Source organism: Triticum urartu, chromosome 6A (assembly GCF_056163025.1).
Source record: "Triticum urartu cultivar PI428250 chromosome 6A, HENAU_Tu73, whole genome shotgun sequence".
NCBI lineage: Eukaryota > Viridiplantae > Streptophyta > Magnoliopsida > Poales > Poaceae > Triticum > Triticum urartu.
In genome coordinates, this window is record NC_141878.1 from 208,088,079 (window position 1) to 208,160,167 (window position 72,089).

Here is a 72,089-nt window from a genome sequence, read left to right on the forward strand (position 1 = left end):
CCGAAATTCCTAACGGTCACTAGGTTTACTATTTCGGTCAGACCGAGTTTTCTGATTCGGTCCCACCGAGATTGGTAAATTGTGTGTAACGGTTGGATTTTGTGTGGAGGCTATATATACCCCTCCACCTCCTTCTCATTCGAAGAGAGAGCCATCAGAACACACACATCATTCCAACTCATATGTTCTGAGAGAGAACCACCTACTCATGTGTTGAGACCAAGACATTCCATTCCTACCATATGAATCTTGATCTCTAGCCTTCCCAAGTTGCTTTCCACTCAAATCTTCTTTCCACCAAATCCAAATCCTATGAGAGAGAGTTGAGTGTTGGGGAGACTATCATTTGAAGCACAAGAGCAAGGAGTTCATTACCTACACACCATTTGTTACTTCTTGGAGAGTGGTGTCTCCTAGATTGGCTAGGTGTCACTTGGGAGCCTCCGACAAGATTGTGGAGTTGAACCAAGGAGTTTGTAAGGGCAAGGAGATCGCCTACTTCGTGAAGATCTACCGCTAGTAAGGCAAGTCCTGTGTGGGCGATGGCCATGGTGGGATAGACAAGGTTGCTTCTTCGTGGACCCTGTGTGGGTGGTTGCTTCTTCGTGGACCCTTCGTGGGTGGAGCCCTGTGTGGACTCGCGCAACCGTTGCCCTTGGGTGGAGCCCTGTGTGGACTCGCGCAACCATTACCCTTCGTGGGTTGAAGTCTCCATCAACGTGGATGTAGGATAGCACCACCTATCCGAACCACGGGAAAAACATCTGTGTCTCCAATAGCATTTGAATTCTCCAAACCCTTCCCTTTACATTCTCGCAAGTTGCATGCTTTACTTTCCGCTGCCCATAAACTCTTTGCATGCTTGCTTGAGTGATGTGATGATTGCTTGACTTGTCCTAAATTAGCTAAAATCTGCCAAGAACTAAAATTGGGAAAAAGGTTAAGTTTTGTATGGTCAAGTAGTCTAATCCCCCCCTCTAGACATACTTTCAATCCTACAGCTTGCCCATTATCAGATCCATATGCTGCACCTTGATACCCAATCCGTGACCCTTCTTGCCGTCTTCGCCTTTGTTTGCGAGGCAATGGTAGGAATTGCTCCTTCCATGGCCCTTCTCCGCCACTTCTTCTCGCCGCACCTGATTGATCCCCGGCAGAGCTCTGGATGCCTGAGTTTCAGGCCGTGGCGGCGATGGCCAGCGCGGGGATACACTTCGAGCTCGCACCATCCACAAGCGAGTTTCGGGCATGGTGGGTATTTGTTGATGTCGGAGTGCTCAGGCCCCTGCTCTCTTCTCCGTCAGCGCCTGCCATTCCTAGCTCTGGTTGGTGCCACCAAAGGCTCACCGATTCGTGCCTAGCCCGCGTCTGGCTCAGGCTGAAGTGGCTCAAGGACCTTGTCGTGATGACGCCTATGGTGGTGAAGGAGTTCGTCCGGTGCCGGATCGCTCCGCTTCAGCGCCACTCTTGACCGATGTGGGCCTTTCTCAATAGCAAGGACCACATCAGACTTCAGGAGTCCGGGCTCCCCCTTGAGGCACGGCGAACGGTGCTCGAGGTCCTGACGGGTGTCATGTTGCCAGACAACAAGCTGAGGAAGAGCTGCCTCCAGTACCGCTCATTGAACAAGGTGACATTCGCGGGTCAGATGCCCTCCTTCGATGAGTGGGGGTTGCGTCCAGTAGGTCTAGTCGGTCCCCGTGAGAATCCCATCGATGTCGTTCCCCTCCTTGCTGCTGGCATCGGGCTCGCCCCGAGTGTGGATGCAGGGGGCGAGCACTACTAGAGGCCGATGGCGCAGGCGCCGTGGTGATGATGCCGCCCAGGGCTCCTGAGGCGTCGTCCTCGGGAACTCGTGACTCTTGCCTTGGGCGGAGGTTGAGGGGGCGACGCAGTCCGCGTCTCTTGAGGCCGGGGCTCCTAAGGCCTCGCAAGCCAATGCGAGGAAGAGCCCGATAGCTCCCCTCAGCTTGGCGCTCCTGAGGCTGCCCCTCCGAGCACTTCTCCAACTGCGCCTCATGTTGGCCGCCATGTCCAGTGCTTTGGTCATCTTTGCGTGGACTTCGAAGAGCTCCACGGGAGGAAGGGGTTCCCAAGCTCCGGCAGCGGCACCTTCGGGCCGTTAAAACGGAGGAAGTACATCACCGTTCACGAGTAAGTACCTTATCTTGCTGATTCTCTGCGTGTTGCTTCCCTTCCTGACGATGTCTCTTCAGGGTCCCTTCCGCCAAGGCCGCGAAATCTCTAGAGAAGCAGCCCCCTCTCGCCTCGCTTCTCCCGCCAGACTCGAGCGCTGCAAGCCCGCGCGCTGCTCATGGCATGGAGTCAACCGGGGAAGCCAGCCCTGTCGACAAGGCGTCTTGAGCTCGCGCCCTTGCCGTCCTTCCTTCACGGCCTTGCTTGGGACACAGCAGGCGTGCTAAGGCTTCCTCCCCTGGTTGTGGACGGTGGCTAGGTGGCTTCGGTCTTGGGCTCCTCTTCATGCAGCGGGCCTCCACTCGTTCGGGTTCCTCCTGAGGCCTGGCCCGCAACTGGGTGGGTGCCAGCCCCCAGCCCCCTGCTGAAAGGGGGCGAGCCGCTTCGGGCCCCATATGCGGTCCCCGCGGCGGAGGACGGAATCAGCAGCATGCTCGAGTCGGTGCAAGAAAGGAGCGTCGTCTGCCATAAGCTCTTTCAGGAGGAGATGGGCGCGATGAACCGTCTTGGTGCAGAGCTCGTGGACGTGGACGCGCGCCTCGTGGCCGAGGGTCTTCGGCTGGTGGAGGAGCGGCGTAAGCTGGAGGTGGCTATCAACCTCGGGCGCCACCAGTGCGAGCTTGATAATGCGAAGGCCGAGGTTTCCCTCGCAGCCTCCCGTGAGGCCTGCTCCCGAGCTCTGGAGGAGGCTCAAGAAGCTGACCGCCGTTGTGAGGCCACAGAGAAGCGCGTGTGGTAGCTCCAAGCCTGGAGCGCCTCCGTGGATCAGCAAGTGGAGGCGCGTAGAGCCGCCTTCGCATCGTTGAGGGGGATGCCCGCCGAAGAGGAAGAGATCCGGAAGCGCGAGGAGGCGTTGGCGCTGGAAGCCGTGGAGCGTAGCCTTGAGCTCGAACGTCTAGAGACGAGGGAGCGTCAAGTTGCGCAAGCGGAGGGTGTCTTTGGCACACGCAAGGACAGGGCCCAGGAGGAGGTCGATCGCCGGGTGGCTGAGGCTCGCATGGATATCGAGGGCAGGTACGACCTAAAGCTAAAGCTCGTGGAAGCTCAGGCCGCTGGTAGGACTGCTGCCCTCAAGTCTAGGTTGACCGAGGTGGAGCGGCGCGAGGAGGCCGCCGCAGCCGCCCTGGTCTTGGCGCAGGCCGAACATGTAACGCCCGGGTAGTTAAGCTATAGTAACCACACATGAATGGTGCCTTGTCATCGTGATTAATTTTGTAAACCTCATCTTGATCCAAACCGAACTCGATTTCAAATTCAAATGCAAGTCAAATTATTAAATTTTCAAATAATAAAACAAAAATGTTCACTGGATTGAAAATATTCACTAACTAAATTTCATGAGTGGTTCAACATCTTTTGAGATAGCTAATTTCCCGTGGGAATTAAAGCAGTTCCAAATCAACATTTTAAATGCTTTTCCATTTGTGAAAAATCCAAAATTCAATTCAATTGCCCCTCAAACTTTTTGTGGCAATACCAAACACTACAAAGAATTTAAGTGGCCTAGTCCCTCATTCTTTTTAAAAAAAAGTATTTTGGTAGCCCAAACTTTTCCATAGTTGTCTCTGTTTTAATTAAAAGGGAAACTAGAAGACCAGAAAAGAGAAAAGGGCCTACTTGGACCCTGGCCTAAAGCCCAGCCCACCCTGGCATCTCCCCCTTCTCTGTTCACCGGGGAAGGCATGGCGACCATCCACGGCGCCATGGCTGCTGATTCCCACGCGTCGTGCATCCTGCGGCTCCGAGGCAGGGATAAGATCACCCCGTGTCATCCCTCTCTCCCCCGGAACCCTAGCTTTTCCCCCTTCCCCTCGCTCTTCTTGCCCCACTCGACTTTTGTCGTTACCTGAGACCTCCGTCGTCGAGCCAGTGCTATTGTCGTGGCCGGAGACCACCCCGAGCCTCACGAGGATGTCGAGAAGATGTTGCTGCTACGTCTGCTTCGACCGCAAACATGGGTTCATCTCGAGGTGAACCACACCGCTGGATCGGTCATCGTCTTCCCCGTCGGCCGCCGCACAACCTCGCCTCGATCCGCACCGCCCCGGCAACCCCGGCCTCCCCGACCACGTCCTCGAGCTTCGTTGTGAGCTCCTCCTCCCGGTTCCCTATTTTTTGGCTGTCTCGATCTTAAACCGTAGATGCCCGTGCATGCAACCTCCCGTTGTGGCTGAAGCCTCGCCGTAGTCGCGTCGCGCTCGCTCCCACACGCGCTCGTGACCCTCGTGGCCGTTCTTCACCCACCTCTGGCTGCCCAAGCTGCACCTTCGCGCATGCGCGTCGGCCTGGGCCGCGCCTTACGCCGGCAGCTGCCTCCTGAGCGCTCGCCCGCTGCTGCTGCTTGTCCCGCTGTTGCTGCTTGCTCTGCCTACTGCATCCGCGCGCCACGCCCGGCCATGCCACGCACTGCTGTCAATCGCCTAGCGCCCCGCCTCTGCTGCCGCGTGTTGCACAAACGCTGGCAGCCCCCCTGTGCCCACGTGCGGCCGCGCCCACCACCCCTGCTCGTGCCCGGTGCCCCCACTGGCGCCCCACCAGGCGCTCCCTGGCCTCCACACCCACCCGCGGTGCGCGCCTCCGCCCCTGATCACGCCCACCCCGTGCTGCTGCTGCTTTTGCTCCGCCGCCATGGGCCGCCGCTGCCGCGCGCGAGCCCCACCCCGTGCTCCTCTAAGCCCCGTCCCGCCGACCGGGGCTACCGACTGCGCCCGCCATGGCCCTCGCGCCCCGCTCCCTCGACGGCCAGTGGCCTCGCCCGGGCGTAGCGCCCCTCGGGCACGGGCGCCCGCCCGTTAATTCGCCCGGCCCGTTGGCCTTGTGCCAGTGGCTTACGGGACCCATCGGCCCCCTTTTCTTAAAGAAAATTGTTGTGTGTAAAAAAATATAATAATAAAAAAATATAATTAATTAAAATGGTTTAATTAAGCTAATTACCTAGTTAGCATAACTAATCCCTAATTAGTTACATGAGAGTATGACAGGAGGGCACCACCCCCTGTAGACCAGTCAAACTTTGACTGGTCAACTAGGACCCCCCTGGACCCATATGTCACCCTCTGGTACACCTTTGTGTACACAGATCTGGGTGCACATAGCATTTCAACTTTTTAATTTCGAATTAATATTGATTCCAGAATATTGTTAAAACTTCTTAAAATCAATATAAAATAAATCGTAGCTTGGATGGAAAAACTTTGTACATGAAAGTTGCTCAGAACAACGAGACGAATCCGGATACGCAGCCCGTTCGTCCGTCACATGTCCCTAGCGTAGCGAACACGCAACTTTCCCCCTCCGATTCATTTGTCCGAAAACGCGAAACACCGGGCATATTTTCCCGGATGTTTTCCCCCTTCACCGATATCACCTCATACGGCGTTAGGTCACCCCTAGCACCGCGCATTGCCATGTTATGCTTTGTGTTGCTTTGTTTGCTATGTTATTTATTGTGTTCCCCCTCCATTACTTCTTTCCGATAAACCCCGAGACCCCTGTCGGTACCCTTGTGATCGACTACATCGACGATGAACCCTTCTTGCCAGAGCAACCAGGCAAGCCCCCCCCTTTGATCACCAGATATCGCCTACTCTTCTCTATACTGCTTGCATTGGAGTAGTGTAGCATGTTACTGCTTTCCGTTAATGCTATTCTGATGCATAGCCTGTCCTTACTACTACTGTTGTTACCATTACCTGCTATCCTACTGCTTAGTATAGGATGCTAGTGTTCCATCAGTGGCCCTACACTCTTGTCCGTCTGCCATGCTATACTACTAGGCCGTCATCACTTCGGAAGGTGATCACGGGCATATACTATATACTTTACACTGTTACATTACCGGTGATACTGTTTGGAGATGGGGGCTGAAGGGGCAGGTGGCTCCATCTAGGTAGTGGTGGGCCTGGGTTCCCGACGGCCCCCGACTGTTACCTTGTGGCGGAGTGACAGGGCAGGTTGAGACCACCTAGGAGAGAGGTGGGCCTGGCCCTGGTCGGTGTTCGCGGATACTTAACACATTTAACGGGATCTTGGTATTTGATCTGAGTCTAGCCACTGGCCTATACGCACTAACCATCTACGCGGGGACAGTTATGGGCACTCGACGTCGTGGTATCAGCTGAAGCCTTCGTGACGTCAGCGACTGAGCGGCGCGCGCCGGGTTGGACTGGAACGCCTACTCTTGTATAAGGGAGGCTAGGTCTTCTCACCGGCCGCGTACGCAACGTGCAGGTGTGCAATGGGCGATGGGCCCAGACCCCTGCGCCATAGGATTTAGACCGGCGTGCTGACTTCTCTGTTGTGCCTAGGTAGGGCTGCGACGTGTTGATCTTCCGAGGCCGGGCATGACCTAGAAAAGTGTGTCCGGTCAAATGGGATCGAGCGTGTTGGCTTATGTGGTGCACCCCTGCAGGGAAGTTAATCTATTCGAATAGCCTTGATCTTCGGTAACAGGACGACTTGGATTTGTACCTTGACCTTATGACAACTAAAACCGGATACTTAATAAAACACACCCTTCCAAGTGCCAGATACAACCGGTGGCCGCTCTCTCATAGGGTGACGAGGGGAGGATCATCGGTTAGGATTATGCTACACGATGCTACTTGGTGAACTTACCATCTACTCTCTTCTCCTGCTGCAAGATGGAGGTTACCAGAAGCGTAGTCTTCGATAGGACTAGCTATCCCCCTCTTATTCCGGCTTTCTGCAGTTCAGTCCACATATGATACCCTTATTCCATTTGATACCAATGCATACATATGTAGTGTAGCTCCTTGCTTGCGAGTATTTTTGATGAGTACTCACGGTTGCTTTGCTCCCTCTTTTCCCCCTTTCTATACTCGATTGCTGCGACCAGACGTTGGAGCCCAGGAGCCAGACGCCACCGTCGACGACGGCTACTACTACACTGGAGGTGCCTGCTACTACGTGCAGCCCGCTGACGACGACCAGGAGTAGTTTAGGTGGATCCCAGGCAGGAGGCCTGTTCCTCTTTCGATCTGTATCCCAGTTTGTGCTAGCCTTCTAAAGGCAAACTTGTTTAACTTATGTCTGTACTCAGATATTGTTGCCTCCGCTGACTCATATATGATCGAGCTCCTGTATTCGAGCCCTCGAGGCCCCTGGCTTGTAATATGATGCTTGTATGACTTATTTTTATTTGTAGAGTTGTGTTGTGATATCTTCCCGTGAGTCCCTGATCTTGATCATACATGTTTGCGTGTATGATTAGTGTACGATCAAATCGGGGGCGTCACAAGTTGGTATGAGAGCCGACTATCTGTAGGAATCCCCCTTCCACACTCCTTGGCCGAAGTCGAGTCTAGATATTACAAAACTTTTACTAACATGGCTATGCGGCCCATGGGCCCACGTCGCCATTGGGTGGTATTAGGATCTTTTATTCCTCGACCTATACTCTAGGACTCTGATCTCTCTTCTATTTGAGTTTAATGAATTTACTAAAAATCTAACTTTAGGTTCTCGAAAATACTTTCTCCCGGAGAGCCCCTTCAGTCCAGATGATCGCCGGCTGCACCAGAAGATTTCGAAGATACTCTCCGATATTCTCTCGAGACCTTGTTCCCGTTGCTTTTGCAATTCCCTACCACCGAAATATCCCTATGGATAAATGCTTACACCTGTCGATCTTGTTATTACAAGATACCCTGAGAATACTTTGTGCTACTGCCTTGTAGTTCCTTGCCGCATAAATACCCCTACGGATAATTCCTCGCACTTATCGAGCATCTGCTCATTCCCAGTTGATCATGTGTTTCGCGAAAGTCTTCGAAATACTATTTGATCCTTCAAGAATCCTCAGTAGCTTATTGCTCTACAATACTTGTCTGCTTGCATTATGGATGCTTTCCATATGTCTGGCAATATTCGTTAGTATGCCTAGACACTGTCATTTTGATCCTATTGATTCAACATGAATGCGGATGCTCGCAATCATCAGTCGCAATTAGAATTCCTCCTTCCGTCTCAGACATCATTTTTCAACATGAGCTGGTTCTTGACCAATCAATGCCTTGATCGGTTGTATCCCTAAGCCTATTCAACTTATCCATCCCTAATGAGAGCATTTCTTCTGATCCCTTGTCTTGGAATTCATAATTCCTTTGCATTTAAGCTTTGAGTTAGTCAGTTGTTTCTATAATCCGATGCACTTGCATTCCTTCTTCCTTTGATAGAGTATCGATACTCACATCAGCTCCGTTGTAGACCACCGGACCTCTTGTTGGATTATTTTCCGACATTGTCCTTCATATTCAAATAACCTTGTGAGTCTTTCCACGGATATATAAAGCCTTGGGCAAATTGTATCCTTTGTTTTCTCAACCATGCTCTGTTTTCGAGCTGGTGGTATTTACTATTGAAGCTTGTGGTATATGTTTCCACGATACCCTGACGGGTTGAACCTATGCCTTCCTTAACATGTGTGAACTCAGAAGTTTTCACGGGTCATACTCATCTGGTATTTCACCAGGTAAAACTTTCAACACTAATGCCTTTATCAAAGCGAGAAATGAATGGAAGGCTATACATTGAAGAAGTGGGAGTCGACCTTGAACCTTGCGTTCATGCCCATGGACACGATGTATAACTTATCATGGAAGCTGCTCGTAAAAATAATTACCCCCTTGTATAAGTTCATCTTGTATCCGTGGTTCGATCATTTATGATCATGGTTTCCGACCATGTTCTCCTTTAAATACCATTTCTCGTGCAAGTTTAAGCACTTGTCTTCTGCGGATCAATGCCCCAGTCCAACCTTTATTTTGATCTACCTTCGAGTATTACCCCCTGGTATCTCGACGATATCAACCGTTTGCACTACATCTTATGCATTCTTGATGAAGTAGCGCCTTTCCCCGTCATAGTCACTCCACGGGTTCTGGGTTGTCGTCAACCAAGAACACCGATTAGTGAATCGAATCACCCCTGTAATTCATTACCCCTAGTACTTGGTGCTTGAGAAGTTTAGTACTCCATCACATCATTCGTAGTCTGATCGGCTATATCATTTTGTGCTAAATATTAGCCGTGCTACCTGGTCCTTCTTCCCGGAGCACAATTTTCGACGATGAGATAACCTTATGCCGATCTTCCTCGTCATATCATTTCGCCTTGAACATCGAGATCGATTTCGAGTTTGTGCCGTACCCTTGGTTCCAATAACCTTTCGCTTCATCATTCCTTTGACTTGATGTCATCGCCGACCGATTACATCTTCATGAAATCTCTCAACAATTGTGTCGTGATCATCATCGGCATTCTGAGCTCTTCCAGGATATCAATTGAGTTCATGATGAGAAATACCATCCCTGCCCTTGATGATCTGTGTTATCATTGACCACTTTATTGACTTCCCTCCAACACAAACTTGTTTGAGTTTTGTGTTATGCCTTGAGTTCCTTGCTATCCAACATCTGTTCTTCTTTACCTTGGAGTATTACCGTCTTTTATGTCAAGAATGTGGCGAGAATTTCACCACCTCTTAAAAATTCTTGGTATAGTGATACTTCTCACCATCATCATTCTTCCTTGGTTCCCGTGTTGGTTCTAGCCAGGATACCAACAGGTGAACGCTGTTGCTTGGATTCTGTATTTGTAGCAACCATATTGCTTTGAAGTTAATGGTCGACATTTCATTCTTAGACCATTGGTTATCGAATCACCATTCTAACATCGGTCGTGCTACCTAAGCCCATATTTCAGGTGCACCTTTCAACCAATGCTTAATTGGGTATGTTTTCCTCGAGCATACCTCATTATATCATTTGATCTGACAAATGTTATCTCCTTGTCTGCATGATTGTGGAAATCCATCTTTTGGAAAATCTTAATGAATTGTCGCTGAGTCAATCAGCTACCTCCTCACCTCTCCTTGATTTAATGATGAACTCTTGTTTCGGAACTCGCTTCCATAGTTCAATTCTCGTGATTCTTACAATGTCATCTCGACAATTTGTGTTGCACCTTTCTTCTCAGGCATCTTGAGTCTAAGTTATCCTGACACCAATCAGATCTGAATCTCGGTCAGATATGATAGTTGGAACATCTTTCCAAGAGTTATAACATTGGTCTTTATATGACTCGGTAAGGTGATGTCATGCCTAGCACACCTGGCCGGAGAATCAATAGTTATAGTTTCCTATTTAGCAAGGTTAACCATTCTTCCATGAGTAAATCATAAGACTTATTCTATATGTTGTTCCTGACGAACCCTTTGTGTATCCAAGTTTGACCTTTGCTTGAAGACCATATCAATGCTATCTCGAAGCATGTCTGTGGCACTCCCATTTTCAACAAGAACATTTGAAGCCCAATGCTAAATGTTTCTTGCTCAATTATCCAAACACTGTTGCATGGGTAATGTTATGAAATTTATCTCCCCTTACCTAAATGGTTTTCTACTTTATATCCTATCATGGATATCTTGCTCTGCTTGTCGTTGGGAAGGCACACCCTTGAAATATGTGTTTAAACACATTTTCCTTTCCATTATTCTGTTTAATCTGATGATCACATTTTCCTTTCCATTGTTTTGTTTAATCTTTCTCGTAATCTACTCAACTGAGCAGTGATAATTCCCTGCTTAGGTGAGCCACTACTAAGAAAAGGGCTATAGATAGGATTGACACTAATGGCGCACGAGGGAAGTAGTGCGCCACTACTATATACTAATGGCGCACCAGTTGGTGATGCACCATTAGTGTGGAAGACACTAATGGCGCACCAGAAAACAGGTGCGCCACTAGTGATAATTTTTTTTCATTTTTACATACATACTAATGGCGCATCCTACCGAAGCGCGCCATTACTAGTTCTAACTAGTAATGGCGCACCAGACAGGGAGTGCGCCAGTACTGAATTTTTTTATTCTTTTTTTGCAAAACTACTAATGGCGCACCGCCTCACAGTGCGCCATTACTAGTTTAAACTACTAATGGCGCACCCTGTAGAAGTGTGCCATTAGTATATATTTTGATATCATGAATATTTTTAAATTTCATGGGCACTTTTGATATCATGAATATTTTTATATTTCATGGGCACTTTTTGAATTCATGAATATTTTTCCAAATTTGATGATATTTTTTCATATTCAATATGATAAAATATTGAATATTCATGAGGACACTCGATCTCGATCCCTCTCCATCTCGATCTCGATTCCCCCTCCATCTCGATCTCGATCCCACCCGCGCCTCCTCTCCCCTCTTCATTTTTTAAAAAATAATAATAAAAAAGTGTAGACTACAATTGTTGTTAAACAACAATTATTATTGTTTTTATAAAAAAAATATTACTGTTTCATATTCATTTTCTAAAAAATTATTACATGCAACAAAAAAAATTACTTATGGCGCACCTCTGGCTGGTGTGCCATTGCTATATATAAAAAAAGATTACTAATGGCGCACCTCTGCCTCGTGCGCCATTGCTATGTAAAAAAAGATTACTAATGGCGCACCTCTGCGTGGTGCGCCATTGCTATGTAAAAAAAAGATTACTAATGGCGCACCGACCGCAGGTGCGCCATTAGTAAGATTCCCCCGAGCTAATTCCCTCCCTCTCGCCAGATCCCCTTCATCCCTCTCCCTTGCCCCCCTAGCTAATTCCCCCCGCTGCCCCGACCCACGCCGCCGCCGATGACCCCCTGCACCCTCTCCCGCTCCACCGCCGCTGACGACCCACCACACCCTCCCCCGCTCCACCGCCGCCGACGACCCCCCGCACCCTCCCCCGCTCCCCCGCCGCCGACCCCCCGCACCCTCCCCCGCTCCACCGTCACAAATGAATGCAACTAAAAATCCAAAAAAACAAATTTGTTTATATTTTCAAATAACAAATTTGATGATATTTTCAAATAATAAATTTGATGATATTTTTTCGATTCATAAATATTTTCAAATAACAAATTTGATGATATTTTAAAAAAATATTACTGTTTTTATAAAAATTTATTACTGTTTCATATTCATATTCATTTTCATATTCATATTCATTTTCATATTCATATTCATATTAATTTTCTATTAAATTATTAGATGCAACAAAATAATAATAAAAAAAATCTTACTTATGGCGCACGGCTGGCTGGTGTGCCATTGCTATCTAAAAAAAGAATACTAATGGCGCACCGTCTCGGGGGTGCGCCATTGCTATAAAAAACATACTAATGGCGCGCCGCCAGGGGTGCGCCATTAGTAATCTTCCCCCCTAGTCGCCCGATCCCTTCATCCCTCCCGCTCGCCAGATTCACTCCCTCCTCGCCAGATTCATTCCCCCCTAGTCGCCCGACGACCCCCGCGCCCTGCCTCGCCGTCTCGGTCCTCGCCGCCGACGGCCTGCCCCGCTCCTTCCCTCCACTCCTCAATCGCCCTCTCGGTCCTCGCCGCTGACGGCCTGCCCCGCTCCTTCCCTCCACCCCGAGCGCCGCCGTGACCGACCGCCCCGTCCTCCGTCGTCGTGCCTAGGAGTTGCGCCAGGAGCAACACCATCATCACCTTCATCGCCTACGTCCATGGATTGGAGCCGGGTCATCAAGGATCGAGCGCATCGACCTCTTCTTCCTCATCACCGACCACTGCTTCTCGGCATCGATCCGCGCTGCCCCGACCACCCTCGACCTCGCCGTCTCCTTCCCCAGCTCCGCGGTGAGCGTCTCCATCGATTCCCCTGTTTTTCTCCTTATTTAGTCACCGTTTGTGCATGCGGGCTCGTGCTCACCGCGCCGGCCGCCCCTCGCTGTAGATTCTCTGATGTCCTTACCTGAAACTGAATATAAAGTCAGTTTAAAAGTCAGTCTCCTGATCTGAATATAAACTTTATCTGAAACTGAAATTGAAACAGATGCAGTCATAAAAATTCAGTTAAAAATTCAATTTTAGAGCTCGGCTCCTGATCTAAATATAAGGTGTACGGCAAGCTTATATTGCAAGAAAGTTTAAAATTCAATCTATGCATCACATGTTATAGTCCGAGGAAAAGTTCACTGAAATTGTTGTAGTTTAAAAAACAGTTAACTGAAACTGTTGTAGTCTAAAACTGTCAGGAGTTGGTAATTATCGGACTAAGTAAGTTACTTGTTACTACAAGTCTACAAGACTTTGTTTCCAGCGATGGTCATCAGCTTTCGTGTTGGCATCATTGCGGTCTTTGTGATTCGTCACAGGGTTCTGTCTTATGTTAATTCACCTATGTGATCTGGGGGTCTTGATATATAGCAATGAAGATGGCAATTTAGCATCCTTCTTGCTAATACTTGTTACTGCCCTTCTGCAGATCCATTATTAGTTAGTACTGTTATAGAGTATCCGAGGGTGCTAGCCTTTAACTGTGCTGATTTTTATGGTGAGAAGATAACTTTTTCAACTAGTTTGTTTACTCTATTTTTGGGACAAAGGCAGACAGGCGCTCTACTGATTTCATTAAGAGAAAGGGTAGCAGGCTCAATATTTGTAGAAAATTCTTTCTCTTGCTACTTTCTGGGTTTCAGAGTCTTGTGGACACATATCAACATGATTCGTTTTATGTTTGATTCAAGACATAAATGACATTAATGTTTAGCTCACAGTATCTAAAGTGTTAGGAATTCTGTGTTGTTTCTAAAAGCTCTACAATATCCAGATTTTATGATATTTGTACATCCACAAGACTTAGCCTGAAATCTGTGTTGTTTCTGAATATTCGTAGTGAATAGTTTCAGTATTACTTTTTTTAAACATGTCAGTATTGCTTTGCATAATGCATAATGTTTTGTTCAAGCTTATGTACAGCAATACAGTCCATATGAGGCTGTTTATTTAGTTTGTTGTGCTCTGGTGATTGGTTGCAAAAAATTGCCCCTGTTCATTCAGTTTTGCTTGCATGATGGAAGGGGAAAATGCTAAAAAAGTGTCCTCCAATACCCCGGCCCATGCATCAAATCCTTTTGGATGTTTTGGATGTTTTGTCTCTGACCATTGTGTCGTGATGAATTTGCAGGTACCCCGAGAGGCCCTTGAGTTTGCCGGAATGTCGATTAACTTCCGTTCCGGCAAATTCGGGTACTCCATATGTCCTATTTTCAAAAAAGGTCATGCTGAAATTTTCCATGAATTTTAGCATGACTTTGCTAAAAAAAGGACATATGGGGTACTTGCGACTAATGCATGGGCCGGGGTATATTAGTACTTAGTTAAGTAGGATCAACTGCCCCGCCATTCTTGCTGCATTAAACCATAGGTGGCAATAGAGCCAAGTGATTAGGCCCAACTTAGAATTCTCGTTAGCATCGATAAACCCTAGATGATAAACCCAACATAGGTGGCAATAGAGCCAAGTGATTAGTGCCAAGTGATTAGGCCCAACCTAGGGTGCCTCGGCATCGATAAACCCTAAATGATGAAAACTTAACTTCGCTTCTATAGGGTGCCTCGGTGTCGATGAGAACCTAAATGATGTACGCTTAGGCTTTTAGGGTGCCTTGGCGTCGACAAAACCTAAATGATGAAAGCTTAGGCTTTTAGGGTGCCTCGACGTCGACAAACCCTAAATGATAAAACCTTGGCTTTTAGGGTGCCTCGGTGTCGATAAGAACCTAAATGATGAATGCTTAGGCTTTTAGGGTGCCTCAGCGTCGACAAACCCTAAATGATAAAAGCTTAGCTTTTAGGATGCCTCGGTGTCGACAAACCCTAAATGATGTAGTTTTGAATTATGAACGTAGGATATGTCGTCATCATCATCGGACGACGAAAGTCTCCCGGCGGAGTGCGACTGGTGCCACGACGATCGAGGTCGGTGCGACATGCCTCACCTGGATGATGATCAGCACTTCAGCATTAAGCTCGAGGAGACCTTCGAAGTTGAAATGGTACACAACGACAACAAGTGTTATTTTCATAATTAAGCATGACTTCAACTATTTCAACGTGTAATTTTCATCTTTTACAATTCGAGTATAGCTTATCCCATGCCATGCAAGACGCTATGTCTTGGAGAGGATGGATTTTGAAGACCATGAAATTTCTGAAACAAAGAAAATTCACCTAAGGACTCATCACGATGTGGACTTTGAAGTAAATCTATATAATTTTGAGAGCGTAACCCATTTTGGTTGCAAAAATTGGGAAGCATTTTGCAAGATGTATGGTTTTGATGAGGGTATGCTTATCACCATGGATCTTGGTAATCCTGACATCAACCAAGACAATATGGACATTTGGGTCCTTGTTGATATGCCTCCAGTTCTACCGCTATGTGAGTTTCTCAAACATAGTTATTAGCTAATTTATATTGTTTATTTCAAAATAGTTGACAGCTTATTTCCATTGACAGCTTATTTTTATTGTTCAAAGAATGTGTGGGAGATGGTAGACAAAACCCACTACACCGATGGCTCCGAATTAACAACTTACAAGGAGAAAAATCATCTGGTCGGATTTTGTATTGACATTGAGAATTACATTATCCACAATCAAACTCCTCAACATTATGGTAAATACGTGCCACTAGTGCATGTGTTCAACTACGGTAACTACCATGGAGATACCCTGGTAAGATTTTTACTATTACGACATTCGTGCATCTTTTGCATACTTCTAAAACTAGTACATCATTGCTAACTATGAAGTTATTACTATGTTTTTCAACAGATAATCCCAGAGAATTGTGTGCCTCATATGATGTATCAGAAAGGTAGTGTTAATGTTTTGAACATACAGCCAGGTCGTCCTACGAATCTCAACTGTCCATACGAGATTTCTAAAAGAAGTGGAGACATGAAAATCAAAGGATGGAAAAAATGTATGGACAGTCGTAAGGAGCTTCTTGGAAGCAAAAGGAAGCGAAGCGCAAGAATTGGAGACAGGATGTTCTCCATTCTCCATAATGGAGAGTCAGGGTCTATATTGTTTTATGCTATTTTAGCTTAAATAGGGTATTTAGGTCCTGCCTAATACTGATGATCATGTGCTAAGAACAATTAAGTAGGGTTGGTTCGATGACTATCAAGATGATGATCGTATGACTTGTTATGAATAACGAGTAGAAGTTGTATGATGATGATTAGTAGGACTTGTTAGGATTAGTATTACTTCCGACAAACTCGATACTCACGGTCTCGAGACTTGTAATGTTTTATCTTTGTTCGGTCTTTTGAATTCGGAGACTAATATGATGAATTGTATTCGGAGACTAATCTTCTATTGTATTCGATGAATCTACTGTTGCTGTGTGCTACTGTCTATATTCTGTCAAATAATATATTTTGTAACATGTGCAAAAATCAGAAAAGTAAAAAAACCTAATATTCATACTAATGGCGCATCACTACAGAGTGCGCCATTATTATGCCAAGTATAGTAATGGCGCATCCATCCGCAGTGCGCCATTAGTGTGCCAAAGCACATGGTTAAATATGGCCCCTGGGAGGCATGCTAATGGCGCATGGTGTTATATACTAATGGCACACTGGGTGGTGCGCCATTAGTATACCAGATACTAATGGCGCACCCGTGGTGCGCCATTAGTAAAAAATACTAGTGGCGTGATACTAATGGCGCACCAGTGATGCGCCATTAGTAGGCAAAACTGGTGCGCCATTAGTAGGCCTTTTCCTAGTAGTGAGCACCTCGTTGTACCTCTCTGTTAGTAAGACTCTGTTACTATTGTTGATGACATTCCGGTAACCACCGATGGACGAGAACCTTGCCTATTGGTCCGCCTCGTTTCAACAAGCAGGAAAATGGTTCTCTTCGTCCCTCACCCTTGGTACCAACGTTGTTGCCGACATAATCGACAGGCTACCCTCTGACATGCCTTGCTATCATGACTATGCAAGATGTCACCGCTCCTCCTACTTTTAACTCACATGGTGGACCCATAACCCAAAGGTCCTAGGATCGAAACCTGACTCTCCTGTACACCCTATTGTCAAGGTTATTCCTCGCGCTTGACTTCTTATGTAATTCATGAGCCACCTTCCTAGTGCTCCATTCTGGTATCAGACGCAATACTTACTCCCGCTGCTCTGAACCCCTTTCTCACTCTGGTTCAGACTTTGAGCAGCTATCTATCCGCTTGGACCCTCTCATTGTACCTTTGTACCGTACTCTCGATGTATTTTATATGTTCAACTCGAGAGGTAGTCTTATGCTCATTCATGGGTTAACCCCAGATTGTTTCCCTCATAAGCATTCTGACGTAGCCAGGTTGCCTCTTACCTATTCATAAGTATGTTGGAGTTCCGAAGAAAGGATGACGACTTCATCATGAAGACCTGAAGAAGAGAAATGAAGACATCAATGTAATGGATCGACCTCTTCGAGAAGAGCAGCCAAGACCGAGAAGATTTGTTAGGGTTTCGTAACCAGACTTTTCCCCCTTACTCTACCTCTTAAATCTCGGGACAAGATTTCTTGTAGTGGAGGAGAATTGTAACGCCCGGGTAGTTAAGCTACAGTAACCACACATGAATGGTGCCTTATCATCGTGATTAATTTTGTAAACCTCATCTTGATCCAAACCAAACTCGATTTCAAATTCAAATGCAAGTCAAATTATTAAATTTTCAAATAATAAAAGAAAAATGTTCGCTGGATTGAAAATATTCACAAACTAAATTTCATGAGTGGTTCAACATCTTTTGAGATAGCTAATTTCCCGTGGGAATTAAAGCAGTTCCAAATCAACATTTTAAATGCTTTTCCATTTGTGAAAAATCCAAAATTCAATTCAATTGCCCCTCAAACTTTTTGTGGCAATACCAAACACTACAAAGAATTTAAGTGGCCTGGTCCCTCATTCTTTAAAAAAAAGTATTTTGGTAGCCCAAACTTTTCCATAGTTGTCCCTGTTTTAATTGAAAGGGAAACTAGAAGACCAGAAAAGAGAAAGGGCCTACTTGGACTCTGGCCTAAAGCCCAGCCCACCCTGGCGTCTCCCCCTTCTCTGTTCACCAGGGAAGGCATGGCGACCATCCATGGCGCCATGGCTGCCGCTTCCCACGCATCGTGCATCCGGCGGCTCCGAGGCAGGGATAAGATCACCCCGTGTTATCCCTCTCTCCCCCGGAACCCTAGATTTTCCCCATTCCCCTCGCTCTTCTCACCCCACTCGACTTTTGTCGTTACCTGAGACCTCCGTCGTCGAGCCAGTGCCGTTGTCGTGGCCGGAGGCCACCCTGAGCCTCACGAGGATGTTGAGAAGATGCTGCTGCTTCGTCTGCTTCGACCGCAAACATGGGTTCGTCTGGAGGTGAACCACACCGCTGGATCGGTCATCGTCTTCCCCGTCGGCCACGGCACAACCTCGCCTCAATCCGCACCATCCCGGCAACCCCGGACTCCCCGACCACGTCCTCGAGCTTCGTTGTGAGCTCCTCCTCCCGGTTCCCTATTTTTTTGGTTGTCTCGATCTTAAACTGTAGATGCCCGTGCGTGCAACCTCCCGTTGTGGCTGAAGCCTCGCCGTAGTCGCGTCGCACTCGCTCCCACACGCGCTCGCGACCCCCATGGCCGTGCTTCACCGCACCTCTGGCCGCCCAGGTTGCACCATCGCGCATGCGCGTCGGCCTGGGCTGCGCCTTACGCCGGCAGCTGCCTCCTGAGCGCTCGCCCGCTGCTGCTGCTTGTCCCGCTGCTGCTGCTTGCTCGGCCTATTGCATCTGCGCACCACGCCCGGCCATGCCACACACCGCCGTTAATTGCCTAGCGCCCCGCCTCTGCTGCCGCGTGTTGCACAAACGCCGACAGCCCCCCTGTGCCCACGCGCGGCCGCGCCCACCACCCCTGCTCATGCCCGGTGCCCCCACTGGCGCCCCGCCAGGCGCTCCCTGGCCTCCACGCCCGCCCACGGCGCGCGCCGCTGCCCCTGATCGTGCCCACCCCGTGCTGCTACTGCTTTTGCTCCGCCACCGCGGGCCGCCGCTGCCGCGCGCGAGCCCCACCCCGTGCTCCTCTGCGCCCCGTCCCGCCGACCGGGGCTACCGGCTGCGCCCGCCGTGGCCCTCGCGCCCCGCTCCCTCAACGGCCAATGGCCTCGCCCGGGCGTAGCGCCCCTCGGGCACGGGCGCCCACCCGTTAACTCGCCCGGCCCGTTGGCCTTGTGCCACTAGCTTACGGGACCCATCGACCCCCTTTTCTTAAAGAAAATTGTTGTGTGTAAAAAAATATAATAATAAAAATATATAATTAATTAAAATGGTTTAATTAAGCTAATTACCTAGTTAGCATAACTAATCCCTAATTAATTACATGAGAGTATGACAGGAGGGCCCCACCCCCTGTTGACCAGTCAAACTTTGACTGGTCAACTAGGACCCCCCTGGACCCATATGTCACCCTCTGGTACACCTTTGTGTACACAGATCTGGGTGCACATAGCATTTCAACTTTTTAATTTTGAATTAATATTGATTCCAGAATATTGTTAAAACTTTTTAAAATCAATATAAAATAAACCGTAGCTCGGATGGAAAAACTTTGTACATGAAAATTGCTCAGAACGACGAGACGAATCCGGATACGCAGCCCGTTCGTCTGTCACACGTCCCTAGCAGAGCGAACACGCAACATTCCCCCTCCGATTCATTTGTCCGAAAACGCGAAACACCGGGGATATTTTCCCGGATGTTTCCCCCCTTCACCGGTATCACCTCATACGGCGTTAGGTCACCCCTAGCACCGCGCATTGCCATGTTATGCTTTGTGTTGCTTTGTTTGCTATGTTATTTATTGTGTTCCCCCTCCATTACTTCTTTCCGGTAAACCCCGAGACCCCTGTCGGTACCCTTGTGATCGACTACATCGACGACGAACCCTTCTTGCCAGAGCAACCAGGCAAGCCCCCCCCCCCTTTGATCACCAGATATCGCCTACTCTTCTCTATACTGCTTGCATTGGAGTAGTGTAGCATGTTACTGCTTTCCATTAATCCTATTCTGATGCATAGCCTGTGCTTGCTACTACTGTTGTTACCATTACCTGCTATCCTACTGCTTAGTATAGGATGCTAGTGTTCCATCAGTGGCCCTACACTCTTGTCCGTCTGCCATGCTATACTACTGGACCGTGATCACTTCGGGAGGTGATCACGGGCATATACTATATACTTTACACTGTTACATTACCGGTGATACTATTTGGAGATGGGGGCTGAAGGGCAGGTGGCTCCATCTAGGTAGTGGTGGGCCTGGGTTCCCGACGGCCCCTGACTGTTACTTTGTGGCGGAGCGACAGGGCGGGTTGAGACCACCTAGGAGAGAGGTGGGCCTGGCCCTGGTCGGCGTTCGCGGATACTTAGCACGTTTAACGAGATCTTGGTATTTGATCTGAGTCTAGCCACTGGCCTATATGCACTAACCATCTACACGGGGACAGTTATGGGCACTCGACGTCATGGTATCAGCCAAAGCCTTCGTGACGTCAGCGACTGAGCGGCGTGCGCCGGGTTGGACTGGAACGCCTACTCTTGTATAAGGGAGGCTAGGTCTGCTCACCGGCCGCGTACGCAACGTGCATGTGTGCAATGGGCGATGGGCCCAGACCCCTGCGCCATAGGATTTAGACCGGCGTGTTGACCTCTCTGTTGTGTCTAGGTAGGGCTGCGACGTGTTGATCTTCCGAGGCCAGGCATGACCCAGAAAAGTGTGTTCGGCCAAATGGGATCGAGCGTGTTGGGTTATGTGGTGCACCCCTGCAGGGAAGTTAATCTATTCGAATAGCCGTGACCTTTGGTAACAGGACGACTTGGAGTTATACCTTGACCTTATGACAACTAGAACCGGATACTTAATAAAACACACCCTTCCAAGTGCCAGATACAACCGGTGGTCGCTCTCTCACAGGGCGACGAGGGGAGGATCATCGGTTAGGATTATGCTACACGATGCTACTTGGTGAACTTACCATCTACTCTCTTCTCCTGCTGCAAGATGGAGGTTACCAGAAGCATAGTCTTCGATAGGACTAGCTATCCCCCTCTTATTCCGGCTTTCTACAGTTCAGTCCACATATGATACCCTTATTCCATTTGATACCAATGCATATATATGTAGTGTAGCTCCTTGCTTGCGAGTACTTTGGATGAGTACTCATGGTTGCTTTGCTCCCTCTTTTCCCCCTTTCTATACTCGATTGCAGCGACCAAACGTTGGAGCCCAGGAGCCAGACGCCACCGTCGACGACGGCTACTACTACACTTGAGGTGCCTGTTATTACATGCAGCCCGCTGACGACGACCAGGAGTAGTTTAGGAGGATCCCAGGCAGGAGGCCTGTGCCTCTTTCGATCTGTATCCCAGTTTGTGCTAGCCTTCTTAAGGCAAACTTGTTTAACTTATATCTGCACTCAGATATTGTTGCCTCCGCTGACTCGTCTATGATCGAGCTCTTGTATTCGAGCCCTCGAGGCCCCTGGCTTGTAATATGATGCTTGTATGACTTATTTTTATTTGTAGAGTTGTGTTGTGATATCTTCCCGTGAGTCTCTGATCTTGATCATACACGTTTGCGTGTATGATTAGTGTACGGTCAAATCGGGGGCGTCACAAGTGGCCTCCGTCCGCGCTGAGCTGCTCCCCCTTCAGCAGCGGGTCGCCGACGCCGAGTCCATCACGCGACAGAACAGGGAGGAAGTGCTTCAGCGGCGGACGTTGGAGCGCGTGCAAGCCCCCATGCTCGAGGACCTCAGGAACAGGGCCAATATCATCCTGGGCCACATCTGTGATGATAATGCTCCCCATCCCCACGCGAATGACTACGCCAGCCACCTTTGCTTCTTTACTGACGTGGTGACGCGCCTGGAGAGTCGTTCCGAGAGAGCTTGCCAACTTGTTGAAGAGAGGAGCTGCGGCCTTGTTGGGCGCGCGTTCTCTCGCGTCTTCAGCCATCTCCAGAACACCGACCCCAACTTCGATTTTGACGGCGCCATCGCCCCCGTACCCTAGGCCATCCGGGGTGATCTGTCGCGATGAGTGGAAGACCATGTGGATGCGCTGGTCAGGGCCTTCACTTCCGGTGACGATGGGGTGGTGGTCGCGGCGGACGCGGGCGACATGATCGACGACAGTGATGGTGGCACTGGTGGAGGTGATGGCGATGCCAGTGATGTTGGCAGCGATGCCAGCGACGCATCTAAGGGCGATTCGGGGGACGCGGCGAGCGACATGTCTGACTGATCCCATGTTTCCCAGTTGTTTGTCCAGCACACAGAAGCTCGGGCGTAGCCCTTGACATTGTAAGAGCATTTTGGGAGGGGAAGCCCCTCATGTAAATACACTACTGCCTCTATCTTGTTAGGTCGAGTTGAATATGTGTCTTCATGAACTCACGTATCCTGGGGCAATGTTGTTATTGCGGTTTACCTTAGCCTGGACGAGCCCCCAAACTGGCTCGTGAGGTTGCGAGTTTCTGGGATGCTCCCGAGGAACCCGTCGGCACACCCGAGGGGGGGCGCTTGATAAGCAAGCGCTAGCCGTGGGGCGACATGCGCGTGGCGCGCGTTCGCCATGCCTAGCCCCGCTCACGAGGGGCCCACGAGGGGGAAGCAACAGGCGCGAACTCCGAAATAAAGCAAAAACCTGATAGCAAGAAATCACTTGAACGAGAAAAAGGCACCCCCCGCACGCATCAATGAAAATTCAGCTTCAACTTAAATCCAAATCCAGAAAGCAGGGTTATAGAAAAAAGATCCAAAGCAAACGGCCGCGTCCGGCGCCTTGTCTAGTCTTCTTGTCTTCGAGTCTTCTCACCAGCGCGGAGCTAACTGCTGCCACTAGGACATGGGAGGGAGCTCTCGAGGCCCGAGGGCGACACTCCTGAGGCTCCGGGGTGTGTACAACCCCACTCATTATTACATGAGAGTGTCACGAGCGAAGACCTTCACAGGCGTGAGCCTTACTTCATATCGCCAAACGAGGGCCCCGCCTTGCGCCTCCCTCGACCAGCGTTGGGGGCGACCGGTAACCAGGACGACACCAAGGGGCAAAGGGGATGCCAGCGGTGCCCTCGGCGACCACGGGTCCTCTGCTAGGGGTAGGCTTTGGAGCACCTCCAAGGCAGAGGGCCTACCTCCGGGGGATGCCTTGCTCCACGCGGCGCGGGGAGGGGCCTCGCTCCTGTAGCCCCGAGCGTGCCCCCTGGCGGCAGGGAGGTCGACGAGCTGGGGCCGCCATCCACCGCTGCGACCTGATCCTCCTACGTCCCATGGTTAGCGTAAGCCTGCTTCTGAGAAATTAGTGGTACCCTATAGCTGTTGTCGCCGGCGCGGTCGGTGAGGCTTCCGAAGGGCTCCTGAAAGGTGCCGGCTTCTAGCGCCTCCTCCTCCCAGCCCGGCTCGAAGAACGAGCCAGGGTCGTCCCCCAGCATGTACTCCTGGTCCACCATGCGGGGCACGTAGGCCTCCGAGGCCGTCGCCTCAAAGATCTTGCCGTAGTGCCCCACGCTCCACGTTGCCCCGCCCAGCGTGCCGCCTTAAGGATGGCAGGGTTGTATCCCGCCGTGGCCGTAGGTGGTTGCGCTCGTGCCCGCCCCCACCGGAGGTGGCGCGGGTGTGAGCGTGCGTCCAGCTCCATTGGTCGCGCTGGTGTCGATGAAACCTCGTGGCGCGCCCGTGGGCATGCGGGCACGGCGAGGCCCGCCATGCGGCCCGGCTGCAGCTTGAGGTGTGAGCAGAGAGCAGAAAGGTGGTGCTCCCGAGGCCGCGGTGTCCAAGAGCTTCGCGACGCGCTCCAGCAATGCATCCCAGCCGCCCTCCATTAGCCGGCATCGCAACAGCTCCCGAGCCACTATGAGCGCAGCCCTCATGTTTGCTTGCTCCCGTCGGGTGTGTGGCGCCATGGCCGCGGCGTGGCTTGAGGCTCTTGCGGCTGCCCGCACTTGTCGGGGAGTAAGGGCGGACGGCGGGTGACCGTGTCGCCCATGCCCCCCAGTGTTTGGTGGTGCGCGTGCTGCCTGGGGCACTGGTTCAAGGTCTTCTTGAGCGGGCGACGCCGCCCTGGCTGGCCAGGCTGCCCAGCGGTCGACGTTGGTCCTTCAGTCGCCGGACATCGGAGTCCGGGGGTGTCGGGGGACCAATGAGCGGATCAACTGGCGGAAGAAGAGCTCCGGCGCACCCCTACCTGGCGCGCCAAATGTTGGATTTCAGGTTCCGGCAAAACCCTTAAGGTTCGAACACTGGGGTGCGCAGGAAGATCTCTCCCTCACCGATCGCGCCCCCAAGCACTTCGCGATCTTAAAGGCTAGCTCGACGAACTCGGGACACAAGAGACACAAGATTTATACTGGTTCGGGCCACCGTTGTGGTGTAATACCCTAATCCAGTGTGGTGTGGTGGATTGCCTCTTGGGCTGATGATGAACAGTACAAGGGGAAGAACAGCCTCCTGAGGTGATGTGTTCTTGTGTTAGGTGAGTGTCTGGATGGGCTAGATCTAGGTCTCCCCCCGCTGCCCTCCTATGGTGGTGGCTAATCCTATTTATAGAGGCCCTGGTCCTCTCCCCAAATATTGAGCGGGAAGGGAGCCAACAACGGGCAATTTGAAAGGGGACAACTATTACAAGTTATCTTGGCAAAAGCAGTCTTCGCCTGCCAAAGGCTCTGGTGGTGACGCCGTCTTGGGCTCCACGGTGACCTCCGCCCTGCCGTCCTGCTGGTCTTGGTCTCATTGCACCGATATAGAAACCTTTGCTTGACGCCTCGGTACTCTTCGCCTGCGCTTGCCTCCTTAACACCAAAGAGGAAACAAGGACACTGTGAACGCTGGCGCCCGGCTGGTCTCAATCGTCATGGCTCACGTCATTGGAACCTCGCGAGATATGCCTGGCCTTGATCTCTCCGCCCCTCGCGGGCCAGCCTGGTGAGGCCGCTCCTGAGGAGGTCTGGTGTCGTCCGCCTCGCGAGGCTTGGCCTCTCGCGACGGTCTTGAATGCTTGTTGGTGAAGATGGGCCGTACGGGCCCGCTGGCAAAGCAACACCGTGGGCCACAGGCAGGCAAGTCTGGGGACCCCCGTTCCCAGAACGCCAACAGAGTGGTACATAAATCTTGTTCTGGAAGTCATGTTACTAGACCATGGCGAACCTACGAACTATGAGGAAGCGATGATGAGCCCAGATTCCACAAAATGGCTTCAGGACATGAAATCTGAGATGGGATCCATGTCTGAGAACAAAGTGTGGACTTTGGTTGACTTGCCCGATGATCGGCAAGCCATAGAGAATAAATGGATCTTCGAGAAGAACACTGACGTTGATGGTAATGTTACTATCTACAAAGCTCGATTTGTTGCGAAAGGTTTTCGACAAGTTCAAGGAGTTGAGTACGATGAGACCTTCTCACCCGTAGCGATGCTCAAGTTTGTGCAAATCATGATAGCAATTGCCTCATTTTATGATTATGAAATCTGGCAAATGGATGTCAAAACTGCATTCCTTAATGGATTTCTTAAAGAAGAGTTGTATATGATGCAACCAGAACGTTTTGTCGATCCTAAAGGTGCTAACAAAGTGTGTAAGCTCCAGCGATCCATTTATGGATTGGTGCAAGAATCTAGGAGTTGGAATATACCCTTTCATGAAGTGATCAAAGCATATGATTTTATACAAACTTTTGGAGAAGTCTGTATTTACAAGAAAGTGCGAGGGAGCTCTGTAGCATTTCTGATATTATATGTGGATGACATATTGTTGATTGGAAATGATATAGAATTTCTGGATAGCATAAAAGGATACTTGAATAAGAGTTTTTCAATGAAACACCTCGGTGAAGCTGCTTATATATTGGGCATCAAGATCTATAGAGATAGATCAAGATGCTTAATTAGACTTTCACAAAGCACATACCTTGATAAAGTTTTGAAGAAGTTCAAAATAGATCAGTCAAAGAAAGGGTTCTTGCATGTGTTACAAGGAGTGAAGTTGAGTCAGACTCAATGCCCGACCACTCCAGAAGATAGAGAGAAAATGAAAGTCATTCCCTATGCCTCAGCCATAGGTTCTATCATGTATGCAATGTTGTGTACCAAACCTGATGTGTGCCTTGCTACAAGTCTAGCAGGGAGGTACTGTCGGGGATATACCCCATGGTATGACCCAGCCGGAGATATGACCTGGCTGGTACTTGGCATTTCATCGGTAATCCGCCCAAAGACTGGCTACTCACTGATGACCTAGCCGGGCCTTGGTGACTCATTGGTGACCCGGCCGGTGGTTCAGATGATCGACAATACCCAACGGCCCAGAAGGCAGCTCGTGGGAAGGCCGACTCATATTATGGTTGGCCGGCTTAAGAGGAAAGGCATGAGGAATATTTCCCTTACAAGGAAGCAAGACTGGACTTGTATCCGGCTTGTAATAAAAGATAGACTAGTCCTAATCCTACTAGGACTCCTCATGTAGCCCGCCCCTTCAACTTATATAAGGAGGGGCGGGGCACCCCAAGAGGGAGAAGTTTTTTTAGGCGTCTTAATAGACAAGTCAAAGTAGATGCTCTCGAGATAGAGGTAGCGAAATCTTGCCCTTGTAACCGAGATTGTCATCATCATCAATATCAATGAAGCAAGATGTAGGATTTTACCTCGATCAGGGGGGCCGAACCTGGGTAACAACCTCGCGTATCTCGTCCCACTCAACCCCTCTCAAGCTAGCACATAGATGCGTTGGTCTCACGACTAAGTCCTCACACTAAAGACATCTGTCGTGACAAATCCACGACAGTTGGTGCCCACCGTGGGGCTCGCGTACGGTGGTGTTGAATTTTTGAAGGGATCTCCTCTAGGGATTGAGAAGTTCGCATTTTTTTCAAATGAAGAAAGCTAGCTTGGAAGGATTTCCGTTAGTGTTATACTCATCAGTCCAAATTTACGACCTATGAGATCTAAGCTAAAAGGATATTAGGGTTTGGCATTCTATGTGTCTCCAACATGACGCGACCCATCAAATTAGAATAGGAGATCAAATTCTGTTGTTGCTACTGTGCGTGGCCGAGACCGAGAGGAATTGTGTCGAAAACACGCGTGAGTGGTGCAAAAGGGTCAAAATCTTGAGGCGATTCCATAAAGATCTGTTAAGACGCTGCTACTATGTTCAGGCACGAAGCTGAGTCATCAATAGTTTTTTTTCCTTTTTCAAACTCTGATTGGTATATGCGCCCAAGGAAAACTGCCAGGAGGTTGATTCAAGAGTTATGGAAGGGAAAATTACTATGTGAGTCCGGCCGATGATTATCAAGGAAAATGATCCATCTGAGAGGAAAGTACTCAGCACCTGCACGAAATAGATGGAGAAAATCAACCGCCTGAAAGATCCAATGAGTGCAGCACGATTTGGGAATCATACGACCATGATCCGGAGAAGGACATGGACTCTGCGATCACCCTCGCTTCGAGTCATCGCCTATGGCTGTGCTGAGCCGCCCCGGCGCGAGCGGCTCGACCCGGTCTGGTTTGACCCGCCCGTTGTTGTCAGGTGCGGGACGGGCCTGCTCAACCGCACCTCCGTCTGCTGAGCAGCTACTGAACCTCAACTGTGACCCGTTCGGTCGGGGGCTCCCTTGCCGCCTCGCCACTATGTGCATCGCTGAGCCGCCGCGCGTAAACCGCCGCTAGCAGCAAGCAACCGCCGCAGCCCCTTCGCCTCCGGGCCAATCCAGTTTCCGCTGAATCGCTGTATCACGGCTCCCGGTGCCTCAAGCTGTGGTTCGCTTGCTGCCTCTGCCGGGTTTCGCTATTGCCCGCATCCGCAGCCATGCTTCCTGACGCCTTGGTCAACAGCCGCGTGCGCGGTCTTAAGCAGCCTCCGCCTTGAGATGCCCCGCACGGTCGCTCTCGCCAATTCCTTTTGCTGAGACTCGCTTTCGCTTTGCCGAGGTACCCCCTGCTGGTGTGGTCTTATCTCGTCAAGTACGAAACAAAAGAAAATTGGGGGTTCAGCCAGAGGGTAATAGAGCAGTGCATGCATGCATGATGATTCGAAGACTAGCCTGCCAACAGTAATGGAGCAGGAGTCCCAGTGGGCAAGTGTTACTATTAAATTTACAGGAGGTCGATGACAGTGGAGATGCTGGGTTAAATCCCAAAGATCAGAAGCAAAATACATTACTAGATCAATTACGTCAAGCTGATTTGATTACTTCTTGATGGATTACTACCCCACGTGGAGTTCCTGGAGGATTTGATCTAAATTCAAAAATGAACAAACGCTTCTTGCCAACAAAACGCTGGTCTGAACTACCTACGGTGTTGCCTGAAGCCACACATTGAGCTGTCCCTGCCACGTGTTGAGCCGCGTGGCCTCGCGGCCGCATTACGCCTTTTTCACTTGTGGATGCCCCCTCGCTGTCTCGCGTGCTGAGCCGCCGGCTAGTACTGCAATATTAAGTCCTACTGCTAGCACGAATATTCTTCCATGAAGAAAAGAGAAAAGCAAAGGGGGCGTGTCACTATCGCCACGGTGGCATCACTGTGAGCCGGCCATTACTACTCCATGTGTGGTTAAGGTTACCGTCAAGATGTTGCCCACGTTCATCCGATGAAAATACCAGGTGCTATCTTTTTTATGTATCTTATTAGTACATATTAAGTTGTTTGAGAACAATTACTCTGGTCTGTGGTATTTTATCGCAGAACCATTATTCGTTACAAAGATTTCGCAAAGGGGCGTGCGCCAATATTATTTTTACACTAGCGCTTGTCTGTGCCGTGTTGTTGGATGGATACGTGAATAATTCGCCACCCCCACTACATCAACACACTGGAGTTGTACCTATCTGCATGAGCTGTTTAATGAGTGCATGTGAGTCGCTGCTCCTGCAGCCCGGTCTGTTCCAACAATTCTTGAGGAAATAATATATTATCAGCTTCTATCTACGCTGGATGGCTCAATGGACAGGCATAGAATTCGCCGCCACTATGGTTTGGTTAAATTTCAACAAAACAACCGGGATGAACCGTTGGCCAGATTACTGAGACAAATCATACAGGGTCATTTATAACTCGCTGAGCGTTCTGGTTTATATCACGGTCGAGTATGAAGAATCTCAAGCCAACTCCTCGAGTCATCTTGAGACTCGGGGGCTACGATGACATGACTTAGCAAATATTGTGAGATTCAAGAACCCCGGGTCATTGGAGGGAAAGATAACCCGATCCCGGAGGCTGCTGCCATATTGATGAAAAAATTAAAGGCCGTCACAACATTTCCAGTTTAAAAAGAAGGATTCCGGTTTGAAATCCGGTTCAAGAGAACTTTACCTCTTGCAAAGTTGTGAGCTCTCAATATCCGACTCAACATCCGGTTCAGGAAGAATTCATCTCTCGCAAGTTCGAGTTCTCAGAAAAATGAAAGGTTGCCAAAGAAAACTTGTTGCAGTGCGCAGTTCAAACATGGGCATCCTACCTTATGGGCTTATCTTAGTATGGTTACTTGGGGGCTTCCTGCTCATTGAGCATAGCTGTGACTACCCTCTTGATCCGGCTTACACGCCTTGTTACAAATAAGATGGGAGCTCACTGCTCACTGAACATAGCTATGATTATCCTTTGATCCGGCTTATACGCCTTGTTGCAGAAGATTTTTTCTGCCTAAGTTAAAAAGTTTCCAAAGAGGACTTGCTATGATGTGTAGTTCAAACATAGGTAACCTACCTTGATGGTTTATTATAGGTCACTTGGGGGCTTCCTGTTCAATGAACATAGCTATATTTACCCTTTTGATCGGCTTGACGCCAGGTGTATTCACCAAAAATCCGGTTTATCCTACTTGGTATGTCTGCCACTCCGCCTAGGTAATCCTGGAATGACCCACCGTACTCTTGACAGTCAATCTTATAAAAGACCCTGAACTTGTCAAAGTTAAAACGGCGATTGGTCTTATGAGGCCCGGCTTACAGGTTTGAATTAATGATTAAATCAGTGGTTGTGCGGCCCATGAATAGTACTTGATATTGAGGCTTGGCGGCCTATAAAATCCTTGTTTTCTGATTTGTTATTTTTGAACATTGTTTTGGTTCATGTACCATATTGACATATGGTTTAAAATTGATTCAGGCCATGTAGCCTTAATCTTTCTGACTCATATTTGAGTATATCTAATGTTTTGACAACCCGGCCTAGCTTTGGACAATAAGTCGCCAGTATGCTTTGATTGTGCACTTGGAGTTATGTGCTCTAATTTTTGGCGTTGTTACACTTGCTGCATATGGCGATGTAAGCCGGTAGTATGAACCGATTTCACAGGCCATGTAGCCTTTATTATATGACTCATCATTGAGCATCTTTGGGTTTGATAACCCGCCCAGATAAGCAGACTTTAAGTCGCCAGGATGTTTTTCCTTGAGTAATCAAAATGATGATATTTCATGACTCCGGGTTGATATTGGCCCCAGATTATAATTATCAAGGCATCACCATGGTATTAATTTACATGTATGTCTTTCAATAATGGTATGAATATTTTGGATTGCGCAATTGGGATTATGCGCTTATGAATACTTGAGTTGTCACCCTCACTGGATGTGGCGATGTAAGCCGACGATTTGAGCCAATTTTCCAGGTATATTTTTAAATTTTTGGATGAATATGCGAGGTTTGATAACCTGCTATGGTTTTGGACGTTAAGTCGCCATGTCACACCCTAGCTAGTCCATGCATTAGAGAGTGTGCATCATGTTTACTTTCATCAGAAACTTGAAATGGGGAAGGCAGAACCCCCAGCATCCCTTTTGAAATCAACTAGGGTTTACTAAAAATAATTTCAATGAACCTGAAATGCCCTTCTAAAATGTTCACCCTCTTTGCCTTGGGTTAGAACCTCTGGCAAAATTGGTGCACAATTTTCTAGGTCAACAGAAGGTCATTGAATTAAATCATAAGTATTTGAATTTGGGCATTTAAATGCTATAAAATAATTTAAATGCTCAAATAATTCTGGGAGTAAATGTTTCCTGTTGGAAATAATCTAAACAGAGGCCACATTTATTTTTAGGATTTTTGGAGATGTTTTAGTATTTTAAATAAAGCTAAACAGTTGCAGTTAAATAGAAAACAGAAACTAAATCAAACAAAAGGAGAAAGAAGCCCACCTGGGCCTTACCTGGCTCGGCCCAGCCTACTGGCTCGGCCAGTCACCCCTACCTCGCGCCAGGAGGCAGGGGCGCGTGCTCGCCGCGCGCCGGCCACGCGCCGGCCACCTCCTGCTTCTGCCGACGCCGGGAGACGCCCAGAGGACGCCACGCGACCCCCACGTCTCCCTCTCATCCTCTCTCACTCTCTCCCTCGTCTCCCTCATCCTCTCCCGCGATGGCCGAGCGTGTCCCTCGCCGCCGATCGCCGTAGTCGCCGCCAGAGACCTCCCCTCGCCCCTCTGACGAGCCCATCAGCTCCACCTCGACTCCCTCGTCCTCCCCACCGAGCCACGCTTCGCCGGAAGCCCAGCAACGCCGCCTTCGCCCTCGTCTTCAACCTCGGGCATCCGAGATCACCGGCGATCGCACCTCGTCTCCAGCCCGTCCCCAAGCCCGTTGACCCCCTCTCCGACCCCGCTGTGAGCTCCTCTTCCTTTCCCCCTAGCCCCCGTGCTCGTTTGGCCCCTGTAGCCGCCGTTTCCACCGCTCCCGAGAGCTCCTCGCCGCCGGCCATGGCGCAGCCGTGGCCACAGCCGTGCAAGCTCACAACGGAGCGCCTCACCGTGCTCAGTGCAGCACCAGGAACCCGTAGCCACCACCAGCTCTTCCTCCCGTGCACTATAGCATCGAAACCGACCACGCCCGAACTCCGGCCGCCGCCACGAGCTCGATTCCGGCGAGCTCGCTCCACCCCAGCTCCTCACACTTGCTCCATTGGATGCGCGAGAGCCTGGGCTTCGAACGGGTGGTCTCCGCCGTCGTTTTGGTCGCCTGAGGGCGTTTTTCGAAGCCCTTCGCCGTCTCGGCCTCGCCGGCGACTCAACGCCGGAGGGATTAGCCCTGTTGACCGGCGGATTTGACCACTGACGTGGACTGGGTGGGCCCAGTTGACTCCCTTGAGTCAATGACAAGTGGGCCCCCCTACTAATTATCCAGATTAGTTGCTAACTAAAATTAGTTAGTTTAATTAGTATAGCCACTGACTAGTGGGCCCTGCCCAGTAATTAGGCTAACTAAACGTAGTTAGTGCACTGAGAGGCTGACAGAAGGGGCCCACCAGTCAGGTTTGACCTGGGCTGGCGCCTTTGACCTGCTGATGTCACCCTGACGCGTTGCTGACGCAGTAATTGATTTTCTGGATTTATTCTTATTCAGGAAACTCCAGAAAATAGTTCAAACTTCAAAAATTCATAGAAATTCAACCATAGCTCCAAATGAGATAAATTATATATGAAAAATTATCAGAAAAATTCAATCTATCCATCCGTAATGGTATCATGCATGACAAAACAAGTTTACCTTGTTGTTTAAGCAGAATAAGGAAATGCACTATAAATGCCATGTTTAATGAGCTAATATTTGAATCTTTGATTCAAATGGGTTCATCCCTTCCTATTTTAGCTTGCATTAGGCCAAGACACAATCATATTGCCATGTCATAGCATGCATCATATTGTTGCATATCGTCATGTGTTGATTGTGTTCCGATGTGTTCTTCGTGGTAGGTTCTGCCTCCGAGGATATTCACGAGTATCCAACTGAAGGGCAGTATCCCGTTACCACTCCATCAGGCAAGCAACCATTGATCATTCCGATACAACCCATGTTCTCGCTCCTGCTCTTGTTTACTGCATTAAGACATCGCGATTCAAACTGTTGTGTGCTACGGTAGTTAAACCCTTATCCTCTGCATGACCTGTCATTGCCACAGTAACTAGATGAAACCCACTAGCATGTGTAGGAGTTGATTGAGCCATGTATGTGATTCCTACCTTGCTATGCTTGCTATGCTTAGAGTTGAGTGAGGTCTGGTTCATCTGGGTGATGAGCTAGAGTGAAATGCTTATGTCGGTAATATGAGGGATGTATTGAACATGTTTTGGTAAAGGTATCGATGAGAGGCCATGTAGGAGTACATGGTGGGTTGTTTCATTGAGGCCGTCCATAAGAACTGAGATTTGTATGTGTGATTTAAGATGCAGTTACTAACGTACATTGGGCCCGAAACCAATGGACCCTCTCGGCTTCTTAATCACCCTAGTACTCTGTACAGGAGTTGCAATTAGTTTCTGGTGTTTGTAGGTTATGTGTTGGCGGTCGTGCGTAGCGCTGACCCTAGGGGTGGGCTATGTTGCGGTAGATACACCGTGGCACGGTGTACCGAGTCACCCGTTTGGTGTCTCGGGAACCCTGTTCACATCGTTCGGGGCCGTATGTGGAAACCTCGGTCGGACTCCCTGCGGATGGAACCTGGATAGGCGATAAACCTAGACTAGAGACTTAAGTGTTTAGGTAGGCCGTGGCCGACATCCTCGCTAGGCTTCCGCTTGAAGGTTGCCGAGTACATGTCGTGTAAACGGCGGTAAGTGGTGAAAGCGTGTATGACAAAGTACACCCCTGCAGGGTATAAACTATTCGAATAGCCGCGTCCGCGGTAAAGGACTACTTGGTTGCCTATACAGTTCATAGACAAGTTAATGGATACTATTAAAAGACTCAAGATAAGTGTGAGTACCGAGGATGGCCCTCTTGTAGGATGACGAGGGAGGATCCCCGGTGGAGTATTGTGTTGGTGAGTAGTGGCCTCGTGTGCGAAAACTATTTTACTGGTGGAGTTCCGTAGGATAGCTTAGCCAAGAGTCAAAGCTGGCTTGCTGCATCAATCCCACCGCCTTCTTGAGAATAAGCATGTATAGTAGGTTCTGATGTAAGACTTGCTGAGTACCTTTGTACTCATGTTTGCTTATTTATTGTTTTCAGACGACAACACTGCCCCCTCCGATGGGTTTTATGTAGACCTTGACGTCGACGAGTGACTCGCCACCCAGGTGGTGATCCTGGCCATGGAGGGCCCTATGTAGATAGACAGGCTTTGAGAAGCCTTCTTTCTTTCTAGAGTCTGTACTCAGACTAGTTGCTTCCGCATGTGCTTGTATGTTTGTATGACTTGAGTGTCGGGTCATGTGACCCCTATCTGTATGAACATGTTATGTATGGCTCTCTGGAGCCTTTAAATAAAGTACTTGAGTTGTAAAGTTTTGTTGTGATGCCATGTTGTATGTACTCATATCGGGCATATTCTGTGTATGATTGAAATGCTTGGTATGAGTGGGATCCGACAATCTAGTTGTTTATCCTTGGCAGCCTTTCTTATGGGGAAATGTAGTCTAGTGTTCCTCGAGCCATAGTAGTCCGCTACAGCCCGGTTCACCGGAGTCCTGCTAGCCCAGCACTACTGTTCAGGACACTTGACTGGCCGGCATGTGTTTCACTTCGTCCCTATGTCTGTCCCTTCGGGGAAATGTCACACGGTGACTTCCGGAGTCCTGCCTAGCCTGCTACAGCCCGGGGTTCCCCGGAGTCCTGTTAGCCCAGTGCTACAGCCCGGAATCACTCGTTGATGACCGACATGTTCGATGCGATTCATGTATGCCTGTCTCCATAGGTCTGTGCCGCTTTGGGTTCATGACTAGCCATGTCGGCCCGGATTCTCTGTCATATGGATGCTAGCGACACTATCATATACATGAGCCAAAAGGCGCAAACGGTCCCGGGCCATGGTAAGGCGACACCCGTGGGATACCGTGCGTGAGACCGCAAAGTGATATGAGGTGTTACCGGCTAGATCGATGTGACTTGGAATCGGGGTCCTGACAGCGTTGGTATCAGAGCCGGACTGCCTGTAGGTTCGTTGAGCCAAACTGGTCGATGTCGAGTCTAGAAATGCTCTAGTTATATGTAGGGGAATTGATTGTGGGAGGGAACGTAAGGTTCTTTTACTCCTTTACCTATGCCTCTGATCTGAGTCATTCTCTCCTCATTCAACGTGGGTTAAGGACTAGGCTCTCTTCCTCTATCAGGTTCACGTGTTACTAATCCGTAGTAGCTTATAGGATTGTTGTTACAAGTCCCAGTTCAGTTTCTACTATTCTTAGTATGTTGCTAATTGAATCAGAACCTTGATATGATGTTGTTGAGTGGTATTGTGAACTGTTGTGGATGTCTCAAATCTTTTTCTGAGCATTTACAGCCGTTATGCTGTCCAATTTTCCCTAGAAATTCTAATGTCTTTGCATTGTGGTTGTGCTTTCAGATGGCCAACCGTCCTCAAAACCAAGTGGTTCGCCTGACCAGGTGCCTCGACGTGCCCGGTCATACTGCTATGTTAGTCCGGGTCATGATCGAGACAGGTTACCGTTGGTATCCCGAATACACTGTCGAAGAGCAGTTCCGTGACTTTAACCAAAGCCAGTATTTCTGCACCGTCAGGATATTTCCTTCTTATCCTGGATCTACCGAGCCCCTTCACTGTTCCTATGGACTCGGGGTTACCGTTGAGATGGCTGTGCAGGATGCTGCCTATTCCATGATGACCATCATGCGAGTCCGGACTGGCCTGCTTCGGAACACCGACTTCCGTTACATGCCAGCTTCACTTCCGGGAGCGCAAGGGTATCTTCAGGCCATCTATGCTGACTCCACTCAGGAGGACTCATTAACTCGTACCACTGCCGAGATGCTCGAAGATAAGGACCGAGAGAATCGGGCCTTGAGGTTGGAGCTTTTCAATACCCGTGCTGATCATTGGGCCACATTGACTCGGTTTGCACCTACGGTGCAAGCTGGATGTATGGATACAAGGGATCTGTATCCTGTGAGATCAGCTCTGTCAGACATGGTGGATTGGCGTGATGTGGGAGGCATCACCCCACCCCGTGGTCCCCGCAGGCCACCGTTTGTTGGTCCAAGACCTCATCCTAGCCCCTATGGTCCACAGGCTCCTCAGGACCGTCTGTTTCTGGATGGTCACGTTGAACTTCCAGGCTATGGAGGTGACTTCTATGAGGACAACTACGGAGCTGTCTGAGTTAGTAGTAATACCACTAGTATTGTAGTAGTTGTATCTCCACTGTCCTGCGTGACTTGTGGAATATGACTTGGCGTGTAATCGATTCCGGAGGTGTAGACAAATAATGTATAGGAGCTTGGAATGCCTCCGATGAGATGTAACGTCTTTCATCATAGTTGTACTGTAGCCTGGGCTTGTACTAAACTATGTATGATGTGTATGACCGTTGGTATATATATGGCAGTTCTATATTACCATGACATACGGATGAACATCTCTGCATTCCGTGTTATCCATTACATTCTGCACTTCCTTGCTAAGTTTGAGCCATCCTTGTCTAAACCGTTGTCTTGTTTTCTCCTAGGATGGTCAACACCCGCGGCAACCCTGCTGTCCCGGAGCAGGGGGAAGCCAGTGCAGCTAGAGGTGAAAATCTGCCTCACCCGCCTTCTCTGGCCGAAGTGATGCTAGAGGCGGAAAGAAACAAGCGTGAGACTAACCACCTGCTGGAGCGGATTGAGCAGAACACTGCACACCACCCGCGAAATGACTTGGTGTCAATCAATGACTTTATCAAGCTATACCCACCAAAGTTCAACCATTCCGTCGAGCCCCTCGACGCGAATGACTGGCTTCGCAGCATCACCCACAAGCTACATTCTGCCAACGTAGCCGAAGCCGACAAGGTTACTTATGCTGCCTATCACCTCGAAGGCCCTGCTAGCCTTTGGTGGGAAAACTTCGAAGCTATGCGCCCGGTCAGTCAAATCACTACTTGGGCTGAATTCAGTGAGGCTTTCCGTGAGCATCACATTCCGGAAGGTCTCATGGATCGCAAGAGGGAGGAGTTCTGCAACTTCACCCAAGGAAGACTGACTGTGGATGCTTACAGTCGTGAATTTGGGAATCTGGCACGTTATGCTCCTGAAGAGGTATCTACTAACGCTAATAAGCAGGCAAGGTTCCGCAAGGGACTTAGCCCTGAGCTTCGCCGCGATCTCCATCTGCACGAGGGCACATCCTTTCAGAAGTTGGTCAATAAAGCCATCAGTGCTGAGACAGGCCAGACTGATTATGACGCTTCACGCAAGCACTCCCGTGATTTTGGCTCTTCATCCGGCTCTGGGGCTCAGAAGCGCCGGGTGTGGATTCCAAGCACGGCACTGCCACCCAGGTTCATTCCGAGGCCATCCTTTGAGGCGCCTCATCCAAACCAACAATTTGCACCGCCCAAGCACTATGGTGGCCCCGCTGCTAATGCTGCTCCACGCCCCAATGTGGTGACATGCTTCAAGTGTGGAGAGCCGGGTCACTATAGCCGAGAGTGTCCCCAGAAAAACAACCCCAATCAAACTGGAAAGTCCGTTGGCCGTGGTAAGCCAGCAGGGAAGACTTTCTATGCCAAGCCGGCCACCACTGCACGTGGCCATGTCAATTATGTTTCAGCCGAGGAGGCTCATGAGGATCCTAACGTCGTCCTTGGTACGCTCCTTGTTAACTGCCATCCGACATCTGTTCTTTTCGATACTGGAGCATCTCATTCATTCATATCCGAGAACTATGCTCGATTGCATAACACGACATTCTGCGACATGCCCACTTCCATGGTAATTCAAACTCCGGGTTCCAAATGGCAAACTTCTAGAGTAAGCCGTGGGAACGAAATTCTTGTCGATAGACTTGTCTTCCTTGCATCCTTAATAGCTCTCAAGTCCTCTGACATAAATATCATCTTGGGTACGGACTGGATGTCAGCTCATTATGCTAAGATCGATTGTGCCACTAGAACCGTTCAACTTACCCACCCCTCGGGCAAGACAGTTAATGTCTTAACTCGAGTGGCCAGGCGCCAACTTTACTCCCTAAATGCCAACCCCCTTCCAGACCTTGAAGATGTTCCGGTAGTCCGAGACTTTCCGGATGTCTTTCCAGAAGAACTGCCAGGTGTTCCACCTGACAGGGATGTCGAGTTTGTGATAGACCTTGTTCCAGGAACCGTTCCAATTTCTAGAAGACCTTACAAGATGGCACCCCTAGAACTAGCCGAGCTTAAGAACCAACTCGATGAGTCCTTGAACAAGGGTTTCATCCGTCCTAGTTCCTCTCCTTGGGCTTGCCCCGTCCTCTTCGTTAAGAAGAAGGATGGAACGGATCGAATGGTTGTGGATTACCGACCTGTCAACTTGGTCACCATCAAGAACAAATATCCGCTTCCCAGGATCAACGATCTGTATGATCAGCTCGCTGGATCCTCAGTCTTCTCCAAGATGGATTTGAGGTTGGGTTACCATCAAATCAAAATCAGAAACGGGGACATTCCCAAAACGGCCTTTGTTACTCGTTATGGCCAATACGAGTACACCGTCATGTCCTTCGGTTTAACCAATGCCCCGGCTACCTTCTCTCGGTTAATGAACTCGGTATTCATGGAGTACTTGGATAAATTCGTCGTAGTATACCTCGATGACATACTCATCTACTCCAAGAATGAAGAGGAACATGCCGTACATCTAAGGCTGGTATTGATGAAACTTCGAGAGCATCGCCTTTATGCCAAATTCTCCAAGTGTGAATTTTGGTTGCCAGAACTGACCTATCTAGGCCATGTAATCTCTGGTAAGGGTATTGCTGTCAATCTCGAGCGAGTTCAACCTGTCCTTGATTGGACTCCACCTGAGACGGTCAAGCAAGTTCGGAGCTTCCTTGGCTTAGCGAGCTATTGCCGCCGCTTCGTCGAAAATTTCTCCAAGGTTGCTAAACCTCTAACTGAACTCCTCAAGAAAGATAAAAAGTTCCAGTGGACTCCACAGTGCGAGATCAGTTTTCAAGAACTGAAAAGACGTCTGACATCTGCCCCCGTACTGGTACCACCAGACTTCTCCAAGGACTTTATTATCTATTGCGACGCCTCACGACAAGGACTAGGTTGCATACTCATGCAATATCGTCAGGTAATTGCCTATGCTTCACGGTAATTACACCCACATGAGGAAAATTATCCTACACATGATCTAGAGCTTGCAGCTGTAGTCCATGCACTTAAAACCTGGCGACATTACCTTCTCGGTAATCGTTGCGAGATCTTCACCGATCACCAAAGTTTGAAATATATCTTCACCCAACCAGATTTGAATCTCAGGCAATGACGTTGGGTCGAGTTGATCTCGGACTACGACTTAGGAATAACTTACACCCCGGGCAAAGCCAATGTCATGGCTGATGCGCTAAGCCGTAAGTCCTATTGTAACAACCTGATATTACAACAAAGTCAACCACTTCTCCATGAGGAATTTCGTAAGCTAAACCTTCACATTGTTCCTCGAGGATTCCTATCCACCCTGGTGGCGGAACCTACCCTTACGGATCAGATCATCAAGGCATAGAAGGTAGATCCGGGAATCTCCCGTATTAAGAAAACATTAAGAAAGGAGTCGCGAATTGTTTCTCCATTGATGATCAAGGTGTCGTATACTTTGGGAATCGCCTAGTGGTTCCAAAGGTGCGAAACCTGAGGCGACTGATCCTTAAGGAAGCTCATGAATCCCCTCTCACCATTCATCCCGGTAGTACCAAAATGTATCAAGACCTACGCCAGAGGTTTTGGTGGACTAGGATGAAGAGAGAAATCGCTCAATACATTGCTAATTGCGACATTTGTCATTGTGTTAAAGCAGAGCATCAACGGCCTGCTGGCACCCTTCAACCTTTGGCTATTCCTGAATGGAAATGGGATAAAATCAGTATGGATTTCATCACTGGGTTTCCCAGGACCAAGAGAGGGAATAATGCCATCTTCGTTGTGATCGACCGAGTTTCCAAAGTAGCCCACTTTCTACCTGTTCGTGAGAGTATCACCGCTAGCCAGCTAGCTGAGTTATACATCTCCCGAATAGTGTCTCTTCATGGTGTTCCATTGGAAATTAACTCAGACCGTGGGAGTCTCTTCACCTCTCGATTTTGGGAAAGTTTCCAAAATGCTATGGGAACTCGTCTCTCCTTTAGTACCGCCTTCCATCCCCAATCAAGTGGTCAAGTAGAGCGAGTCAATCAAATTCTGGAAGATATGCTCCGAGCTTCTGTTATCTCGCTCAGAATGAGTTGGGAGAAATGCCTTCCATTCGCGGAGTTTGCTTATAACAATAGTTATCAAGCTAGCTTGGGAAAAGCTCCTTTCGAAGTTCTTTATGGACGAAAATGTCGAACGCCTCTTAAATGGTCAGAAAACGGGGAAAGACAACTCTTTGGCCCGGATATGATTCAGGAAGCAGAAGAGCAGGTTCGCATTATTCATGAGAAATTAAAAACAGCCCAATCTCGTCAAAAGAGTCAATATGATCGTAAACATAAGCCTATGACTTATGAAGTCAACGAGAAGGCTTACCTTCGGGTTACCCCGTTAAAGGGAACCCATCGTTTCGGTATCAAAGGCAAATTGGCTCCTCGTTACATTGGACCCTTTCACATTCTTGCTAAACGAGGAGAAGTTGCCTACCAATTGGAACTACCTCCGCATCTTTCCAGAGTTCACGATGTCTTCCACGTTTCACAACTCAGGCGTTGCTTCGCGGATCCTATCCATGGAGTGGACCACGAAACGCTTGATCTACAAGATAACCTCTCTTATCGAGAATATCCCGTTCGTATCCTTGATCAAGCCGAGCGTACCACTCGACGTCATAATATCAAGTTTCTCAAGGTTCAATGGTCACATCATTCCGAGGAAGAAGCCACTTGGGAAAGGGAGGATCGTCTTCGACTCGAGTACCCCACCTTCTTTCCAGAGGATCCTAAATCTCGGGACGAGATTCTTTTGAGTGGGGGTGAGTTGTCACACCCTAGCTAGTCCATGCATTAGAGTGTGCATCATGTTTACTTTCATCAGAAACTTGAAATGGGGAAGGCAGAACCCCCGGCACCCCTTTTGAAATCAACTAGGGTTTACTAAAAATAATTTCAATGAACCTGAAATGCCCTTCTAAAAGGTTCACCCTCTTTGCCTTGGGTTAGAACCTCTGGCAAAATTGGTGCACAATTTTCTAGGTCAACAGAAGGTCATTGAATTAAATCATAAGTATTTGAATTTGGGCATTTAAATGCTATAAAATAATTTAAATGCTCAAATAATTCTGGGAGTAAATGTTTCCTGTTGGAAATAATCTAAACAGAGGCCACATTTATTTTCAGGATTTTTGGAGATGTTTTAGTATTTTAAATAAAGCTAAACAATTGCAGTTAAATAGAAAACATAAACTAAATCAAAAAAAGGAGAAAGAAGCCCACCTGGGCCTTACCTGGCTCGGCCCAGCCTACTGGCTCGGCCAGTCACCCCCTACCTCGCGCCAGGAGGCAGGGGCGCGTGCTCGCCGCGCGCCGGCCACGCGCCCGCCACCTCCTGCTTCTGCCGACGCCGGGAGACGCCCAGAGGACGCCACGCGACCCCCACGTCTCCCTCTCATCCTCTCTCACTCTCCCCCTCGTCTCCCTCATCCTCTCCCGCGATGGCCGAGCGCGTCCCTCGCCGCCGATCGCCGTAGTTGCCGCCAGAGACCTCCCCTCGCCCCTCTGACGAGCCCATCAGCTCCGCCTCGACTCCCTCGTCCTCCCCACCGAGCCACGCTTCACCGGAAGCCTTGCAACGCCGCCTTCACCCTCGTCTTCAACCTCGGGCATCCGAGATCACCGGCGACCGCACCTCGTCTCCAGCCCGTCCCCGAGCCCGCTGACCCTCTCTCCGACCCCGTTGTGAGCTCCTCTTCCTTTCCCCCTAGCCCCCGTGCTCGTTTGGCCCCTGTAGCCACCGTTTCCACCGCACCCGAGAGCTCCTCACCGCCGGCCATGGCGCAGCCGTGGCCACAGCCGTGCTAGCTCACAACGGAGCGCCTCACCGTGCTCAGTGCAGCACCAGGAACCCGTAGCCACCACCAGCTCTTCCTCCCGTGCAACGTAGCATCGAAACCGACCACGCCCGAACTCCGGCCGCCGCCACGAGCTCGATTCCGGCGAGCTCGCTCCACCCCAGCTCCTCACACTTGCTCCATTGGATGCGCGAGAGCCTGGGCTACGCACGGGTGGTCTCCGCCGTCGTTTTGGTCGCCTGAGGGCGTTTTCCGAAGCCCTCCGCCGTCTCGGCCTCGTCGGCGACTCAACGCTGGCGGGATTAGCCCTGTTGACTGGCGGATTTGACCACTGACGTGGACTGGGTGGGCCCAGTTGACTCCCCTGAGTCAATGACAAGTGGCCCCCCCTAATAATTATACAGATTAGTTGCTAACTAAAATTAGTTAGTTTAATTAGTATAGCCACTGACTAGTGGGCCCTGCCCAGTAATTAGGCTAACTAAACGTAGTTAGTGCACTGAGAGGCTGACAGAAGGGGCCCACCAGTCAGGTTTGACCTGGGCTGGCGCCTTTGACCTGCTGATGTCACCCTGACGCGTTGCTGACACAGTAATTGATTTTCTGGATTTATTCTTATTCAGGAAACTCCAGAAAATAGTTCAAACTTCAAAAATTCATAGAAATTCAACGATAGCTCCAAATGAGATAAATTATATATGAAAAATTATCAGAAAAATTCAATCTATCCATCTGTAATGGTATCATGCATGACAAAACAAGTTTACCTTGCTGTTTAAGCATAATAAGGAAATGCACTATAAATGCCATGTTTAATGAGCTAATATTTGAATCTTTGATTCAAATGGGTTCATCCCTTCCTATTTTAGCTTGCATTAGGCCAAGACACAATCATATTGCCATGTCATAGCATGCATCATATTGTTGCATATCGTCATGTGTTGATTGTGTTCCGATGTGTTCTTTGTGGTAGGTTTTGCCTCCAAGGATATTCACGAGTATCCAACTGAAGGGCAGTATCCCGTTACCACTCCATCAGGCAAGCAACCATTGATCATTCCGATACAACCCATGTTCTCGCTCCTGCTCTTGTTTACTGCATTAAGACATCGCGATTCAAACTGCTGTGTGCTACGGTAGTTAAACCCTTATCCTCTGCATGACCTGTCATTGCCACAGTAACTAGATGAAACCCACTAGCATGTGTAGGAGTTGATTGAGCCATGTATGTGATTCCTACCTTGCTATGCTTGCTATGCTTAGAGTTGAGTGAGGTCTGGTTCATCTGGGTGATGAGCTAGAGTGAAATGCCTATGTCGGTAATATGAGGGATGTATTGAACATGTTTTGGTAAAGGTATCGATGAGAGGCCATGTAGGAGTACATGGTGGGTTGTTTCATTGAGACCGTCCATAAGAACTGAGATCTGTATGTGTGATTTAAGATGCAGTTACTAACGTACATTGGGCCCGAAACCAATGGACCCTCTCGGCTTCTTAATCACCCTAGTACTCTGTCCAGGAGTTGCAATTAGTTTCTGGTGTTTGTAGGTTATGTGTTGGCGGTCGTGCGTAGCGCTGACCCTAGGGGTGGGCTATGTTGCGGTAGATACACCGTGGCACGGTGTACCGAGTCACCCGTTTGGTGTCTCGGGAACCCTGTTCACATCGTTCGGGGCCTTATGTGGAAACCTCGGCCGGACTCCCTGCGGATGGAACCTAGATAGGCAATAAACCTGGACTAGAGACTTAAGTGTTTAGGTAGGCCGTGGCCGACATCCTCGCTAGGCTTCCGCTTGAAGGTTGCCGAGTACATGTCGTGTAAACGGCGGTAAGTGGTGAAAGCGTGTATGACAAAGTACACCCCTGCAGGGTATAAACTATTCGAATAGCCGCGTCCGCGGTAAAGGACTACTTGGTTGCCTATACAGTTCGTAGACAAGTTAATGGATACTATTAAAAGACTCAAGATAGGTGTGAGTACCGAGGATGGCCCTCTTGTAGGATGACGAGGGAGGATCCCCGGTGGAGTATTGTGTTGGTGAGTAGTGGACTCGTGTGCGAAAACTATTTTACTGGTGGAGTTCTGTAGGATAGCTTAGCCAAGAGTCAAAGCTGGCTTGCTGCATCAACCCCACCGCCTTCTTGAGAATAAGCATGTATAGTAGGTTCTGATGTAAGACTTGCTGAGTACCTTTGTACTCATGTTTTCTTATTTATTGTTTTCAGATGACAACACTGCCCCCTCCGATGGGTTTTATGTAGACCTTGACGTCGATGAGTGACTAGCCACCCAGGTGGTGATCCTGGCCATGGAGGGCCCTATGTAGATAGACAGGCTTCGAGAAGCCTTCTTTCTTTCTAGAGTCTGTACTCAGACTAGTTGCTTCCGCATGTGCTTGTATGTTTGTATGACTTGAGTGTCGGGTCATGTGACCCCTATCTGTATGAACATGTTATGTATGGCTCTCTGGAGCCTTTAAATAAAGTACTTGAGTTGTAGAGTTTTGTTGTGATGCCATGTTGTATGTACTCATATCGGGCATATTGTGTGTATGATTGAAATGCTTGGTATGAGTGCGATCCGACAATCTAGTTGTTTATCCTTGGCAGCCTTTCTTATGGGGAAATGTAGTCTAGTGTTCCTCGAGCCATAGTAGTCCGCTACAGCCCGGTTCACCGGAGTCCTGCTAGCCCAGCACTACTGTTCAGGACACTTGACTGGCCGGCATGTGTTTCACTTCGTCCCTATGTCTGTCCCTTCGGGGAAATGTCACACAGTGACTTCCGGAGTCTTGCCTAGCCTGCTACAGCCCGGGGTTCCCCGGAGTCCTGTTAGCCCAGTGCTACAGCCTGGAATCACTCGTTGATGACCGAAATGTTCGATGTGATTCATGTATGCCTGTCTCCATAGGTCTGTGCCGCTTTGGGTTCACGACTAGCCATGTTGGCCCGGGTTCTCTGTCATATGGATGCTAGCGACACTATCATATACGTGAGCCAAAAGGCGCAAACGGTCCCGGGCCATGGTAAGGCGACACCCGTGGGATACCGTGCGTGAGGCCGCAAAGTGATATGAGGTTTTACCGGCTAGATCGATGTGACTTGGAATCGGGGTCCTGACACGCCAGTATATTTTGGATTGCGCCATTGGAATCATGCGCTTATAAATCATTGGATTGTTACCCTAACTTGGTATGGCAATGTAAGCCAGCAGTATAAATCAATCCTACAGGTATGTTTTCCTGGTTATATGAATATGCGAGGTTTGATAACCCGCCCTGGTTTTTGACTTTAAGTCGCTAGTACATTTTTGGCTTAGATGGCCTTAACTTTAGTCATTTCCATAATTGCATAATATTATATTATGTTGGGTTGTTACCCGCCCTGGTTTTCGACGTTAAGTCGCCAAGGCATATGTTGTTTAAACTTTGTGTACGATATGCAGAGCTTTACACATGAGTAAGAATACTGCTATTTCTCCTATGAATCATTGCGTTTAAACCCATCATATGGCCATCTGAAAATATTGTCAGGTTATCCGGCTCCGGGTTATATTGATCAATATTGAGTTTATTGAGGCTATGAGCCGCCAAAGTGATCTTTTCAAAAAAAACTGGACGTGACTATGAGCCACCCTGGATGGGGTTATCAATTCCTGATTTTTTGAAAATATTATATGCTGGGGATATTACTATTAAATATAAACCGGCCATGAGGGGCCGGGTTTTGCCCAGCAGGAGTTAGTCATGTTTGAAGCCCACGAAGGAAAGGGATATGGCGCTTTACAGAGGAAATCTACATGAAGGCCCAGGGCCCAAAGGCGGATCAGGGCCCGTAGATATAAACCGCCATATGATATGAGCTTACGTTGTAAGGCAAGGAAAAGTAGAAACCGAGCCGGGCACGTTTATGAGCCGGCCTCGTGATTCTGTAAACCGCTGGGCGTCAACCTGTGTATACAAAGGGATGACCTGGCAGCGGTTTAGGGACGGACAACAAACGATAACTCAAGACCCAGGCAAAGCGGATTCGCTCCCTAGTCATCGAAACCCAAGCAATTCCATCACAACTAGACGTAGGCTTTTACCTTCATCGTAAGGGGCTGAATCAGTATAATTCCTCACGTCCCTTATCCGCTTTAACCCCTTCAGGCTAATCTGTTGCGATGGCTCCATGACTAAGTCCTTTCACGAGGACATCTGCCATGACAAAACCACGACAGTTGGCGCCCATCGTGGGGCTATTGCACGATGGTTTCGAGTTCTTGAAGGGCAGCTTCGAAGGATTTAAGGGATATGCTGTGGGCCGGATGACCATGAGTCGTTGCGGCTCTACATCGACGACGCAGGCTGGGGCCCCGAGGCCGGCTCGATCGAGTACGGGTACCAGGTCCCCTTTGGCAGAATACACGTCTTCATTGGCAAGATCGGTGAATCGGGCCCTGAGCCGGACATCCGCGCCGACATCATCCAGACTGCTCAGCGTGCAAGACTGATGACCCACAAGTATAGGGGATCTATCGTAGTCCTTTCGATAAGTAAGAGTGTCGAACCCAACGAGGAGCAGAAGGAAATGATAAGCGGTTTCCAGCAAGGTATTCTCTGCAAGTACTGAAATAAGTGGTAACAAATAGTTTTGTGATAAGATAGGTTGTAACGAGCAACAAGTAAGAAAAGTAAATAACGTGCAACATGGTGGCCCAATCCTTTTGTAGCAAAGGACAAGCCGGAACAAACTCTTATAATAGGAAAAGCTCTCCCGAGGACACATGGGAATATCGTCAAGCTAGTTTTCATCACGTTCATATGATTCGTGTTCGATACATTGATAATTTGGTATGTGGGTGGACCGGTGCTTGGGTGCTGTTCTTACTTGAACAAGCATCCCACTTATGATTAAACTCTATTGCAAGCATCCACAACTACAACAAAAGTATTAAGGTAAACCTAACCATAGCATGAAACATATGGATCCAAATCAGCCCCTTACGAAGCAACGCATAAACTAGGGTTTAAGCTTCTGTCACTCTAGCAACCCATCATCTACTTATCACTTCCCAATGCCTTCCTCTAGGCCCAAATAATGGTGAAGTGTTATGTAGTCGACGTGCACATAACACCACTAGAGGCTAGACAACATACATCTTATCAAAATATCAAACGAATACCAAATTCACATGACTACTCATAGCAAGACTTCTCCCTTGTCCTCGGGAACGAACTTAATTACTCACAAAGCATATTCATGTTCAAAATAAGAGGGGTAATAATATGCATATAGGATCTGAACATATGATCTTCCACCAATTAAACTAACTAGCATCAACTACAAGGAGTAATCAACACTACTAGCAACCTACTAGCACCAATCCCGGACTTTGAGACAAGAATTGGATACAAGAGATGAACTAGGGTTTGGAGATGAGATGGTGCTGGTGAAGATGTTGATAGAGATTGCCCTCTCCTGACGACAGGAGCGTTGGTGATGACGATGGTGATGATTTCCCCCTCCGGGAGGGAAGTTTCCCCGGCAGAACCGCTCTGTCGGAGCTCTAGATTGGATCCGCCAAGGTTCCGCCTCGTGGCGGCGGAGTCTTGTCCCGAAAAGTTCCTCCTTATTTGTTTATCATCGAAAGACCTCATATAGGAGAAGATGGGCATCGGAGAGCCACCAGGGGGCCCACGAGGTAGGGGGCGCGCCCTAGGGGGGGCGCGCCCCCACCCTCGTGAGAAGGGTGTGGGCCCCCTGGCCTTCATCTTTGGCGTGGATTTTTCTTTATTTCTTTTAAGATGTTCCGTGGAGTTTCAGGACTTTTGGAGTTGCGCAGAATAGGTCTCTAATATTTGCTCCTTTTCCAGACCAGAATTCTAGCTGCCGGCATTCTCCCTCTTTATGTAAACCTTGTAAAATAAGAGAAAATAGCCGTAAGTATTGTGATATAAAGTGAAGTAACAGTCCATAATGCGATAAGTATCGATATAAAAGCATGATGCAAAATGGACGTATCAAAGACATGCCTGCGTTCAGCAAGCCATGAAGCGTGCCTTCGTGGGAGTCATCCATAGAGCAGAATCTGAGTATAGATCGGTATCTGGTGGCGAAACCGACGTATACTCTGATGACGAGTCTTCAACCGGCGAGACCGAGTCGCTATATCAGCTGCATGATGCCAGATTAGTGGTGGTTCCGATGGCGATAGTATTCCGGACCTCCTTGAACCGCTGAGCCGAGTTATGATCTTCATGGCCGGGACACAATCGGTGCAACATTCTTCCACCACCGCAGCGGTGATTTCCGGTTCAGCAGCGGCAACACCAGCTGGGGCAGGGGGCTCTGCTTGACCGCCGGCATAGGCTTTGTCCGATTTATTCAACACTTTGGTAACGTTGCTAGTAGCTGAGGTTGACGCGGCAAACTAGGATCAGCATAACGCGGAAATTGCAAAGGTGAAGGATCAGAAACTCAAGCTAAGGCAGATCTGGCAGCGGAGAACACCAGGATGTCCGCTGAGCGGGCCGGATTAGAGGCACAGGCCTATCGGCTTATGTGGGATCAGAGTGTGTTAGATGATGTCATGAGGAGAAGGTATGAGTCTCTCCTGCCACCGATTTACGAGGGAAGGAACCTCTTTAACACGCCAGGAGCAGGCACCAGCAACCGGCCAGTGGTAAACCGGGCGGAGGCACATGGAACAGGGGCGCCGGTTCAGCCGCGCACAATGGATCCACCTCGACAGAATAATGTCCCATCACAGCACGTCCCAATGCCTCCTGGTCATTATTCTAACCCGTTGGATAAGATCGTTGCCGTCGCTTCATGATTGGCAGCTCTCCTGATCGAGGGCGAGTCCCCAGTAGCAGTGGAAACACGACGGGCTAGGGAGCTCCTTCAGACAGCTTTGACTCAGCAGCAGGCTTATTCACACAGCCGCGAGAGGATTCATTCCACACCCCGTCCAAGTCGTAGCTACAACAGGCATATTGATGAACCAGCCGTATCAAGCAGTGCGAGAAACTGTAACCCGCCGCGAGGTCATAACCCGGCGGGCAGCGGTGCTAATGCCCAGGATGTGGTGGATCACGGTAGAGCGTGCCGAGAAGCAGAGTTAGCAGCACAGTATGCGGCCCGTCAGCTTACTCCGGTTCGTCCAACTACTTCGGTGGAACCAGGCGTTTTTTTAGTTCTTTGGGGGTGCCGTGTCTTTCCCCAGCCATACGTAACGTGCGGCTACCCAAGGACTTCAAGGGTCCTCGTAAGGTGCCCAATTACACTATCGATTTACCCTCTAAGTCATGGATTGAGAGTTATGAGATGGCGATGGAGATGCTGGATGTGGATGATGCGGCATGTGCTAAGTACTTCACCATGATTCTGGAGGGAACATCTTGTACTTGGTTAAAAAGCTTACCAGCTAACTCCATTGGATCATGGGCCGAGTTGAAAAGCCGGTTTATCCAGAATTTCAAAGCCACGTGCAAATAGCCCATGTCAATTGTGGACTTAGCCGCCTATGTTCAAGAGGAGGGGGAGTCCACAACCCATTGGGTAAAGCGAGTCTCAACTATTCTGCATTCATCAGACCGCATCAATGCTGACACGGCCGTCTTAGCATTGGAAGGCAATTGCCGGTTTACGCCCTTGAAGATGAAGCTGGGAAGGCTCAAGTGTCACTGCAACGACATGGCCACGCTTATGGAAGCTCTGGTTAAGTATGCCGATTCAGACAGTACTAAGGACCCTACGTCTGAGGATGAAAAGACGGGTGAGGGAGTCCTGGATTAGGGGGTCTTCGGACGGCCGGACTATATCCTTTGGCCGGACTGTTGGACTATGAAGATACAAGATTGAAGACTTCGTCTCGTGTCCGGATGGGACTCTACTTGGCGTGGAAGGCAAGCTAGGCAATACGGATATGTATATCTCCTCCTTTGTAACCGACCTTGTGTAACCCTAGTCCCCTCTGGTGTCTTTATAAACCGGAGGGTTTTAGTCCGTAGGATAACAGACAATCATACCATAGGCTAGCTTCTAGGGTTTAGCCTCTCCGATCTCGTGGTAGATCAACTCTTGTAATACTCATATCATCAAGAATAAATCAAGCAGGACGTAGGGTTTTACCTCCATCAAGAGGGCCCGAACCTGGGTAAAACATCGTGTGCCCTGCCTCCTGTTACCATCCGCCTTAGACGCACAGTTCGGGACCCCCTACCCGAGATCCGCCGGTTTTGACACCGACATTGGTGCTTTCATGGAGAGTTCCTCTGTGTCGTCACCGTTAGGCTTGATGGATCCTACTATCATCGATAGCGATGCAGTCCAGGGTGAGACTTTTCTCCCCGGACAGATCTTTGTGTTTGACGGCTTCGCACTGCGGGCCAACTCGCTTGGCCATCTGGAACAGATCGAAAGTTACGCCCCTGGCAACCAGGTCAGGTTTGGAAGCTTAAATTACACGGCCGATATCCGCGGAGACTTGATCTTCGATGGATTCGAGCCCCTGCCATGTGTGCCACGCGGTCACGATAAGTATGATTTAGCTCTACAATCGGACCGTATTCAGGAGATCGCACCGGCAGCCGCTCTGAGCCTCAATTTGGAGCCAGTTGCGCCATCCATGGACAGGTGGATAGACCCCGCCACGGAGGTCATATCCTCTGCGGCGATCGAGCCGAATATCGACCTTACCCTTCACGAGAGCTGTGTTGCCAAACTGCCGGATCCTTCTCTGGCCACGGGCTCCGAATCGCCTGCGCCCGTTCCTATCGAATCCAATTGGGCGCCGCTCATGGAGTTTACCTCCGCGGATATTTTTCAACACTCGCCCTTCGGCGACATACTGAACTCATTAAGTTCTCTCTCCTTGTCAGGAGGATCCTGGCCGAACTATGTCCGACAGGATTGGGATGCGGATGACGAAGAAATTCGCCGCCCACCCACCACCCACTTAGTAGCCACTATCGATGACTTAACCGACATGCTCGACTTCGACTCCGAAGACATCGACGGTATGGACGACAATGCGGGAGACGAAGAGGAACCACTGCCCACAGGGCACTAGACAGCCACCTCATCATACGATATATACATGGTGGACACACCCAAAGAAGGCAATGGTGACGAGACAACGGAGGATGGCCCCTCCAAGAAGCAACCCAAGCGCCAGCGTCAGCGGCGCTGCTCTAAGTCCCGCCAAGGCAAAAGTGGTGATACTGGCACCGGAGATAATAGCACTCCAGACAGTGCCGAAGACAACAACAATCCCCTTCAGCAAGATTTGGGGCAGGAGGATGGAGAAGCCAGCCCTCCAGAGAGAGCGGCAGATGGAGAGGCGGAGGATGATAATTACATGCCTCCCTCCGAAGACGAGGCAAGCCTCGACGATGATGAATTCGTCGTGCCTGAGGATCCCGTCGAACCAGAGCGCTTCAAGCGCCGGCTTATAGCCACGGAAAATAGCCTTAAGAAAAAGCAGCAGCTTCAAGCTGATCAAGATTTGCTAGCTGACAGATGGACTGAAGTCCTGGCGGCCGAGGAATACAAACTCGAACGCCCCTCCAAGAGTTACCCACAGTGCAGGTTGCTATCCCGACTGGAGGAGGAAGCACCAAAACCTACATCCCCGGCGTATGACGCGGCTGATCGGCCACCTCATGGCCGTGACAGAGAGACATTCCAGCCAAAAGCTCTGCCCGCACCCCGACGCCATTCAAATAAAAAGTCATGGGGAAATACGCTAGACATGCGAGACGTATTGGAGGACAAAGCAAAACATGCAAGATCGATCTATGGATCACGAGGGCGCGCCACTATGCAAGACGATAATCGTCACACCGGATATAGTAAAAGTAAGCCCGGCCGGGCTGAACACAGCGGGCAAGACTGATTCGAGCTACGTCGCGACATAGCCCAGTACAGAGGCGCCGCACACCCCTTATGCTTCACAGACGAAGTAATGGATCATCAAATCCCAGAGGGTTTCAAACCCGTAAATATAGAATCATATGACGGCACAACACATCCCGCGGTATGGATCGAGGATTTCCTCCTGCATATCCACATGGCCCGCGGTTATGACCTACACGGCATCAAATACCTCCCACTCAAACTCAAAGGATCAGCTCGGCATTGGCTCAACAGCTTGCCTGCAGAGTCCATCGGCTGTTGGGAAGATCTGGAAGCCGCATTCCTCGACAACTTTCAGGGCACTTATGTGCGACCACCAGATGCCGATGACTTGAGCTACATAATTCAGCAGCCAGAGGAATCGGCTGGGCAATTCTGGACACGGTTCCTAACAAAGAAAAATCAAATCGACGACTGTCCAGATGCAGAGGCCCTAGCAGCTTTCAAGCACAACATCCGCGACGAATGTCTCGCCCGACACCTTGGCCAGGAAAAGCCGAAATCTATGGCAGCCCTCACGACACTCATGACCCGCTTTTGTGCGGGAGAAGACAGCTGGCTGGCTCGGGCAATAACATATCAAAGAACCAAGGTACTTCAGATACCAAGGATGGCAATGGCAGATCACGTCACAACAAACATAAGCGCCGCATTAACAATGACGATACCGAGGATACGACAGTCAATGCCGGATTCAAAGGCTCTAAACCCGGTCAGCGGAAAAAGCCATCCAAAAGAAGCACTCCGGGCCCGTCCAGTTTGGACCGTATACCCGATCGCTCGTGCCAAATACACGGCACCCCCGACAAGCCAGCCAACCTCACCAACAGGGATTGTTGGGTGTTCAAGCAGGCCGGCAAGATAAATGCCGAAAACAAAGATAAGGGGTCACATAGCGATGACGAGGAGGAGCCCCGGCAGCCGAACACCGGAGGACAGAAGAGGTTCCCCCCACAAGTGGGGACGGTGAACATGATATACGCAACCCACATCCCCAAGATGGAGCGGAAGCGTGCGCTCAGGGACGTATATGGGTTGGAGCCAGTCGCCCCAAAGTTCAACCCATGGTCTTCCTGCCCGATCACCTTCGACCGCAGGGACCACCCGACTAGTATCCATCATGGCGAATTCGCCGCATTGGTCTTAGACCAAATCATTGATGGATTTCACCTCACTCGAGTCCTTATGGATGGCGGCAGCAGCCTGAACCTGCTTTATCAGGACACAGTGCGCAAAATGGGTATAGACCCCTCAAGGATCAAGCCCACTAAAACGACCTTTAAAGGCGTCATACCAGGTGTAGAGGCCCATTGCACAGGCTCATTAGCACTGGAAGTGGTCTTTGGATCTCCGGATAACTTCCGAAGAGAAGAGTTAATCTTCGGCATAGTCCCGTTCCGCAGTGGCTACCATGCACTGCTCGGGCGAACCGCATTTGCGAGATTCAATGCGGTACCGCATTATGCATATCTCAAGCTCAAGATGCCAGGACCTCAGGGGGTCATCACAGTCAATGGAAACACAGAGTGCTCTCTCCGCATGGAGGAGCACACTGCGGCCCTCGCAGCAGAAGCGCAAAGCAGCCTCTTAAGGCAATCCACTAGTTCGGCGATTAAGGACCCGGACACCTTCAAGCGCGCCCGGAGTAATTGACAACAGGACCGCCTAGCACGTTCCGAGCTCGCATAGCAATGCGGCCCCCACCCCGGTCCCAGCCAAACGGCGAAATCCGTGCCACGCGTACATAATTACACATTAAAAATACCATGGGCACAGGCGGGGAGGGGGGCACGACTGCGGCACGCTCCAAGTCACGGCTTAAACCGCACAAGGGGCTTCCCGCTTTGTTATTTTTCTCTTTCAGGACTTTAATCTCTGGAAACCCTATCCGGCAGCATGATTTCCGAACACATGATGCAGCAACCAAGGAGGCAGAAAGCTATGTCACACCATGGAACTCCCAGGTGGATTATGATAACGAGTGAAATATTTGCTTTAATACTATTCCTCATCTTGCCCTTGGAAGGGACATGTCAAACAGTCCTACTTTTTGCTTATCGCACTACTTGTATCATTCCGCTTTAACGCACCTTTTTGAATAAACAATGCATAGCATTAAGACTATTATTGCATTCTTCCTTTTTATATATATGTTCATTCATGACATCTAGCACTCGTACACTCTGGTACGGCCAATACGCTAGGGGCTTAAGCATACCCCATAATACGGCGTGAGAAATCCGAACACTTTCGACAGTGTGGCACCCCGAACTTATAGCATTATATGCATCAGCTCTGAATCATGTCTTGGGTCAATAGTTGGGTTTTCCTGGCTCCCATGTTTTGGTACCTTATGTTCTGCTATATCGGCTAAGGTAGCACTGGGAGAACTACGACGATTGTGCCCCGGTTCTGCTGGGCTAAGCACCTCAGTAGAGAAAGCTAAAACTAACTGTCATGATAAGGCGAGAGACTGGTCGCTGTTCGAGAGGTTTCGAGTCCCTAAAGACTTATGTCGCTTAGAGCGAGGAGTTGGCCATGTCCGGCTTAAGGCGTGTATCTCGCCCCAAATTCGGCCTTCCGAATACTAGGGGCTTCGCCGAAATTTAAAATTATAGAATTCTATTGCTAAGTGAGAGTGATAACGCATTATAGTCCGATTGCCTTGTTCGTTGTGCGGACCACCTCCCTCGAAGGACCCAACAATGGGAACAAGAGTGCTCAGGTTTATCCCGAACACCCCAGCACTCGTGGCGTGGGGGCAGAAGCCAATGACTAGCCATCTCTCAGATTTGATAAACAGCTGAACAAAAGGCAATATTTTAAATTCAGACAAGCGTTGCATAGCGCATATGAACAAGTTTTTCATAATACAGGATTACACGAGAAGTTCATTCAAATATTACATCTTTTGCACACTCGTCCACTACAAGACGGACACCCTTCAGGACACCCTCATAGTACATCTCGGGGTGGTGATGCTCCTTGCCCTCCGGCGGCCCTTCCTTCACCAGCTTCATGGCGTCCCTCTTGGCCCATTGCACCTTCACACGGGAGAAACCCGGCATGCACCTTCGATGCAGACAGACCGCTTGATGACTTCCAGCCGTGGGAAGGCATCCATAAGCCGCCTCACCAGGCCGAAGTAGCTGAGAAGGGCGTCTCCAGGTCACATCCGGACTATAAAGCCCTTCATGGCATGTTCGGCCGCCTTGTGCAGCTCGACCAGTTGCTTCAGCTGGTCGCTCAGAGGCATCGGGTGTTCGGTCCCAGTATACTGAGACCAGAACAGCTTCTCCATTGAGCTTCCCTCCTCGGCCTGGTAAAACTGTGCGGCATCTGACACGCTGCGGGGCAAATCTGCGAATGCTCCTGGAGAGCTACGGATTCAGGTAAGTAACAAGAAATTTACTTTCACATGCTTGCTTTGGAAATAGAATGCCTTACCCGCCGCTATCTTCTTCATCGCATCAATCTCCTGGAGGGCCTTTTGGGCTTCGGCCTTGGCATTCTTTGTGCTCTCGAGGGCCGCGGCAAGCTCGGACTCTCGCGTCTTCAAGTCAAGCTCCAACGCCTCATGCTTCGTTACGAGAGCGTGGAGCTCTTGCTGCACCTCGCCCACCCGAGCCTCCTGCCTTTCTCGCTCGGTGCGCTCCTTGGCTGCTTTTTTTTCGGCCTCAGATAGCGCTTGCTTCAGGGTCGCCACCTTGGGCGTGGCCCCTAGAAAATTTACGATGATCCTGTCATTTTGCAATCGCATTCTTTTTCTATATATCCATAGACTAGGTATTACTTACCTTTGTTCTCCTCGAGCTACCTCTTGGCAAGACCGAGCTCTTCCTTGGACCCTTCGAGGTCCTGCTTCAGTGCGGCGACCTCTGCAGTCAGTGCGGCAGAGGCCAGCAGTGAAGCCTGCATACGCATATAGACATACTTATATTAGACTCCTGCGATATTGTTTGATCCTCTGTTCGGCTTTTCTTTGTGAACACTGAACAGAGCATCAGGGGCTACTGTCTATGCGGTAATATTTTTCCTATATTTCAAATACGTACCTCAAAGCCTGTTAGAAGGCTGGCACAGGCTTCAGTCAGTCCGCTCTTGGAAGACTGAACCTTCTGGATCACCGCACTCATAATAGTGTGGTGCTCTTCGTTGATGGAAGCGCTGCGAAGCGCTCCCAGCAGACTGTCCGGTGCCTCTGGATGGACAGAGGTCACCGGCACAGGTGTCTTGCCCCTTTTGGAAGGAGGCCCCCTGTCTGAGTCCGGAACCACTGGAGGTTCCGGCGCGGTGTTCGGCTGAGGGCAGAACTCGGAGCCCTCGGGAGCCTTGCTCCCTCTGCTCCCGGAATCCGGAAGGTCGCCTTGAGGCGCCTACGGGACTGTCTCCCCTCGACCCGGTGCCTCTTGAGACAATACCTCGGTGTTGTCCGTAGGGTAAGGGGAGGTGGCGGTCGGAAGTGGATCACTATCCATATCCGACGAGCCCAGGGAGCCGTCCAACAAAGATACGTCGATACGGGCTTGTGGAGGTCTACATAATCATAATTCAGCGTTAGGATAAGCAGTGCGACAAAGGTATGCTCTGAGTTACTCTGGCATCCGAATACTTACGACTTTGCCAGGGGCTTGGCCCTGAGCAGCCACTCATCTTCGCCTTCGGCAGTGGTGGTGGAGTAGTCCGAAAGGAGAGTCCTTCCCTTCTTGGACCCTTCCCTTCTTGGACCCTTCGGCCCCCCGGTTGGGGCGGCCTTCCTTTTCTTGTCTCCCCCGGCTGGAGGGGGAGCATCTTCATCTTCCTCCTCGTCTTCCGGGGAGGAGTGCATCGCGGAGTTATCGAACGATGAGTCCGATAACACCTGGCATCGGGAAATCTTTCGGGTTCCCTTGGCCTTCTTGGTCTTCTCCGACACCTTGTAAGGAGCCGGAGTCAGCATCTCCGTCAGGAGAGCGTCCGCAGTGTCTTCGGGCAGAGGGGCCGGACAGTTAATCTACCCTGACGTCTCCACCCAGTCCTGTCAAAGGCATGGAGCTCAGACCCCGCACATGGTTAAGCTAGGGGAAATAAATATCCTACCAGATGTATAAAACTCACCGAATGCGCTAGGCGCTTCGCGCTTAGCTCGCGGTCCTCAGTGAGAGAGGGAGGGACCTCGACGCCCTTGAACAGCACCCTCCAGACGTCCTTGTGCGTCGTGTCGAAAAGCTCGCTCAGAGTCTGGTGCTGGGCCGGGTCGAACTCCCACAAGTTGAAATCCCGTTGTTGACACGGGAGGATCCGGTGGATGAGCATGACCTGGACTATGTTGACAAGCTTGAGCTTCTTGCCTGCGATATTCCGGATACATTTCTAGAGTTCGTCCAGCTCCACCGATGAACCAGGACAAGCCCTTCTCTTTCCAGGAGGTGAGCCGCGTGGGGATTCTGGATCGAAACTCGGGGGCAGCCACCCAGTTCGTGTCACACGGCTCGGTGATGTAGAACCACGCCGACTGCCACCCCTTTATGGTCTCCATGAAGGAGCCTTCAAGCCATATAACATTGGGCATCTTGCCCACCATGGCTCCGCCGCATTCTGCTTGTTGGCCTCCCACCACCTTCGGCTTGATATTGAAGGTCTTTAACCACATGCCGAAGTGGGGCCGGATGCGGAGGAAAGCCTCACACACGACGATGAATGCCGAAATGTTGAGGATGAAGTTCGGGGCCAGATCATGGAAGTCCAACCCGTAGTAGAACATGAGACCACGGACGAATGGATGGAGGGGACACCCCAGTCCGTGGAGGAAGTGGTGGAGGAAAACTACCCTCTCGTGAGGTTCAGGTGCAGGAACGATGTGCCCTGCAGCGGGCAGCCGATGTGCGATATTCGCGGCTAAGTATCCGGCTCCACACAGCTTCTTGATGTGTCCCTCCGTAATGGAGGAAGCCATCCATTTGCCTCCTGCTCCGGACATGATTGGAGAAGGTTGAGGGGAAGGATGTGGACTTGGGCATTGGAGCTCGAGTGTGCAAGAATGGATGAGCAAGGAGGAAGAAGGCGTGGGTAGAAAAAGGTTAAACCTTCTCCCTTTATAAGGGCGGCCGAAACTATGCGCCCCCACTAGCCTGGCAAAACTCGCTTATCCCCCAAGTGTCATAATCGATGGCGCGGTGGGGTTACCCACGCCCGTATTGATGAGAATCCTGTAATAAGGGGGACACGATCTCTGCTTTGACAAGACGTGTCAAAAAACTGCCTCACATTATGTGCGGGGCTAGTTAAAGGAAACGGCTCAAATAATCACCGGGCCATGGCATAATGTCATGTTGCCAAAGCGTGTCAGCAGATTAGATTTGTGGAAATATTATTCTCTCTACGGTGGTATGTGGAACTTATTTTGCAGGGTTGGACACTATCCTTGTATTCAAATTCTTCTGTGGTGTATTCGGAGGAGGAACCCGCCTTGCAATGCCGAAGACAATACAGCGTTCCAGACTCATCGTCATTGAAGCCTGGTTCAGGGGCTACTGAGGGAGTCCTGGATTAGGGGTCTCCGGACGGCCGGACTATATCCTTTGGCCGGACTGTTGGACTATGAAGATACAAGATTGGACACTTCGTCTCATGTCCGGATGGGACTCTACTTGGCGTGGAAGGAAAGCTAGGCACTACGGATATGTATATCTCCTCCTTTGTAACCGACCTTGTGTAACCCTAGCCCCCTCTGGTGTCTTTATAAACCGGAGGGTTTTAGTCCGTAGGACAACAGACAATCATACCATAGGCTAGCTTCTAGGGTTTAGCCTCTCCGATCTCGTGGTAGATCAACTCTTGTAATACTCATATCATCAAGAATAAATCAAGCAGGACGTAGGGTTTTACCTCCATCAAGAGGGCCCGAACCTGGGTAAAACATCGTGTTCCCTGCCTCCTGTTACCATCCGCCCTAGACGCATAGTTCGGGACCCCCTACCCGAGATCCGCCGGTTTTGACACTGACAACGGGGAAGGGAAAGAAGAATGGCATTGCCAAGGGGCAGCAGCATAACTCGGCGGGTCACGGGAACAACGGTAAGCGCAAGGTGGACAACAGCTTGGATTTTGTGGCTAACACCAGCACCCAGGATAATGGTCAGCGCCGTAAGGGTAAACTGCCCCAGCGGGGTAGAGGTTCAGGTCCCAATCTTGAACGCATGTTAAATGAACCTTGCCCAAAGCACGGGTCGCGAGAGAGGCCCGCTACACACCTTTGGAAGGATTATTTTATCATGCGGGAGTTTAAAAATTCAAGTTCGTTCCAGTACGACCAGGGACCGCACGACGGTTCAGGAGGCGGTTCTCATGGGCCAGGTTATGGTGGAGGCAGCTCCGGTTCAGGATTTCAAGGCAATCAAACCGGACATGGCAATGAAGGCAATCAGGGTAACCATGGCGGTTATGATCATCAGGGAGGTCAGTAGCAGCAACAATCGGGTTATCAGAGTAATCCGAAGCAGTTGAACAGTGGACAGTATCATGTCTTCACCACTAGCCTATGTAAGCGCGATTAGAAGCTTCATAAAAGGGAAGTGAACTCCGTTGAACTGGTAGTGCCCCGTTATCTGCGCTGGTCTGAACAACCCATCATGTGGAGTCGAGAGGATCATCCACCCCAGGTTGATAATCCGGGTCATCCGGCCTTAGTAGTGGCACCTCAGGTTGGGGAGTACAAGTTCACCAAGGTACTCATGGACGGAGGGAGCAGTATCAATATCCTTTATTATGAAACCTTCCGTCGCATGGGGTTGACAGATAAGAATCTTGAACCATCGAACATCATCTTTCATGGCGCGGTGCCTAGTAAATCGGCGTACCCAGTTGGTAAGATAGCTCTAGAGGTTGCTTTTGGAGATGATCATGATTCAAGATCAGAAACATTGAATTTTGAAGTGGTAAAAATCAAGAGCCCATATCATGCCCTGTTTGGACGGCCGGCATATGCTAAGTTCATGGCAAGGCCCTGTTATGTTTATCTGCAGCTTAAGATGCCGGGTCATAAGGGGACCATCACAGTGCATGGGAGCCGGAAGATTGCTTTGGAATGTGAAGAAGGAGATGCGGCCTATGCTGAGTCGGTTTGTGCAACAGAGGAGTTGAAGTTTTACAAAGACAATATTGATCCGGCGGATATGACCTCTCTGAAAAAACCAACTATAGAGCGTGATCCGCCTTTGAAGTTTAAATCGGCCGAGGAGACTAAGTTGGTTGACTTTGTTCCCGGCGATTCATCCAGGCAGTTCAGCATCAGTGCTAACCTGTATCCGAAATAGGAAAGCGCGCTCATCGAGTTCATCCGTGAGAACTGGGACATCTTTGCATGGAAACCTTCTAACATGCCAGGTGTACCGAGGGAACTCACTGAGCACACTCTTAATATAGATCCTAAGTTTAAACTGGTCAGTCAGTTTTTCCGCCGCTTCAATGAAGAAAGGCACAAGGCTATTAGAGAGGAGGTAGCCCGGCTCTTGGTCGCAGGGTTTATTGTGGAGGTCTTTCACCCTGAGTGGCTAGCTAATCCGGTGCTGGTACTTAAGAAGAACGACACTTGGTGTATGTGTGTGGACTACATAGATATGAACAAGGCCTGTCCAGCTGATCCCTTTGCTCTCCCTCGTATTGATCAAATCATTGATGCTACGGCGGGTTGTGACCGTTTGTGTTTTCTGGACGCTTATTCCAGTTACCATCAGATCAAAATGGCAGTTAAGGACCAGGAGAAGACAGCTTTCATAACTCCCTTTGGAGCCTTCTGCTGTGTATCTAAGCCTTTTGGGCTCAAGAGTGCCAAGGCGACTTATCAGTGTTGTGTACAGAGTTGTCTTCACAATCAGATCGGGCGCAATGTTCATGCTTATGTCGATGATATTGTGGTGAAGTCCAGAAAGGAGGAAACATTGATAGATGATTTGAAGGAGACTTTTGATAACCTCCGGGTTTATAAGATGATGCTCAATCCGGCCAAATGTGTCTTTGGTGTACCGGCAGGCAAACTCTTGGGTTTTCTATGTCTAACAGGGGCATTGAAGCTAATCCGGATAAGATCAAAGATATTACATCTCTGGGTAAACCGGCGTTTATTAACGATGTTCAGCGTCTGGCGGGCCATATTGCAGCATTAAGCCGGTTTATCAGTCGGTTAGGGGAGAAGGCCATCCCTTTGTATCAGATGCTGAAGAAGATGGATGACTTTGTTTGGAGTGAGGCTACCAATGAAGCGTTTGAGAGTCTAAAGCAGCAGCTAGCTGAGCCGCCTGTCCTTGCTGCTCCTGTTGATAAAGAGCCTTTGTTGTTGTATGTGGCTGCTAATGCCCGGGCTGTTAGTGTGTCTATAGTTGTGGAGCACAAGGAGGCCGGAAAAGAGTATTCGGTTCAACGGCCAGTTTATTATATCAGTGAGGTGCTTATTGAATCCAAGCAGAGGTACCCACATTGGCAGAAGCTGGTGTATGGAGTTTTCATGGCAAGCCGGAAGCTCAAGCACTATTTTCAGGGTCATCCTATCACTATGGTCAATTCTGCTCCCTTGGGGGATATCATCCAAAACAGAGAAGCAATTAGCCGGATTGCCAAATGGGCTAATGAGCTTGGACCTCAGGGGTTAAAATATACGCCTCACACAGTAATCAAATCCCAAGCACTTGTGGAATTCATCAATGATTGGACAGAGTTGCAGGCACCAGAGGAAAATCCAGATAACACTTATTGGACTATTCATTTTGATGGGTCCAGACAATTGGAAGGCTCGGGGGCTGGAGTCATATTAACTTCCCCACGAGGTGATAAGTTTTGTTATGTTCTCCGTTTAATGTTCCCTTGCACTACCAATGCAGCTGAATATGAGGCCTTGCTCCATGGTCTTCGGATGGCTAAGGATATGAATTTAAGCTGGGTTAAATGCTTTGGTGACTCGGACCTGGTGGCTCAACAGGTGTCTGGCACTTGGGATTCCAAGGATCCACTCATGGCAGCGTATCGACAAGAGGTGGATATAGTGGCTGGTCATTTCAAGGGTTATTAGGTTAACCATGTAGGCTGGCAAAAGAATGAAGCGGCGGATGCTTTAAGTCACTTAGGCTCTCAATGTAAACCGGTGCCGCCCAATGTCTTCCTGGATGTGCTACATAATCCATCTGTCAAGATACCTACAGAGGAGGATTTGGCTATTCCTGACCCGGAGGCTCAATTGGTGGCGGCTCTTCACGTTATCCCGGATTGGACAGTCCCATACCTGGCGTACATGAACCGGGGCGAGTTACCGGACGATGAAACTTTGGCCCGGCAGATAATCCGATGATCCAAGTCAATGACCATTATCAATGGGGAGTTGCATCATTGCAGCGTAACAGGGATGTTTCAGCGTTGTGTGTCTCCTCAAGAAGGCTGTGAGATTTTGCGTGAGATCCACGAAGGAGATTGTGGTTACCACGTCGGTTCAAAATCCTTGGTAGCTAAGGCCTTTCGTCACAGTTTTTATTGGTTGACGGCTCATGCTGATGCTGAGGATTTGGTAAAGAGGTGTGGCAGTTGTCAGAAGTTTGCACGCCGCGCTCATGTTTCGGCTCAAGAATTAAGGATGATTCCAATCACTTGGCCATTTGCAACTTGGGGGCTGGATATGGTTGGGCCCTTTAAGAGATCCAAGGACAAGAAGACCCACCTGCTGGTGGCGGTTGATAAGTTTACCAAGTGGGTAGAGGCAGAGCCAGTCAGTAAGTGTGATGCAGCCACGGCGGCTCAATTCATCAAAAAGGTGATCTTCCGTTTTGGTTTTCCACACAGCATCATAACTAATCATGGTACTAATTTGTCCAAGGGTGCTATGGAAGAATTTGGTCAACGTGAGCATATCCGGCTTGATGTATCATCAGTGGCTCACCCCCAATCTAATGGTCAAGCAGAGAGAGCCAATCAAGAGATTTTGAGAGGCATCAAGCCCCGATGTATCGTTCCTTTAAAGCAGACGCCGGGCTGTTGGGTGGAGGAGTTACCTTCCGTGTTATGGAGTATAAACACCACACCGAACAGATCTACGGGTTACACGCCCTTCTTCATGGTTTACAGAGCAGAGGCGGTTCTCCCTAGTGACATCCATCATGACTCGCCCCGTGTGGCGGCTTAAGTTGAAGCTGATAATGAGAAAGCACGTCAGGACTCACTGGACATAAACCGGCAAAACAAGGAAGGAGTTATCAATACTCAGGATTGGGGTTATAGCCCTAACTATACAAAAGTTGGTCAACCAACAGAGTGATTCAATATCATAGGTATCATTTCTTTCGTCTTTCATTATTTTCAAAGTACAGCCTTGGTTATAAACCCCGACTATATATTTGGGCATCATGACCCGTCCAGCGGTAAACCGCTAGGACACTTTCAAACTTATTGTATGCAGGAACAATTTGAATAACACTGCTATGAATTATGAAAAGCATGGTGGATTCACTGTATCAGGCAAAATAAGTATGCATGATGGCATAGCAGACCAAGTGTTTTCAACTAGCCTATTACAAGGCGTTTCAATGCCCAAAAGAATAATTGTTTTCATCAAGTGTGGCAGTGCGCAGAACGCTAAACCGACCTCTGGATCATGACTCGTCACCAGGCTGAATTGACGGCTGTGGATCGTCCTGCGCTGGTGCATCTTCCTCCTCTGTACCCAGTAGCTAGAAGTCAATGGTTGCCCAATCGATTCCAGTTAAGGCTTGGAACACAGCTTCATCACTTATAAGGTTTGAGGGGTCAACATCAGGGGCATAAGTGTGCTTACGGATTGACGGAATAAGATCTTCTACATCATGTGTTGGCACAGGATATCTTTTCTGATCAGAATCATAAACCGACTGATAGTGAGAGAGATCCGTTTCTTCAGCCAATTTGCTTGCTATGGGGTGCATTTCCCTTGTCAACCTTCAAAGATCGTCATTGTTAAATTCTGAGCCGTCCTCCTTTACACCAGGATAGCCGTTGCGTATATCCGACGGTTCAAGATCCGGTATCCATGCCTTTGCCCGGATTAGCGCAGTCAGCGCACCTGACCATGCAGCTGATCTTTTCGGTTCATCCAACCGGGCGGGCAGCATTGACAGCTTCTCAATGGTTTCCTTTATCAAGGTTGGAAGCAGTTTGTTATGCGCAGTGGTGCAAATGGCCCATTGGGCTCCGGAATATAACGGTTCTGTCAGTGTATAGGCAGCCTTCAGCTTCATCCGCATGTCAGAGCCCAGATGGGTAATGCGAGTTCCTGTGTCATTGCAAGCATCAGTAAACCCATAACTGATGAGATGATGTACATTGAAAAGCTTCAGGTGAGGTACTTACTATCAGATTTCGGGTTCCGGCAGACCCTTGAGGTTCGAACACTAGGGTGCGCGCGGAGATCTCTCCCCTACCGATCTACGTCCAATCTCCTCGCGTGATCTAAGACGGAAAGAATGAACAACACAAGGGACACAAGGTTTATACTGGTTCGGGCCACCGTTGTGGTGTAATACCCTACTCCAGTGTGTGGTGTGGTGGATTGCCTCAGGGGCTGATGATGAACAGTACAAGGGAAGAATAGCCTCGCGAGAGGTGTTCTTGAGCTGGTGCGATGAACTGCTCGGGTGAGTTCAGTCGCCTCTTTCTCTCTCTGCTGGGGTTCTACCAGATTTCTAGATGTCTCTCTCTCTCTCTCGATCGATCCTCCTCTACTCTGTGGTGGCTAGCTCTATTTATAGAGGCCCTGGGCCTCTCCCCAAATAATGAGCGGGAAGGGCGCCAACAATTGGCCATTTTGAAGGGGAACATATAGTACAAGTTATCCTTACCAAAGGTGGTCTTCGGCTGCCGAAAGCACTGGTGATGACGCCGTCTTGGGCTCCATGGTGACCTCAGTCCTGCCGCTCTGCTGGTCTTGGTCTTGTTGAACTGGAATGGTAACCTTTGCCTGGTGCCTTGGCCTGTGCTTGCCCCCTGGCGCCCGCCTGGTCTCGATCGTCACGGGCTCCTCGTGAGGTATCCCCGCCTTGGTCTCTCCACCTCCTCGCGAGCCTGCCTGATGAGGCTGCCTCAGAGGAAGCTTTCTGCCGTCCGCCACGCGAGGCTTGGCCCCTCGCGAGGGTCTTGAGGTTGAGATGATGAAGATGGGCCGCACTGGGCCCCCACTTGAGCCACGCAGCAGGCCGCAGGCAGGCAAGTCTGGGGACCCCCGTTCCCAAAACGCCGACAGTAGCCCCCGGGCCCAAGGCGCGCCCGGGCTTGGCCTAGCAGGGAAGCGAAGGGGCAAGTGCGAAGCGCCGTGGGCCCCAAAAGCCTGCGGCCTCGGGCGCCGCGTGGCGATTGATTGGACGTGGGCGTCTGCCCTTCCCCGCGACGCCTTGTTGCGTGCCCGGCTAAGCAGACCCGCAGTTGCACACAGTTGTTCCTCCTTTCCGCTGCTCGCTCGCCTCGTACCTTTCCTTCCTCTTTGAGCTCCAGCCTCCGCCACCAATCCGACTCGAGTTCTCCTCTCTTCACCGCCATGGTGCCGACGAAGAAAGGAAGGGGGAAGAAGCCCGCACCTTCGCCCCACACACCTCCAGCGGCGACCACATGCGGCTTCAGGAGGAGGAGGACTTGGCGCCTGAAGCGCTGCAGACGGTGCTCAGGGTCTTGACTGGCGATCTTTCCCCAGGCAGCCTTTGGAGTAATGGTGTCCTCTTGTATCTTTGCTCCAGCAGGGCTGATTTTGTGAGGCAGATGCCCAGCTTCGACGAGTGGGGACTGCGCCCTGCTGGCTTCATGGGGCCCCGCGAGAACACAGCCGTCGTGGTTGCTTCCCCTGCCGCCCACAACAGTCCTTCCTCGAGCGACAAGGAGGGGAGATGAGAACCCGCGGTAGTTGAGGCGACCGATGTCGAGGTGCTGAAGCCGCGAGAAGTGTTGAAGGCGGCGTCTCCCGAGGCCCGCCCTGGAGCGGCGTCAGGTACGGAGTCGCGGCCTATGGTTCCTGCAGACGGGGCTCCCGAGCCCCCAGCCGTCCCTCGCGAGGCGACGCCTGACGGCGCCTCCAGGCTGACTCCTCCAGCGCTGATCATCTTGACGCTTCTTCTGTACCAGAGGCCGACCCCTGCGCCGAGCGCCTAGGTCAGTTCCACGTAGACTTCGGGGCCCTCCGCAAGAGGAAGGAGGCCTTGGGTGGCAACGACCGCCCTTGCCACTTGTTCAAGCGCAGGAAGTACTTTGCCATGGACGAGTAAGTCTTCTTCTTTCCTTCCTCATTTACTTTGCTATCCCTGCGACTGATTGTGGCCCTTTCAGGCCCTGCCCTGCAAAATTCGCCGAGTCAGCCCGGGAGCCATCTCCCGAAGCTTCGCCTTCTCTGCTGGCCCTAGGCTCGCTGAGCCCGAGCGGTACCCCTGCTGCCAGACCGGTTGGTGGAGCGGTCCGTTCCATAGGGCACCTCGAGCCTGCGCGCCCGCTGTCCTTTCTTCATGAGCCCTTCTGGGGCACATCTGGCTTGCCCCGCGTTCCTCCTCGGATAATAGATGGTGAATGGCTGAAGTCTGTCTTTGGCTCCTCCTCCGTGGGTGGACCGATGCCAGGCCGGATTCCCGGAGAGGTCCGTTCAGCAATGGCTAGGGCGCCAGCCCCCAGCTCCGCGCCGGGAGGGGGCTTGCCGCCTCGGGGCCCTCCACATGCTCCAGTGGAAGAGGGTGATGCGGATGACGTGCTCAGGCGTGTCCAGGAGCGACGTGCCCTTCGCGAAGAGTTCCTCCGGAGGGCGGCGGATGCGGTGAGCCGGATCGGGGCAGAGCTTGCTGACGAGGATGCGCGCCTCGAGGCCGAAGGCTTGCGCCTTGCTAAGGAGAGGCACAAACTAAAGGTGGCCATTGCCCTCGCGCATCACCAACGTGATCTCGAAAACGCGAAGGCTGAAGCGTCGCTGGCAGCTTCGCGGAGGCCTGCTCCCAGGCCGTTGAGGAGGCTCGGGAGGCAGACCGACGGCACAAGGATGCGGAGGAGCACGCACGGGAACTCCAAGCCTGGAGCAACTCCCTGGAGAAGCAAGTGGAACTGCACCAGGTGGCCCTTGAGTCGATGGGGGTGGCCTCTGTTGACCGGGCAGAGCTTCTGAAGCGCAAGGAGGCGCTGACGCTGGAGGCCGCTGAGCGTAACCTTGACCTTGAGCGGTTGGAGACGAGGGAGCGCCTGGTGGCCCGGGCGGAGGATGACGTTGCCGCGCGCGAAGCCCGGGCCCAGGAAGAAGTCGATCGCCGCATGGCGGAAGCTCGCTCGGCCTTCGAGCGCGAATACGAGATGAGGTTGGGGCTGATCAAGGCCGAGGCAGAGGGCAGGACCGCAGCCCTCAGGGCCAAACTGACTGAAGTGACGCGGCGTGCGGACTGCTCGGCAGCCGCCCTCAGCACGGCGTAGGCGGAGCTGTCCTCTTCCCAGGCCGAGCAGCTTCTTCTCCACCAGAGGGTTGATGACGCCGAGGCCGTCGCATTGCCGGATGAGGACGAGATCCGTCGGCGGCGCGTTCTGGAGCATGTGCATGCCCCCATGCTTCAAACGCTCAGAGAGAGGGCCAACAAAGCTTTGGGCTATATCTGCAAGGCTACCGCTAAGGAGCCACACGAGGTCAACTACACCGGCAACCTACAATTTTTCACCGATGTGGTGACGCTTCTGGAGAACCAATCCGAGAGGTCCCATTGGCTTGTCGAAGAGAGGAGCCCAGCCTTGCTCGGGCGTGCCTTCTCCCGCGTCTTCAGCCATCTGCAGGACAGGGACCCCCACTTCGACTTCGACGCTGCCATCGCACCCGTGCCCATTGCCGCCCGGGGCGACCTGGCGCGGTGGGTGGAGGACAACGTGGACGCCCTTGTCGGGGCCTTTGTGTCTGATGACGACGGCGTGGTCGTGGGCGCCAATGAAGGCGGCGTTGTGGACGAGCCTGGCGCTGATGGAGATGCTGGCGGCGGCGGCAATGTCAACGATGCCAGTGATGCCTCCGAGGATGCCCAAGAAGACGCGGTGAGTGATATGTCCGACTGACCGCATGTCACTGTTGTTTAACCTGCACGAAGAAGGTTCGGGCTTGGCCCTGAAGGATGTAAGAGCATTTTGGGAGGGGAAGCCCCTCATGTAAAGGTTTGCAATTAGTACCCTGGTAAGCATAATGTTGCGTGTGAACTTAGCCGCTGGCCCGGTGATGGGTCAGCTGGCTTGTGTACCTTCCGACCCCGACGAGTCCCGAGCGGGCCTGCGGGGGCCGCTGCACCTCGGGTGTCTTCTGATTAACTTGTGGATCCCGCGATGAAAACCTCCGGAAAGGGTGCGGTAACAGCAGTCCTGGTTGTAAACGTGCCTGGCCCGGCCCAGCTCGCGAGGGGCTCGCGAGGGGGGGGGGGCAGCCGATGCTAACTTTGGACGCAAAGCCGAAACCAGAACGCGAGAGATTGCTCGAACGAGACTAAACACCCCTTCCCCCAAACACATGCAAGCATCGAGCTCAAATCCAACTTAAATCCAAATTGAAGAACTTGTCAACAAGGAAAGGTAAAAGCAAAAGGCCGCGTCCGGCACCTAGTCTAGTCTTCAACTTCTTCTCACCAGCATGGAGCTAAGTGCTACCACTGGGCGTGGGCGGGAGCCCCCGAGGCCCGAGGGCGGCTCTCCGGAGACTCCGGGGCGTGTACAGCCCTACTCATTATTACGTGAGAGTGTCATGGGCAGCGAGCTTCACAGGCACCGGGCCTTCTTCACAGGTATAGGCCTTGCTTCATATCTCCACACGAGGGCCCCGCCTTGCGCCTCACTCTGCCGCCATCAACGGCGACCGAAAACCAGGATGACGCCAATGGGGCAGAGCGGTCGCCAGCGGTTCCCCCGACGACCACGGGTCCCCTGCCGGGGGTAGGCCTTGGGGCACCTCTCCGAAAGGGGGCCTACCTCCTGAGAACGCCTTGCTCCGACCGCCGTGGGGACGAACCCGAATCTCGGCCCCTCTCCTGCAGCCCCCTGCGCCCTCCTCCTGAGGGGTATGAGGCTGCAGAATTGGGGCAGCCACCTCCTGCGGCGACCTGTATCTCCTGTGACCCGTGGTTAGCATAAGCTTGCTCCTGAGGGATGAGTGGTACCCGATAATTGCCGCCGCCGGTGTGGCCGTCGAGGCTCTCTTTTGGTTCCTGAAAGAGCTCAGCTCCTAGCGTCTCCTCGCCCCAGCCTGGCCCAAGGAATGAGCCATGATCTTCTTCCCGTGCGCACCCCTGATCCACCATGCGGGGCATGTAAGCTTCTGGGGCCACCGCCCCATGCGCCTCGCTGTAGTGCCCCGCATGCCATGCAGCCTAGCTTGGAGCACCGTCTTGGGGTGACGGCGCGGCGGTCCGCCGAAGCCGAAGGCCATGGCAGGCACCCCTTCGCTAGCCTGAGAAGAGGTCGGTGCGACTTGTCGCCCGGTGCCGGCGGGGGTGTTGACGCTGAAAGGGCCCTGGAGTCCGTCGGAAGTTGCATGCGCGTGCACGACGCCGCCATACGGCCCGCCTTGGGTCTGGGGTGGCAGCTGGACGCAGAAAGGAGGTGTCCCTGAGGCGGCGGCGTCCAGGAGCTCGGCGACTCGCTCCAGCAATACGTCGTGGCCGCCCTCCAGCTGCCGACACCGTAGCAGTTCTCGGGCCACCGTGAGCGCGGCCCTGGAGTTTGCTTGCTCCCATCTGGTGTACGGCGCCATGGCCGCGACGTGGTTTGAGGCCCTTGCAGCGGCCCGCACCTGCCGTGGTGTGAGGGCAGGCGGCGTCTGGCCGCGTCGCCCGCGCCCCGCAGCGCCCTGCGGAGCGCAGGCTGCCTCAGGCGCAAGGTTGAGGTCGCCCTGGGCCGGTGACACGGGGTTGGCAGGCCACGCTGCCCAGTGGTCGGCGTTGGCAGCCGGGTCGCTTGATATCTGAATAGCGAGGCGACGAAACGCGATGCGGAGGAGGATGGATTCCGGCGCACCCCTACCTGGCGCGCCAAATGTCGGATTTCGGGTTCCGGCAGACCCTTGAGGTTTGAACACTGGGGTGCGCACGGAGATCTCTCCCCTACCGATCTACGTCCAATCTCCGCGTGTGATCTAAGCTGGAAACAATGAACAACACAAGGGACACGAGGTTTATACTGGTTCGGGCCACCGTTGTGGTGTAATACCCTACTCGAGTGTGTGGTGTGGTGGATTGCCTCAGGGGCTGATGATGAACAGTACAAGGGAAGAACAGCCTCGCAAGAGGTGTTCTTGAGCTGGTGCGATGAACTGCTTGGGTGAGTTCAGTCGCCTGTTTTTCTCTCTGCTGGGGTTCTACCAGATTTCTAGATGTCTCTCTCTCGATCCTTCTCTACTCTGTGGTGGCTAGCTCTATTTATAGAGGCCCTGGGCCTCTCCCCAAATAATGAGGGGGAAGGGCGCCAACAATTGGCCATTTTGAAGGGGAACATATAGTACAAGTTATCCTGACCAAAGGTGGTCTTCGGCTGCCAAAAGCACTGGTGATGATGCCGTCTTGGGCTCCATGGTGACCTCTGTCCTGCTGCTCTGCTGGTCTTGGTCTTGTTGCACTGGAATGGTAACCTTTGCCCGGTGCCTTGGCCTATGCTTGCCCCCTTTGCACCAAAGGGGAAACAAGGACACTGCACAGGTCGGCGCCCGCCTGATCTCGATCGTCATGGCTTGCATCACGGGCTCCTCGTGAGGTATCCCCGCCTTGGTCTCTCCGCCTCCTCGTGAGCCTGCCTGATGAGGCTGCCTCAGAGGAAGCTTTCTGTCGTCCGCCCCGCGAGGCTTGGCCCCTCGCGAGGATCTTGAGCTTGAGCTGATGAAGATGGGCCACGCTGGGCCCCCACTTGAGCCACGGCGCAGGCCGCAGGCAGGCAAGTCTAGGGACCCCCGTTCCCAGAACGCCGACACTTACCAAAAACAGTAGAGGTCATGGCATTGATCTGCCGCTTTACACCGGACAGCTCTTCTGTCGGATTTCGGGTTCCGTCAGACCCTTGAGGTTCGAACACTGGGGTGCGCGCAGAGATTTCGCTTCCTACCTACCTGCACCCTCTGCCTCGCTAAGATCTAAGCTATGGAAAGAACAACACAAGAGACACAGGGTTTATACTGGTTCGGGCCACCGTTGTGGTGTAATACCCTACTCTAGTGTGTGGTGTGGTGGATTGCCTCTTGGGCTGATGATGATGAATGATACAAGGAAGAACAGCCTCGCGAGGGTCTGTTCTTGGCTGGGGCGATGAACTGCTGGGTGGAGTTCAGCCACCCTTCTCTCTCTCTCTCTGATCGAACCCCCCCCTCCTCTGTGGGTGGCTGGTCCTATTTATAGAGGCCCTGGTCCTCTTCCCAAATATCGAGCGGGAAGGGAGCCAACAATGGCGGGCTAATTTGAAGGGGGACAGCTAGTACTAGCTACCCTGACAAAAGTAGTCTTCGCCTGCAAAAAGCTCTGGTGGTGACGCCATCTTGGGCCCTACGATGACCTCCGTCTTGCAGTCCTCCTGTTCCTGGTCTTGTTGCACCGAAATGGCAACCTTTTCCTGATGCCTCGGTACTCCGCGGCTGCGCTTGCCCCCTTTGCACCAAAGAGGAAAGGAGGACACCGCGCGGGCTGGTACCCGCCTGGCGCCCTTGGTCGTCATGGCTTGCATCACGGGCACCTCGTGAGGTACCCCGCCTTGATCTCTCCGCCTCTTCACGAGCCAGCCTGGTGAGGCCGTGCCTGAGGAAGCTCCGCGTTGTCCGCCCCGCGAGGCTTGGCCCCTCGCGAGGGTCTTGGGTCTGTGTTGATGAAGATGGGCCATGCCAGGCCCCCTTTTAAGCCACGCCGCAGGCCACAGGCAGGCAAGTCTGGGGACCCCCGTTACCAAAACGCCGACAGTAGCCCCCGGGCCCAAGGCGTGCCCGGACTTGGCCGTGCAGGGAGGCGGAAGGGCAAGAGCAAAGCGCCGCGGGCCCTAACAGCCTGCGGTCTTGGGCGCCGCGTGGCGGTTGATTGGACGTGGGCGTCTCCACTTCCCCATGGCGCCTCGGCAACTGCACGGATTGGACAAGTCCCTGCATGCAAAGCGGGTCATGATTACCTGTGATAGTGGGGGTCGGCGGTTGGCCTTCGCCGGCTATAAGTACGGATTGGCGCGCGCCCTTCCA